This window comes from Ambystoma mexicanum, chromosome 6p, assembly GCF_040938575.1.
Source record: "Ambystoma mexicanum isolate Mex_15411 chromosome 6p, UKY_AmexF1_1, whole genome shotgun sequence".
In the NCBI taxonomy this organism is placed as follows: domain Eukaryota; kingdom Metazoa; phylum Chordata; class Amphibia; order Caudata; family Ambystomatidae; genus Ambystoma; species Ambystoma mexicanum.
The window spans coordinates 277,662,548-277,734,636 of NC_090935.1; positions in this window are offsets into that span (position 1 = coordinate 277,662,548).

Genomic DNA, 72,089 nt, shown 5'->3' on the forward strand with positions numbered 1-72,089 from the left:
TCCACCTCTATTGGAATGGTGTCATGTTCTATGTTGACTAATGGTGTTGGGTTTACCCCTAACCCTTGCTGTTGGAGAGAAGCATTTAGATGAATATAAGCATCAGGGTTTTTCAATTTTTGTCCTCTTTTAACTTTCACTTCCAGGGAGAATTGTCGGGTCCTTTCTGGGATGGTGACTTCCTCTTTAAGCTGAATTTCAAATGCATGAGGTAGCAATTGAGCTGACCTAAATGCTCTTTCTTGATCATCAAATCCCATGGGATTATCCGCTAATCGGGACCAAGCTTTGAAGTTTATTAGGTCCAAACTAATGGCGAAGCGATTGAGAATGTCACTGCCTAAGTAAAAGGCACCAGTGACGTCTCGCACGACCCAACAATTATGGACTATGCTCTTGTTGCCAATGGAGATTTTGAGCATACACTTGTTTGGCAGGAGATGTTTGGAAATGGGTGTTTCCAGATCCATTTCCCATTTGTCTATCAGTTTGAATGTGGGAATGGCTGGATCTTTTGGGAGTTGGCGGAAAATGGCTTCGCTGATGAAGCTCTTACCGTTGTTCACACACACTCGAACAGAGTTCTTCCCACCATTTAACTGAACAGGGATGAACAACTGCTCTCCAATTTGCTGAATATCAGCCAGGCTCTGAGCTGATTTCACATCTTTCTGGACTATAGGAGTGGGAGTGTCTGATTGTGGATTGGTAAAGAATTTCAGAGTGTTTCCTTCCAGTGTGGAATACCACCTTAAACTGGAAGGAAGGTTGATTTTCAGAAATAGAGAGGACCCCCCATCACCAGTCTGTTGCCCTACTGCTATCACTGTCACATCTGGAATTTGGTTGTTCTGGAAGTGAAATTCTACTTGGTCAGATTTTTGTTCAACCATGTGGCAGGTGCCGTTTAAACTAACATGGTTGACACTCTGTTTTAATTTTATTGGTCGGCTAGTCTGGGTCCAGAGGAACTTTGTTTAGACAATCTATTAGGGGTGACAACCTTCTCAGGAGGTCATTCCCTAGTAAACAAGGGGTGCCCTCTGGAGTTACTACTATGACCAGGTGTTTCACCTTGTGTCGCCCAATTTTGATGTCCAAGTCTGCAGTCCCCTCAACGGGAATTTCCTTCCCATCAAAGTTCTGCAGTTGTCCAGGAAGAGAGGTGAGAGGAATTTGGTAATTCTCCTCCCTTCCTGCATTTAGTTCATCAAAGGCCCTTTTGGACAGAAGGGTAGCTTGGGATCCAGTGTCCACCAGTGCCAAGATTGTACCCTGCCCCTGTACTTGTACCAGGGCTTAGTATCTTCCCTCCTTCTCCTCAAGGGGGCACAGATAATGCACATTTTTGGACAACTGGTGGGCTAACTTTCTGGTTTTGGACATGGCGAGAGAAGAGATTTGGGCAGAATTCTGTGGAGAGCCTGGGGAATCTGAAAGAAAAAGTTGGCAACTGGAAATGGTTTCGGGTTCTGGGCTGCCCCCCCCCTTTTTGGAGGCAGTCATCAGGATAGGTTTGACCCATCGGATTTTGGTATTGTTGGTTCTGGGATAGAATGATGGGCGGCGACAGCGCAATCCCCACATCTACCCAGTCTGTTGATTCGGTTTTAGGTTCCCCTGGTTCCGGTTCTGGGCCGCCCCTGCCTTTTGGGAGGCCGTCACCAGGATGGGTTTGAACCAGGGGTTTTTGGTTTTGTTGGTTCTGGGATAGAATGATGGGCGGTGACAGCTCAATCCCCACATCTACCAAGTCTGGATTGGAATCTCTTGGGACCCATTTTTCCTTGGGAGGAGTTCCCCCATCTCTGAAGGAGAAGATCCTTTCCGCAGGATCCTCTGAGGATCCCTCTCCCTCAAATTGGAAGACCTGTACCTCCTCCACAAAGTGGGTCTGTTTGGGTCCTTTGTTTCTCCTACCTCCTCTCTGCTCCTTGGGTGGCAGACTTTCAGGGGTAGGAGATTTTGTTTCCGGTTCCTGGTTTTCCAGGGGCTGTTTACAAGTTGGGAAGGAATCTTCCTCCAAGGCTTTACACCCCCTTCCCCTTGTGCCTCCTCCCTGGGAACCGGTGGGTTATCGGGGTGCTGCCCCCGTCATTGTTCTGGAGCACCAGGCCCAGAGTTTGGGGCATTCTGTGGTGGCATGCTCATCTGAGGGTTCTGTTGAGCCCTCAGTATGTGACCCAGATCCCGTGCCATATTTTGGACCTGGCGCTCACGTTGTGAAACCCGCTCAGGCTGATACGGGGCTCTATTTTCTCCCCTGGGCTGATCCCGGGAAGGATAGCTATCCCTTCTCTGGTAATACCCCGGATTGGGAAGATTTGGGTACCCCTCCACCCTTGGCCTCCCCTCTCCCGGATTAGGTGGTCTGGGCTCAGGGAGTTGGGGAAAGAAGGATGGATGAGTTTGGGGCTGGAAACCTTGTGGATACCTCGGGAAAAAGTTCGGCCCAGGGTTTGGTGAATTTCTGCCCTCCTGTGGGAAATTTGGAGGGAAGTTCTCTGGGTTAGGTGCTTGACTGGATCCCCCCCTTGGGCTGGAGGAGTCCACACGTAACCCAGGATGGGTCGGTTTCCCTTGTAGCGGGGACTTACATAATCAGGGGAGCGAGGGACCCCATTTGTGGGACTACCTGCTCGACTCCCTGTCTGTGACTTGCCTGAGGGCCTTCTGGGCTGTGAATTATTTGGTGCAGGCAGGTTTTTAGGCCCCCCCATCTCAAAATCTAAAACGGGGGCAACCTTTACCTCTGCCACCTTGGCAGCAGCAGGGGTGCTGTTGGTTTTGGGGTTTTTCTGCGCATTTATTTTCTATGGGCTTCTGCACCTCATAGATCCGGGTGGCTTGCTCGATGACCCAGTCTAAAGATCTTTTCTCATGAAAATCCCTCACGAGCTGGGTTATTATGTACTTGGGAAGAGCATGGAAAAATGTGTTGATGAATTCTCTGCTGTCCGTGCGCACCCTTCTGGTGGTCTGCGCAAAGCACGCTTCAATTCTTGCACGAATTCTTGTGGGGCCTGATCCTCCCTACATTGCAAATTGTAGGCTGCCTTGCGAGCCTCTTGGGGATTTCTATGTACAGAAAAATGTTTCAAGATGGCCGTCCCATATGTGGACCATCTTGAATGGTTTTGGTCCTCCAGCCCCGCAAAGAAACTGGAGTATTCAGGGGAGAATGTCCATTTGGCATACTGGATGCAGCTACTGCTGTCCTTCAAATGGAAAGTCTCCATCATTTGCTCATAGAGCTCAAAGTGTTCCCAAACAGAATACTTGGCATTCTTATGATAAGGCGTGATGACACTCCTGATTGCCTTAATCTGTTTTAAGGGGTCCTTAAGCAAGGCCCTTTTCACCTTATTGGCCTTTTTGGTTCGGGTAACCCTGGTCCATTCATCCTCTTATTCAGAAGCACTGCTCCCAGAGGTGCTCGTCTGATCTTCCAGGTTTTCCCGGATTCTGCGAGCCTGGGAATAGCTGGTAGAATGTGGGGACCTGGTCTCCTGTGTCCTGTGACGCTCAGAGGAGTCTTCAGATCCCTCCTTGCTACCAGGATTTGATGTGTACCCCCCCCAGTGACCTAACTTGGCAGAGGTTTTTAGGATGCCCTTAGTGGGCCTAATTTCCTGGGGTTCCCCACTGAATTGCATTTTACTTAGGTGCCCATACCCGGATGCCCGCCCACCCATTCCTGGGTGGTACTGGCCTATGAGCCCCATCCTTTTGGCTGGATAGTAATCTGCCATCTCTATGGCCCTGTGCTCATGTGCGCCATGGGACATGGGGGTGAGAGTCCAGGGACTGGGAGAGATGAAGGCCTCTGGTACTAGGGCTCCTGAAGTTATGCTCAGGCCTTTCCCTTTCCCAGCGAACCTCATCTCTATCAGCCCTTGCTCCCTATTGCAATGCAAGAGCCTGCGCTTTCAGTTCCTCAGTTAAGGCCTTACTAGACTCTATCAGTCTCTCCTGCATGGCTACCGGTTGCTGGAGCCTATCATTGTGCTGACAGAGAGCCTCATTTTCTCTCTGTGCCTCCTGATTGGTCCTGGAGTACTGGGCCAGTCTCTGCTGCAGGAGGGTTACCTCCTGAGTCCCATCCCTACTGGCCTGCTCCTTTCTTGCCAGAGCCTCCTCCACCCTCCTGGTGTGACCTAGCAAGCCCTGATGCTCTTTTTGGAGGTTACCCAGCCCCTGGAGGGGCAAGTGATTTTCTTTATGTTTTTCTTTTTAAATGGCAGACTTCCTGGCCTAAGGTATCCCTTTCCTGACCAAGAGCCTGCATTTGTGACGCCAGGTCGTCCCTCTGCCTTTGAAAGGCACCAGCTTTCTGGCGTTCTTCATCAAACTCTGCCTGGGTATCCAGGTCTTTCAAAATCAATTTATTGCTTTCCTCTTTCTCTCTGTCTAGTTGGATTTGCAGATTGGCTACCTGCTCTGTGCATGCCCTGTTGAAATTGATCTGTTGTTCTGGCACTGCAGTAAGGAGTCCAAACTGTCTTGGTATTCCTTCAGCAAAGCCAAGATTCTGGTATCCTGGTCAGCCTTTTCCTGTTGCAGGATATCCATATCCTCCTTCATTTTAATGATGTATTGTCTACTCTCGTTTTCTGACTCCTGGCTTCTGTGCAGCCTCTGCTCAGAAGAGACCAGGTCTATTTGGGCCTTTTCTAACGCCATCTGTTGCCTATTTGCCAGATCTTGGCCGTCAGCACATTTGTCCTGCATGGCTCCCATATATAGATACAAATATGCCGCTATCCTGGCAATCTTATTGTGTTCATCTTTGGCTTTAGGAGCCATATATAGTTCACTCAGGGCCACATGTAAGGGACCCTGATCTCTCCACATATCTGACCCAGTTGTGGTGACCTGTTGTGTGATCGCCTGCAACCATATATTTTGGTCCTGTTCAGACCATTCACCTCTCACAGTTTATGTAAGAGGTGCTCCCTAGCTATCTTCATATCTACCAAGGTCGTCATTCTGGAACTTGATTTCCTTCCTGACTTACAGAAGTTTGTATTTTATTTTGCAAAACAGACCATTTCTTTAGAGCGTTCCTTTAAGGAGTGCTTTCACAGTGTAAAACAGCGTGGTGATCTAACAGGATATGTGTATCCGGTCAGTTGGCACACTGTATTAAGCTGCACAAGTGGTAGATCTAATCCAGAATCCCCGGCTACGAGCCCCCACTTTGTAAGCGGATTCAATTGAACACTACAGCTAAGTCAACGCCTAGTCTGGGATGCTGAGGGAAACCCTTATTGATATATTTTTATGTCACGTTCATTTACTCTGGATGACAACCCTTATATAACACCCCTCTCTTAGAATCCCCCTGACCCCACTGAGCCAAGAAATAGATTTGTTTTGCAAATTAAAAGGTTTATTTGAAAAGTAAACAATATATATATATATATCACACTTTTATAATAAATTAATGTTTGATAGCACACTTGTGAAGATGATAGTGATCAACAATGGATAATGTTACAGTGGTACACTCTTTGTGATGGCTTAGAAGTGATATAGAGAGGATAAAGTAGCTGAGAATGCTTTTATGGCTTCAAGGACAATGCAATGATGAATGAAAATGCAGTACAGAAAATAAACTTGATATGACTTCAACAAAAGACAATGGCCCTCATTACAACTGAGGTGCTAAGTGCACCAATTTTACCTCCATGGTGTAAACTATGTTTACACCATGGTGGATGGCGGATTTACCGCCCCATTACAAGGTGAGTGGGGCGGTAAATCCCCATTTCCCATTTTCCCTTCCCCATTCCCATTTTTGCCCCATAGGGCATAATGGGAGTGGGGAAGGCGCTAATTACGGCACCGTAAATTACGGTGCCGTAATTAGCACCAAGGTGCCTTAGCACCATGGAACTTAATGCCTGCAAAAAGCAGGCGTTAAGGTGGGAATCAGGCGTTAAGGGTTAACGGTGGCGTTAACCCTTAACGCCTGAATTGTAATGAGGGCCAATGTAATCATTTTTCTTTGACAATTCACCCCCCCCCTCTATGCAAGGTAAAGAGATGGGAGGAAAGCACACAGTTCTCAGGAATGCAATCGAATATAATTCATTTCCCCCCTAGCAAGCTTAGAGGAAAACAGGTAGGAGTTTTAAACACAGGCAAAATCCTTTTAAATGTGGTGGCAATGAAGTGAAAAATATACTCAAATTGCTTTAATTCCCTATAGGAGGTTCAGGGTGAGTGAGAGATACTTTAAATTAATTCAGGATCACTTTGGCAATGCTCTATGAATGATTGTCAGGTTGCAGGCGAATTTCAGCAAGGAAAGCAAGGACAAATATTTTTACATGTGGCTGAAATTGAGCAAAATGTCAAATCGCGGCAAATTTAGTCACTGAGCGCAATTATGGAGGCACTATAAGGAGTAGGATGTTGGTTCTAGGCTTGTTGGAAAGCTTAGAATCTTAGCTTTAAGATGACAGTTAGAACTCGCTCCTAGAAACGGTTCCAGAGATACGGCCGATTTAGTAAAGGTAGTTTTTCGGATTTGAAATTTTAAAGCTCAGAATGACAGATGACAGTTTTCAGTTTTAAAGATGACAGATGACACGATTTTAGGAGACAGTTCTAATAGGCTAAAATAGTTTGGATTAGATTATTTTAAACTAAGAGATTGGTTTTGGCACAGTGCTAGCTGGGTACTCACACTAGATTTTGGACAGGAATGCGACTTCGTCACCGATCGGGTCAGGATTGGCTGGACTTCTGCTAGCGGTTCTTCAGAGCGATCTGGTCTCTGGGTCTCTGGTTGTGTTATCGGTTCTGCTAGTGGTTCCGGATACAGCACTGCTTTCTGGATACTGCTACAGGTTCTTGCAAAAGTTATTGGCAAAGAATTCAAACAGCTCGCCCGGCTGTTCAATAGTTTGGTTGGTTTTGAGGCCTGCTGAATCGGATTCAGCTTGTGGATTCAGGCCTCTCTGCTACAAATTCTGGAGTTAATTTCTGGTCTCTGGAGATTGATGGATTTGAAGTCTGGATCTCTAGATGTGAAGTCTGAAGTCTCCCGGCAAAGCGTCCCGAAAGAAAGTGGAAAGTGAATCTCTCTACCTGGGTTTCAATGTTCCTTTTATGTGTTTTGAAAATGGGTGTGTGCCTGGGCCTAGCTAAGCCTGCCACTCTCACTTATCATTGGCCAAGCTTTCCTCTCTCCCTTGATTGGGGGAAAGAAATGGAGTGTCAGAGTGATGCTGTAGGTTTTATGGTCAGAGGAACCTCCCCATGTCAAATCGCACACAAATCTATTTCTGACCCAAATACATATTTATCTATGTACCATTTTTCTAATATTATAGGTCCAGTTAACATATTTTCTGTAGCACCAAACCATCTGATCCCTGTGTTTGTACGATGTTGTGTCCACTTATGACAGAATTCTCCCCTTTTCATCCAGAAAACGACCTCTAAACCTTTCCAGATTTTACACAAATGTGCACCAGGGATATGGTTTTCTGATGATAAAGTGTCAGATTTTTAACATGCATACATTTGGAGTAACAACCTTTTTTCCACTACTATCCCCAAGAACATACCACAGGGTCCTAACACCTCTTAAAATGTGCACAGAAAAATCACAAGAATGATAATGTTATTTATATAATTTTGACAAGTCCGCACTATGAATTATCCATCTTTTTAAAATCATGCTCTGGCCCCAAAGGGGTGTGGTTTTCCACAGCACATGGTGGAATTTCTGGTTTATCCACTTCCCCGAAGCTCAGCTTGCTCTCACAGGCACTGCCCCTCCCAGTTTCTCCCAAGAGGAAGCCATTTTACGACCCCCCCAATATCACATTTGCCTGAGTCCAGGACAGGGCTTTGTTCAACTTCTTGCAGTCTGCAGGTACCACTCGCCTAATTCAATCAGAGAGGTGTCACCTCCTTTTGGTAGGGGCAGCAGGATGCAGCCAGGCCTGGGAAGAGTTGTTGAGCCAGTTCAACTCCCGTCGGGGGTAGTTGTCAGGCAGAATCCACTCTCTTCAAGACAGGCTTCAGCTAAATGTCACTTTAGTTCCCAGTTTTCTACATTCAAATCACACTGACAATTTTTAGACATGCAGCTAGAATGCTGATTCTAAGTTCAAAACTATGACATTTAAACAATTGCAACCTCACAAGTAGGTCACTCATTTATTCTAAACATTTCGATTTTAGTGGCTTTAAACCCAAATTCACTTAAGCTGCTGACATCCCAAGCTATTTTCTATATACACATTAAATAATCACTTCCTTCAAGTCATTTCAGAATATAGTTTTACATTGTATCCACCTCTTAGCAAGTCTTTCCTTGGCCTGGTTTGGGTTAATTTGTTCAGTTTTACACAAAAGTCTGGTGGTTTTAAAACACCGGCTTTCTGATAGTGGTGAGCACCAGTATTGCATCCATTTTTGACATTAAGAAAATGAATTCCCCATAGTTCTGGGTTGCTTTTGGCAATCAGCATTGCCATTCCCAATGGTTTCAGGGTACTGTGTGTGTAGCCCAATGGTGGTTTTAGGCAGTGCCCTCCTGTGCTCACAACATAGGCAAAAATGGGTGGCAGCCTATTCTTCATGTTTTCCCTGTGCACTCTCTGGGGAGTTCTGGCCATCATGATGTTTTCAATGCCAGTAATGCACAGTTTTATGGTAGGGAAGGATGCATGGGTAAAAACATGCCACAACGCCAGTGCAGACATCATTCATGCAGCTAAGTGCTACGCCCCCGTGGAGACCAGGTGAGCGTGACAGTAGTCATTATTGAATTTTCCTATCTGTATGCACCTACCCATTTTTGAATTTGCCTATCTATGTGCACCTAGCCATTGTTAAATTTGTCTATCTGTATGCACCTAGCCATTTTTGAATTTGCTTATCTATGTGCACCTAGCCATTGTTGTATTTGCCTATCGGTGTGCACCTAGCCATTGTTTAATCTGCCTATCCGTAGGCACCCAGCCACTGTTGAATCTGACTATCTTTAAGCACCTTGCCAATGCTGAATTTGCCCATTTGTGGGCACCTTAGCCTAAAATCATAAGCTTAACACCCTTATTGTACCTAACACCTATTACCATGCTCACCTGGTCACCCTCATCATGTTCCCGTCTGTGTCATGCAAGACAGTGTACCTTGCAGCAGTAATAATTACATAGACTTCAAAAATGGCCTAGCCAATCTTTGATGCCTGAGACACTCCCTAATCCCCTGCACCACACCCTTCCTGCCCACCTTATCACCCTTTCTACCTAGCTACCACCAAAACCTCACTACTAGCGATAATGCCCTCCTAGTTGACACCCCAGCTGACCTGATTACTGACCGAACTTCGTTTCACCTTAAACCAAATTCTCCATGTCTGACAAGGGGCACAACTCCCAATGACAGCAAACCCAGGACCAAGCTCTCTAGAACCAAGTTCCCAGGAAGCACACTCACCGTCAACCCTAATCTCACTAACCGTAACAGTAGACCAATAAAAAGCGCACAGCCCCTTACAAGCCCGAACTACTCCCCCTAAAAGGAGCTCTACTCAATGTTAGGTCCCTTGTTGCCCATCCTACAGAAATTGCTGACATTATCCTGACCAATAATCTCGACCTCCTCGTCATGACAGAAACTTGGCTACATGAGGCAGCAGGGCCCTATCTAACCCTAGCTATTCCGGACAACTATTCCATCCTCAGAACCGATAGACCTAATGCTCGTGGAGGAGGTGTAGCTATCATCTTCAAATCCTCTCTAGACTTCAGGTCAGTCACCTCCGCTCCACTAAAATCCTGCAAACATCTCACAATCAAGCTGCAAACTTCTCCCAAAAGCACAATCTCCATTCACATAATATATAGACCCCCAGGTCATCCTGGAGCCTTTGAAGAAGAAATAACCTCTCTAATAGCGGAGAACACTAAACTATCAGCACAAACCATCATCCTCGGAGGCTTCAACCTCGGTTATAATGTCCCTAATGACTCTCCAGCCGCCTCCTTAGCCAACGCTCTAACTGAGTATGGCTTCACACAATTGAGCACCCAATCCACTCATCAGAAAGGTAGAATTATCGACTGGGTAGCTGCTCTCAATTGCAAAATTACCTGCAAGGCTCCCCAACCTCTCGCATGGACTGACCACCATCTCATCTCACTATATATTAACATCAATAACATAGAACCTAAAAAATGCCACACTGCACCAGACTGTCCTACTAGGAATAAGCGTAACATTACTGTCGAAGCCCTATTACCCTTGGTACTTGCCACTCTCAACGCACTTCCGGCCACAGCCGACGTTAACCTACTGGTCAACACCTATAACGACTCCATGGCCAATGCCATCGACACTATCGCTCCATTGAAAATGTGCAAAGGAAAACCCAGAGCACACTTGAACTCTTGGTACACCCCTGAACTCAAATTACTGAGAAAAAAGAAAGCTAAGCCAGAGTCACTGTGGAAAACGGTACCATCTATTGAAAACAAAACCAATCTCACAAATATCTCCTCTCTATACAAAAATGAGCTAATACGTACCAAGAAAGAAGCCTATAATGTTAGGATACATGAGGCGGGATCCTGCACTAGAGAACTATCCAATATTCTAAAGGAACTAGAAAACCCGAATCCTCCAGTAGATACGTGCACGAAAGACAAACCTTGGTGCACCAGCATCCAGAAGGCCCTTGCTAACAAAATCACAGGGCTCCAAACTAAAATGGAGGGCAAACGTCAACAACTCACCTGTAGCAAATCCACCAGCCCTAGCACACTACCTCCTATTGACACCAACTCAGGCTTCACATTCAAGAAGGTAACTATACCTGAAGTACAAAAAATGATTGCCTCCCTAAAACCATCCAACTGTAAAGGGGACAGCTGCCCTGCCCAGATTATAAAAGATGCAGCCAGAGATCTATCACCCTTCATCACTAAACTAATAAACCTATCATTCTCCACCAACTTAGTCCCCATTAATCTGAAACAATCATGAGTTCTCCCACTTCTAAAAAAACAATCCCTAGACCCAGCTATACCTACCAATTCTAGACCCATCACTACGGCCCCATTCCTGCTAAAAATCTTAGTCAGTGTTGCTTATCTGCAAATTCAAGATTATCTAGAGACTAACCAACTTTTAGGAATACGTCAATCTGGCTTTAGACCCCTGCATGAAACAGAAACAGCCCTTGTCGACCTCAAAAGCCAGATTGATGAACTCAAAGATAGAGGCAACACTGCCATCCTACTCCTCTTAGACCTCCCAGTAGCCTTCGACTTGGTCAACCACAAAATCCTCTGCCACCACCTATCATCAGCAACTCACATCTCCTCCTCTGCTGTCATGTGGATACAATCCTTCCTGGCCAACAGAACCATGAGGTTCTTCTCTCCCGTAGCGGCAGCTGACCCCATCCCTATCACATGTGGTGTCCCACAAGGCTCATGTATTTCACCTACTTTGTATAATATATTTACAAAGCCACTCTTTGACAAACTGGACCATCTGTTTGTCACCTACACTAATTACGCAGATGACACCCAGATACTCCTCACCCTCTCAGGTAACTACAACGCTGACGTCATCCGTATTAATGAAATCTTCACCATCATTCAGGCATGGATGACCACATATGGCCTCTGCCTGAATAATGAGAAAACTGAACTTCTCCTTGTTGGCTCACCCAATAACCTGCTGAAACTTAGCCCTAACCATAACAGTATTATCATCGACGGAAATACTATCCCCATTGTTAAAAGTGTGAAAACCCTTGGCTTTTATCTCGATGCTAACACCAACCTCTCAAAACAAATTAACATGACTGCCTCAGCTACTGCTTACACAGGTAAACTGATTAGGGCCTTCAGACCCTTCTTGTCCTCTAATAGTTGTATTATACTGGCCAGAGCTCTTATACAATCTAAATTGGATTACTGTAACAGTCTATACCTAGGCGCAAACCAATCCATAATTAATAAACTACAGGTACTCCAAAATAACACTCTACAAGTGCATGAAACATTCCCAGGCAAGAGCACATCTCTACCACGAGAAAATAGTGCAAATGGCTTTCCATACAACGAAAAATTGATCTAAAAACTATCTGTCTCACATACAAAGCCCTGAATCACCTAACCCCTCTGTATCTCACCAACAAATTTACCCTGAAATCTGCTGTCAGAATCACTAGATTCACTAACACCTTGTGCCTAACGGTGCCCAGATTCACCTTAAAAAGAGCTGGAGGATCTAGCTTCACGGTCCTCGCATCCCAACTCTGGAACGCCTTACCATTGAACATCAAATCCATCGACACCTTTCTTTCATTCAGAATACATGTCATCAGTTGGCTACTGAATAAAAACGAATACTTATCACCTTTCCTTACCACTCTTATGCTCAATGATATTGCCATATATCTTCATTGTGGTTATTACATACAAACTGTATAAATGTATAAATGTATAACTTGCAAAATGTATATAATCTATCCACATTTATATGTATGTAACCACTTCCTTTGTGCCCTTTTACCTCTGGGTCTGGAGCGATATATAAGTAAATAAAACAAACAAACAAACAAACCATCCTGCTCAACCGTCTCCGTGATAACGTCTTTCCTCTCTGATCGACCCTCCCAGGTCCAACTTGGGTCGTTACTATCATCTATCTGCCTCTCCACCTGTGGTGTTCCCCAGGGGTCTAACCTCTCGCCCTGGCTTTTCAACCAATACTTGACAACTCTCCCCACTAAATTGCCATTTTCTGGTCAAACTTCCAGTGCTATGCGGGTGACACTCAACTCATTTTCAGCATGCCCTCGGCCACCTCCTCTATCTCTCTCATCTCTGATTGCCAGACTGCCATCCAATATTGGTGTGCCGCCAACCATCTTTGTCTGAATGCCACCAAGACTGAGATCCTCCTGATCGGCACACCATTATCATCCTTTCCTCTCACTTTCTGACTGGCCTCCCTTGGCCCTCCTCCTATCTCCACCTGCAGGGCTAAGAACCTCTGGGTCACCTTTGATTCCACACTTTCCTTCTCTGCCCACATCGCTGATGTCTCAAAAAAGTCAAACTTCCTACTGCACCTCCTCAGAGGTACTCTGCCTTTCCTCTCCTTCCCCCAGAAGCTCACTGTCTCCCAAGCTCTGATTCTCACTAGGTTGGACTATTGCAACAGCCTCTTTCTAAATTACCTGCCTCTACTCTCCGCCCTTTGCAACTTATCCAGAACAGGACTGTGAGACTTGTCCTTGGCCTCAAGCCCTGGGATCATATCTCTCCATCTCTGAAATCTCTCCAATGGCTCCTAGTGGATGCAATGATTAAATTAAAAAAACCCTGTATTGTCCACAAGACTTTCTGGGGTCTGGGTCCAACATACTTTCAGGTATCCCTGCGCAAATACCTCCCCTCTGGAGCTCTCCACTCCTCTACCTCTAACTCAATCAGGGTCAGTTGTTTTTCAAAGAAACGAGCTGGTGTAGATCTCTGTCTTCGGCTGGGCCTCCCTCTGGAGCAGCCTCCCTGCCACTCTAAAACTTGAGGAAAACCATCTCCGGTTCTGGAAGCACCTCAAGACCTTCCTCTTCGCTTCTGCCTTCGCCCCCCTTAACCTCTGCTGATTCTGTTCTACCTCGGCACCATGCACCTGACCACCCTCTGTCTTCCAGGCCTAGGTACCTGCTCACCCTGCCACCCTCCCTCACTGCCTCTGGGCCACACCTTGCACTGGGGTCTGTATCTGTACCCATACAATGCCCCCCTTTTTCTTCCTGCACTTATCAGACCTACCCAGTCTGCTTCCTTAAACCCAGCACTTGCCACTTGCTGGCTGCACTACCACTGTTTGTTGCCTTTATTATTTATGAATGTATTATTATTTATCTGTTTCTCCTTGCTCAGCACCCTCATTTTCTCCCCCTTCCATGCACTTTTCCCTTCCCCCACCCCCTCTTCCATGCACTTGCACGTTCCCAATGTCACTGTGCCTAGTAAGATTGTTGTTTTGTTCTCCCCTGTTCCCCTTCCCTTGCCTTCTCACGCACTGAAACACTTGTGTATGAGTGTGATAGAAATTAAATATCAATATCAATAACAATATTGCGTCTTGTGTCTTATTTTCATGTGGTATTTTCCCCATCATCTTCTGGCAAGTATATAATGATTCTAGCAATACTGTTGTACCCTCTACTAACACAACCCCAACCTTAGCAGGTGGAATGACCATGTCAGGTGGATCAGTAAGCACTGTAAGTACATTAAGGAGAGGTAGACACAGTGCAGACGCAGACATGGGGGGGTGGCACTCTATCTCACTGATACTGCTCTAGGATCTGATAACGTGGTACAAGCACATGACCAAAGTAGGTAAAGAAACCACTGCAGAGAGCTGCTACGTCTGCTCACTAATCCCCTATGCCATGAGTGCCTCCAGAACGTTCATAGCAACTGAAATACCAGCAGCAGGAGCACCCTGCGTCTGTGCGTATCCATGGTTACAACGTGAGGCAGATTCCAAGGGAAAACAGCAACATTGAGATGGATGTCCAAGGCAACATTTCAATATGAAGACACTTATATAAAGACACTTGACATGATGAACAATTACTGGCAGCTAGACCAAGCCATACAATACATAACTGACGGCCCACAGAAAGGAGAGACGAAAACAATAACACTGAAACACTGAATTAATTACCCTGCCCTAAGAGAGGACCCAAGTAAATAGGAGGAGTACTGGGATGTTGGGAAAGACCACAAATGCTTGTGTATGGCAACATATACACAGCTGAAGGATGGAAGGAGGGAGTAGAAGGTAACAAGGCACACACACTAGCCCAAGCACCAGTAAACACAGTACAAGGAGAAAATGACAAGTGCTTAAAAGAATGGGATGCAAGCACCAAGTTACTGACCTGGGTGGACAGTGAAGCTGGACTAATGCCCATAATACCCCTGAAGAAACCAGCATTGTGTTTTCAGAACGATGGAGCTGTAAAGGTTGGAGAAAACATGGAGTGTACGTACACAGAAAAACATCCGGCATTGAATACTGGGACGGCAGTACTAATGGATCACTATTGGGCATGCAGATCTAAAGCGTACAAGAAGCTGCCACCCAACTGGGGAGGAGTTTGTTCATTGGCACAAAAAAAGAAAAGGTCAGTGTGAGTGACTATAGTAAAAAGAGACAACTATTTCTCATCAGCATCAGACGCATCACTAGATGATGTGCCACCTGAACATCAGCTGTTCAGTAGGACAGAAATGTTTTTTGTGTCAGTAGTTTCAGCTGCGCAGACATACACAAACGCAAAATGGTTGCAGATAAACAGATGGGAACTGATGCAGACAATAAACTCGACTGTAAATGGCTTCAACGTAATAAAAGAAGAGCTCCGAGCAGTAAGGTTGATGGCTCTCCAGAACAAATATGTTCTAGACCTTTCACAGCAATGGAAGGGTGAGTTTGTGCCAAAATCGTGAATTCCTGTTGCACGTTTGTGCCGGCAAATGATGGAGAAAATGGCAAACTGACAAAAGCAATAACAAGATTATCAAAAATGCATGTAAAATGGAAGACGTAGCAAAGGGAACAGGAAAAGACCAGAGCAGGCTGTCATATATATGATCATGGATGCCAACATGGCTGGCAGACTGAATAATAGTTTTACTAGGTGCATTCATTTTAGTAATAGTAGGACTGTGCGTGATTACGATCTGTATCACACAATGTCGCAAAACGACTGAGAAAACAATAGGGACGAAAGTGCTAGTAGATATAAACGTTGAAGAAGAATCGGATACGATAGTGGTGTCGGAATAAAAAGTATATTGTGCCTCCTATTGTAAATAAATATTAATATTGGCCTACGCCAAGTTGCTCGAAAGTCACTTGCGAGATCTGTGTTGCAAGGTCCTGACCTTTAATCCATGTAGGCCGCCATTTTAGGTCAAACCGCCATTTTAGGATTATGTGGAAAAAGTCACCCTGTGAGCTAAAATGGTGGACGATGTCATTGCAAAATATAACATGGCCGTCTTGACCTCTGTACGTCGCTAATGTGTAATCTGCCTGCAGGCTACTTGTTGAGGTCATGAACTGAGACCTCGTCCTACGTTGACCTATGTGTAAAAGGATTACTCGCGCAATGAAACTAATCCACAAGTATATATTATGATAATGTATTTACACATTGGACAAAGAACATCTGTTTTACTATATCGTATAAATGTTTAAGAAGGCCTACAATACGAAACTTAGAATACACAGTTAATGCATACGCTTATTGTTACATGTAATAAAGAACAAACCAGTTAGATGCGGTTATTTGAGATTTGGCAACGAACCCTAGAATTGGTGATTTATAAAGTAGAATATTAACCCAGAGAGGGGTTGGCCATAGCACTCACAAAATGTATAAAAAGCGGATGCATTATAATGTACAGTCTCTCACTGAACACACTGAACCACGCTGGAGTTCGTTATATTGTCCTGAGGGCCGATAGCTATCTGACTTTGCACTGTTTTGTAATTGTATTCGATAGAGAATAAAGTACTTTGTATGTTCCTTTGAAACCTGTGTTTGGTGTATTTCCTTTTGGGGTACTCAGCCTCGATATTTTGTTTCTCTTTTCACAGTGGAAGAAAGAAATAACCAGAGGGCAAAGATAAAGGAGTGCCCACTGTTCCCAACCGAGATGATAACATTCAACGATCCCTTTGACAACAAGTACTGGGCAAAATGGGTATGATGCAACCTGGAAGGAGACTGCGTTACATGACCTGGAGGTTTGATGACCATGCAAATTACTACAGACATCTTGGAGGAGTAGCAAAGTTATGGCTGCCAAAAGAAAGGGTGACTAAGTATGGTGGTTTGGTCGAAAAGTCGACCAGAGAGGGGACTGAAGAGAGGGTCCCTGGATTGCCCCTCAACAGCCCCATGAACATAACAGCCCGAAGGGTCAAGAAGACACAAAGCAACTCAATGTTTGGGCAGCCCTCAGGAGGGCCAGTGACATCCACATATGTGAACAGATATTCTCTCTAACAGCTATTCAAACCTTATCCAGTCAATGGGCCTCATTACACGGTAGGCGGTAACCATGGTGCTATTAGCGCCATGGTTGCCGCTGGTACCGTACCGAGTCCGCCATGGTGAATGGCGGAATTACCACCACATTCCAAGGTGTGTGGGGGCAGTAATTCCCCATTCACCATGGCACTTCCCCATTCCCATTTGAGCCCCCATAGGGCTCATTGGGGAAGGCGGCAATTACGGTACCGCAAATTGCGGTACCGTAATTGCCTCCAAGGTTCCTTTGCGTGCCCGTTCCTTAAGGTCGGGTCCCTCAAAGGGACCTCGTAGTAAGGTGGTAAGGGTTTACCGGTACCGGTACCCTTACCGGTAACGGTAATCCCTTACCACATTCTGTGTAATGAGGCCCAATGTCTTTATGGATGCAGGTGCATCAACACTGATCATTGATCCAAATGCCTCGATGGACCAGAATGACTAATAACGAGTATCTATTTGTGCTGACATCATTAGTGACACCATGACATAGTCATATTAGTCATAAAGCAAATTCGCAGCCATGTATGAATTTACATGGACACACATGTGCTCACACGAAGAACATGCTTACACAGTTCTATAGATAGAGGACAGACACATATAGATACTGTCGAAAGTTTTATTATTCTTCTCATTAGCTAAGTGCAGAAACGCTGGACGCAAGGCAAACAAAGAGATGCAGAGCAAGTTTGCAGACGCGTATTGCAACTAACCGTATGGATCTATACGATCATATAAGGAGCTTGGAAGGACCACAAAACGACTAATTTTAAGAAACGTAGAACGGTATAGATATATATAAATCATAGTATAGCTATAATGAGGTTATGTGAGGCCACAAGCCACAGGACGAGAGACGAAGAAAAACAGAACTAGGGTCCACAGAACAGCAGGCCAGGGCTCACAGCCAAGGTCAAAGACAAACTGCACATTCCGAAGCTCAAAAGACAAGGAGCCATCTGCAGAAAGACAGGATTAATCCTCAAAAATTGCAGACCTGGGTGCTTGATTTCATGGTCCTCAACCACGTGATGCAGCCGAGCCAAACAATAGTCATTCAACCATGGTGAGAAGACGAACGGTTCCCAGTAACACAGACATGAAGTGAAACAAGGATTCTTTAACAACGTTGCAACACTGAGGGCACTCTCACAGGCAAAAGTGGGAACACTAACAGTTACATTGGGAACACAGAGTCATTCTCATCACCTTGACAAGGTGCACTGAGCGCTGAGAACAGAGCTGTGTCCGAGGGGAGCTCAGCACCAGCCAATCTGGGAACAGATACCCATGTGTGCATGGCAGAGGGCAAGGGCCAATGGTCCTGTGACCCTGCAACAATGTAATAGATAGTTTCATGGGAAAGGGGCAGGCAAACCACCTGACATGTGAGGACCAACAGGGTAATATCTATATGGGCTGGCCATAGGTGATACCACCCCACTTACCAATCAGGCGGGATCTTAGGTTTTTGGGGAAGGACCTGAATTTGTGATGTCAGAATGGTACAAAACCTCCTGACCCATGTTCAGGAGCAGAGATTTCAGGAGATGTCAAATGTCCTGTATGATCCCTGTCTGTTTGTGTAATAAATGACAAATCTAACTTGCCCTTGGCTGAGTCCTCCGTCTGTGTACTGGGGGAGGTCTGTGGGGCCCTGGGAGTTGGGACGGTGAGCTCTTAGTGTGACCACCAGTCCTTCTGGCATACCTAAACCAAAAGTGTCATATTCGACCACACTTTCTCCTTCTCTCCTCACATTACAGACCATATCAAGAAGGCCCACTACCAGCTGCTCCTCCTCAGAGGTATTTTTCCTTTTCGCACTTTCCCCCAGAAGTTCACTGTCTCCAGAGACCTGGTTCTCTTTAGGCTGGACTACTGCAACAGCCTCTTTCTCAATCTGCCTTCCCCTAAACTCTGCCCTCTGCAACTAATCCAGAACAGGACTACGAGACGTATCCTTGTCCTAAAGCCCTCCTACACTTTTTCTCTCCAGCCCTGAACTCTCTCCACTGGCTCCCGGTAGATGCAAGGATCAAGTTCAAGGCCCTCTGCATCGTCCACAAGGCTTTCTGGGGCCTGGGCCCTCACTACACCCAACTCTCTCTTCCAAAACACCTTCCTTCTTGAACCCTTCGCTCAGCCAGCTCTAACTCTGACAGTCGGGGGCTTCTCTGGGCAGAGAGTGTGAGTATATCTCTCTCCTCTGCAGGTGCGTCCCTCTGGAATTGCCTCCATGCACCTCTCAAACTTGAACCGGACCACCTGAAGTTGAAGCAGCAGCTCAAGACCTTCCTTTTCTCCTCTGCTTCCCCTCTCTTGCTACCTTGCTGACCTAAGATTGTTTGCCTTGAACTCCCTCTGTCTTCCCTCCCTTGTCTTGTTGCGCCTAGAAACACCTTTGTACAGGCGTGTTATAAATTGCTCATCATATCATGTACAGATGATAATACACATGTATTCTTCTTTAAATATAATTAATTAATAACAACATCACACCAATCTACCTGTCCAACTTGGCTCTGTAGATCGCAGAATGAGTTTACAGTTAAATGCTAAGAAATAAAAGACTAATTTCCGCATTTTGCCTTCTAAATAGTTAGTGACAGATACCCAAACAAACTTAATTCCTTAATACTGAAGCATGTTAGCAGGTGCATCACATTCTGGAAACAGTGTTTGTGTTTCCACCAAATCTAGTGAGATATTGCATTCTTGGCACTGGATTAAAGAACTGGCAGAGGGAGAAGAGAGAGGTACATGTGCCACAGGCCTCATAAATATGACACATGAACCAGATCTGTCAGAATTTAATTGCACAATTACCGGCCCATTACTGAAGGAGGCGTGGCACTTGTAATTATGTCAAGCAATGTAAACACGCAGTATATTCATGTGCTGCACATAAACCACAAACCTAGACATCCTACTCAAGCCCTGATCCAAACTTCTTTATTAACCCTAGCTGACTTGTAGTTTTCTATCCTTTCCCCATCCCCCAAACCCTCAGGCACAGGCTATGTTTTACTGTATTTAGAGACAATCTCGAGCGACTACTTGTGGTGCACAGGGTACCTAGCTGGTTTTGCTTTGCTCTTGAATTTCCCCTACCACCATATGTGAACCAATTTTCCAATCAGATGATTGTGCTTAAACTACAAGATAACAATTAAAATCTATGGCATTACAGAATGCATGCCAGTGCCGCAGCACGACGCTCTAGCTGCAAACCCATCCTTAGTGCAAGTGAACACTTAGCATGATGCCTATTAAACAAATAATCTATGCACGTGCTGCTGCACATGCCCACTGCCAATTGCTGTGACAATAATACGCACTGCAAATGGCATGGGGCATGCCCAAAAACACGTGCATGCATGTTGCGTTTAGCAAGTGGACATCTTGGTAAATTGTTACTTGTACATATGATATGATATGACATTTATAACGCGCCTATACACAGGTGTTTCAAGGCATGACGGGGAAAGGGAGGGGGAACAGAGGGAAGACAGAGACAACGATTGTACTAAGCCAGGTGACATTGAGATCGCACAAGTGTAGGGGAAGGGGAAAAGTGCGGGGGGGAGGTGAAGGGGGCAGTGCAGTACATGGGTACAAAATAAATGGAATAAATAAAAGCAATAAGTCAAACTGCAGCCAGCTGTTGGCAAGTGCAAGGGTAAGTGTAGACATCAGGTGTCAAGTGCTGTTAGGGGACTTTAGGTATACAGAAAACAGTCCCCAAGTGCGGGGGTTGCCAGGGAGGCAGTGCAGGTGTGCAACTGGCTGGGGAGGGGACCTGGGTCTGACATCAGAGGGTAGCAGGTGGCCAGTGCAGTATCAGTTTCAGCCAGGAGTTCAGAAGAGAACACAGAAGCAAAGAGGAAGGTTTTGAGGTGTTTCTGGAACCAGAGGAAGGTCCCAGTTGAATAAAGAGATCTTCCACCAACTCGTTACTTGGAAAAGCGACTGACCCCAAGGGAGTTGGAGGTGGATGAGCGAAGAGTTCCAGAAGGAAGATATTTAGGAAGAAAGAGTTCAAGGTATTGAGGCCCCAGACCCCAGAAGGACTTGTGGACAATGTAGAAGGTTTAGAACTTAATCCTTGCAGCCACTGGGAGCCAGTGCAGAGATTTCAGTCCTGGAGAAATACGATCCCTGGGCTTGAGTCCAAGGACAAGTCTTGCAGTCCTGTTCTAGATGATTTGCAGAGGGCGGAGAGTAGAAGCAGGCACATTTAGAAAAAGGCTGTTACAGTAGTCCCGCCTAGAGAGAAACAGAGCTCTGGAGACAGTGAGCTTCTGGGGGAAGGAAAGGAAAGGAAGAATACCTCTGGGGAGGTGCAGCTGGTAGTGTGACTTCATAGAGACGTCTGAGATGGAGGAGAGAAGGAGAGTGTGGTGTCAAAGATGACCCTGAGGTTTTTAGCCTCACAACAGGTGGGAGCAGGAAGAGGGCCAAGAGAAGCCGGACGGAGAGTGCCAGGAAAGGAGGGAGCAGGTGTACTGATGAGGAGAATCTAGGTCTTACTGGCATTAAGGCAGAGATCATTGGTGGCACGCCACTCCTGGATAGCAGATAGACAGTCAGAGATGAGAGAAGGAGAAGTGGAGGAAGGGAGCCTGAAAATGAGTTGAGTGTCATCCGCATAGCACTGAATGTTGGGACAGAAAGCTTCAATGCGTTGGGCAAGAAGTGCCAGGTATTGGTTGAGCAGCCAGGGTGAGAGGTTAGACCACAGGTAGAGATAGAGATAGAGAAGAGGAAGGACCCAAGTTGTACCTAGGAGGGTCAATCATAGAGGAAAGAGTTCAGCCAAGCCAAGGCCTGCTCGGTGACACCCAGCTTATCACTGAGACTGTTGAGCAGGATGGCATGGTTGACCATGTCAAAGGCAGAAGAGAGATCAAGTAAGATGAGGATACAGGGTGTGTTGGAATCGAGGTTGCAGAGCAGGTCTTCAGAGATGTTCATGAGAGCAGTTTACGTGATTCTGGCAGCTCTGAAGCGAGACTGATGGTCATGGAGTCAACTAACAGTATCAGTGTGAAGATTAAGCTGGGAGATGGCCAGCATTTCCAGGAGTTTGCCCGAGAAAGGAGTGATGGAGATTGGGCGATAGTTAGCTGTGCAGGATGGGTCGGCAGAGGATTTCTTAAGAAGAGGGTGCATAAGGGAGTGCTTCAGGGGGGAAGGGAAGACTCCAGTGGTGAAGGAGTGATTACAGAACTCATCCAAGGCAGGGGCCAAGGTGTCAATGTGGTCCTTGATGGTTTTGGAGGAACAGGGGAAGGCATGGAGGGAAGAGAGTGGACAGCAGGAGAAAGAAGGAAATTGATGAGGTGCAAGTAGCGTCTATCAAAGAGGACAAGATTGGCCTGAGGTCCTTGGAATTAGACGGTACCATTCAAGTAAACATTAATGATGACCTTAGAGGAGTCGAAGGAGTCCTGTCGGAGGGTGCCATCATTAAAAGTAGAAGAAGAGAAAGGAGAAAGCACAGAGACCATATGAATAGTACATAAATCTGGTGAGAGAACGACAAAGAGGATGTCAGTGAGGGTTTTCCTAGTGCAAGCACTGATATGGGTGTTAGGGATAGGGAAACCTGGGTTGGAGACCAGGATGTCCTTTTTAAACTTCTTCCTACCAAATTTAGTAAGGAGAGCAGGATAGTCGATAGAGAAGCAGTTAGAAAAGGTAGGAGAGCAAGAGAGCACCATAGAGTAGGTATGAGAGGACAGAAGAGGAAGGGGGAGAAGTGCAGGAAGAACACCAGGGAAGGATGCAGGGAGGGGTGCAAGCAGACGAGAAAAGGAGGAGCGAGACAAAAGTAGTCAATTGAACAAAATTACAAGGGCTCAGACAGTAGTAGAACTGTTTTCTGGGTGAATGCTTTGCTAAGAGGGCAAAACCAAAGACAACACTACTTTCACAATGTAGTTTAACAACAGAGACAGCACACCTAGTTCTAAGAGTCCTGTATAGTGGGAGAAAAGCCTAGGTTTCAGAATGCAATTTAATATTTTCACAATGCAATTACATAAAATCACACTTAGGTCTAAGAATCCTGTATAGTGGGAGAAAGATAAGGGATGCCTGGTGCTATGTCTAGGGTCCTCCAGGCAAGTATACAGTGAAAAAAAGGGAGGGTGGACCAACTAGACCAAAGATGACAAGATGCTGTTTATCAACTCATAGTAAAACATCATATTTATTTTACGAATATGGAAAGCAGTTTCACAGAGATTAATAAGCTAGGCTCAATACAAAAAATCATCCCTCCATGTTCTATTCAGTCATAACTCACACATACATTTTTAATATGCGCATACGTTTTGACAATAAGGTAAACTGATGTTACCATCTCAAATTATAATCAAATAAATGTCACTTTAACACTCTAGTATTAAACAATATGAGCCTCTGTATATCTCCAGGGGTTGGAAAACTATCGTCGACACATGTTTCGGTTGGGTTTTCAAACAAGGGTGGGGTCCCCTTGCCCAGTTATTTTAATCAACCTTCCTCAGGACGGAGAGCGAACGTCAAACGCACGTTGCCTCTTGATAAACAAAAAGGGGGGTGAATTGGGAGAGCCTCAGTTCTAGAAAAAAGGAAATGGACTATATTAGTCTTGTCAAACAGTGTTGTCATCTTCGCTTAATTTTAACCTTTCAATGGTATCTATTACAACTATTAAAAGGCTGACTCACCTCCTCTGGACTACAAGGGGCTGGTGGCTCGGCAATATGGAAAGAATTCTAATGTGGGTTCTGCCAGTAGTGGGAATACACATCAATTTAGTTCCGCGGAATGGAGAGAGAGACAGGCGCCGAGGACAAAGTTAGAGGCCTTGTGCTTCTTTATTTTCAATTAGAGTGAAGGAGAGACTGAGTAAATTTGTGTGAGGCTGATGTGGTCATGTCAATCTGATCGTAAATCTTACCTCATAAAATGAGTCTTGACATTTGAAAAGGTGCAGCTGTGGTTCGCATCTGAGATACGCGTCTACGGGTTCGGATAAGTCCTCTGCGTGTACCGTTTGTCAAAACAACCCATGTTTGCTTTCAAACGCAACAGCAACTTACGACAACAACTAGTACACACATACCGAGAAAAACCCAAGGAACAAACTATCCTGAACTAATGGGGGCTCCCACCCATCATTGGACATCACAAGTGTGGGAACTGTAGTGTATGTCCCCTCACTGAAACGAAATACGCATTCTAATATGGGGCGAAGACATGACATTGAAAAACCACACCAATTGCCGCACCAAGAATGCAATTTACGTCATCTCGTGCCCCTGCCACTTATTATATGCGGACAAAACTACAAGAGAGGTCAAAATAAGAATAGGAGAACACCGCTCATGTATAAGGAATCACACACTGGACAAACCTCTGGTTGACCACTTCAGTAAAAAATAACCACAAAGACACTGACATGAAATGGTTTGTATTACAAACCTTCAGAACACAAACAAGAGGCGGTGACATGGCAACTGCCCTTCACCGCCTAGAGCAACGGTGGATTTATTCCTTAGACACAGTACTTCACGGATAAACATTTCAGTGGAATGGAATGCACTGAACACCAAATAACTCTACCACTGTCCGGCATCTGACAGAGATGATTCTTGCACTCACATGGATTCACTTGCTGGAGACTACATCTCCCAGCACGCCATTTTTAACTCGGCAATCTCCCAAATGGCAGCTTTCCACTACAAGTTGCCGACCCAAAACAAACCGGAAACTATGTTTCCCACAATTCCGTGTCCCTATTGGGACCGGGTTCTAGATGGGGCTAGAAGTATGCACTGATTGTATCCTGACTATGGTACACGTACCGGACTATTTACAGCCCACTTGACGTGGATCACAGATGCAGATTACAGCTGCAATATTTCTTAAACACAAGCAAATTCAATGAGATCAAACTACGTTTCCACAAATTCGTGTCCTCACGTGACATGTTTCTCGCAACCAATCCGGTCGCCACACAGGGTAAGCAGTTGTTACTGAATCCACCATGACAACGGTACACACAGGGGACTTCTCCGGCCCGTAGATGCGTATCTCAGGTTTAGACCACAGCCGCACTTTTTCAAATGTCAAGACTCATTTTATGAGGTAAGATTTACGATCAGATTGACATGACCACATCAGCCTCACACAAGGCTTCATGCCCGGCTACCGTGTCGCTCCAGGACCCCTAGTGACTCTGTCCTCCCCTGTTTTCACAGCTATACAGCTACACGGGGCCAGAATTACAGAGACTCATGCCTGCCAAAGCCACCACCATCCGGGCCCAGGAGCAGACGCAATAAGTAAGCTTACTGACTGCTACTTTCCCTATGTTAGATGACCAGGGTGACTGACAGGCATATTCTATATTTGTTTCTTCCTATGCAGGCATTCACTTTAGCTGGACAGTGGGTGTCGCCGCCATTTAGTGACCTGGTGCCTGACATGAACAATGCCGAGCCGGATAAATGGTCCAACATCTAGTACCCCCACTATAGGAGTGAGTACCATTATTTGGGGTTACTCAGTCTCTCCTTCACTTTAATTGAAAATAAAGAAGCACAGGGCCTCTAACTTTGTCCTCGGCGCCTGTCTCTCTCTCTCAATTCTGCAGGTGAGGAACTAAATTGATGTGTATTCCTAGTACTGGCAGAACCCACGTTAGGATTCTTTCCATATTGACGAGCCACTGGCCCCTCGTAGTCCAGAGGAGGTGATTCGGCCTCATGCGGTTCCCTTGTGCCCCCACCATTCTCGCACACAGGTGTTGCCTGTTTTGCTTGATTCTTCTACCCTTCTCCCCCCTAACCGCACTCAAGCCCACTTCTGCAGGAGTCTGTCCTGATAAATTCTGGTTTCACCATCACTGTCTTGTGGCCAATGCTGGATTTGACTTTTATGGACTTCATTCATTCACAGTGCGTAACCCTTTCTCAACTCTCATGCTGGACTTCCCTTGCATCTTGTACTCATGGTGGCCCTGAATCATGCTGTTCCCACCTTCATCTTGTATCCTGGCTTGCAACATTGTGTTACTACTGACTTCTGCAATTGTATTCGCTCTCCCCTCTTGCTTCTCCACTCTTTTTGACTGCTTACTCTCTGTTCTCTCCTCCTCCCCATTTCTCCCTTTTCCTATCTCCTCCCCTTACTTTCTTCTAAGCACTTACTCTATCAGAATTGTGCCTGGACCTAGTATGATAGCAACCTCGTCTGTCTCCTCCCCCCTCCCCTTACTGGTTTTTTCCTCCTCACCCACCCTCCAGCACTATCTGAAATGTCGTCAGCCCTAGTATGATAGTCGCTTGTTTTGTTCCTCCCCTACCTTTCTGCACCCCTCTCCCTCACCTCTTGTTTTTCTCCGGCTCTACCAGAAATGTCGTCAGGCCTAGTACAGTAGTCGCCTGTCTGTTTCCATTTCCTTCCCACTCTCCCCCTCCCTTCCTTATCTATGTCTTAGTTCTTGCACTATCTGAAATGTCGTCAGGCCGAGTACGATAGTTAATTTCACATCCTTACTGTTCATGGCCTGTAAGAATGTCATTGTATTTTCCCTTGTTCCCTCCCTTGTCTTGAAGTGCTTTGAAACACATTATGTATAGGCGCTATATAAATAAACTATCATATCATATCATGCAACCGATAAATACAATTGTAATAGATACCACAGAGAGGTTAAAATTAAGCGAAGATGACAACACTGTTTGACGAGACTAATATAGTCCATTTCATTTTTTCTAGAACTGAGGCTCTCTCGATTCACTCCCCATTTTGTTTATGAAGAGGCAATATGCGTTTGACGTTCGCACTCCGCCCTGAGGAAGGTTGATTAAAATAACTGGGCAAGGGGACCATACCCTTGCTTGAAAACCCAACCAAAATATGTGTCGATGATAGTTTTCCAACCCCTGGAGATGTACAGAGGGTCACATTGTTTGATACTAGAGTGTTAAAGTGACATTTATTTTATTATAATTTGTGATGGTAACATCATTTTACCTTATTGTCAAAACGTATGTGAGTATTAGAAATGTATGTGTGAGTTATGACTGAATAGAACATGGAGGGATGATTTTTTGTATTGAGCCTAGTTTATGAATTTCTGTGGAACTGTTTTCTGTATTTTTAAAATAAATATGATGTTTTACTATCAGTTGATAAACAGCATCTTGTCATCTTTGGTTTAGTTGGTCCACCTCCCTTTTTTCACTAGTGGGAGAAAGGCCTAGGTTTCACAATGCAATTTAGTACTTTCACAATATAATTAAATAAAAACACCCTTAGGTATAAGAATCCTGTATAGTGGGAGGAAGGCCTAGGTTTCACAATGCAATTTAGTATTTTCACAATGCAATTAAATAAAATCACACCCAGGTTTAAGAGTTCCTGTATAGTGGGAGAAAGGCGTAGGTTTCACAATGCAATTTAAAATATTTTCATAATGCAGTTAAAATATTGTGCACAATTATTCTAGTGTAGGTAAGGTTGCTATGTGGCCGGGTTTCAGGGTAGAGTGATGGCTCTATCCCTAACACAGGCCACTCCTACCTTACTAGTTGCTGATGGTTGATGGGTGGCCACTGGCTTCCCCAGCTGACACCTGCAGACACGATAAGGAGCTGCCTCTGCAGGAGCTTTCCTTTGCCTAGGGGCCCTTAGCCACAGGGGCTGCCGTGCAGGGGGCTGCCCACGGAGCAACAGATAAGACCAGGTAGACCACCCATCAGGGGAGGTGGGCGGGCTGGGAGGCGGGAGGAGGTAGGAGAAGGGAGAGGGATGTGCAAGAGGGGTTAGGAAGAACAGGCGATGACACCGGGCTCAGGCATGCTCCAAAAAGGGTTGTTGGCACAAAAACCAAAGGCCAAGGAGGGTCAAGTGTGGAGGCACTCCCCTCAAGCAACACCAGATGGAAGTGGCGAAGACACACTGGTGCCGGTGGCAAGGCCAGGCATGAAAGGGCTGACTAGCCTATCAGGGGAGGGGGGCGGACTGGGAGACTGGAGGAGGGAGGGGAAGGGAGAGGGATGTGGAAGAGGGGTCAGGGAGAACAGGTGAGGACACCGGGCCCAGGAGGTCTCCAAAAAGGGTTGTTGGCACAAAAATAAAAGACCAGGAGGGTCAAGTGTGGAAGCACTCACCTCAAACAATGCCAGATGGAAACAGGCGCTAAGGGTTTATGCCTCATGCACTGCACTATGTTGGTTGGAAACCCGTGGAAATAAAGCTTCAAGTATCAGGTAATTAGAGCTTTCTTTCACATGGTATGTTGTATAGCAAATATTTTTTTCATCTAAATCATAGGGGTTAAGAATAGTTGTTGAAAAATAAGTACAGGTACTTATAGCGCTCAAGGGAAATTACTTTAGCCATGTACAATATTTTGAGAAAATGGGATGCAATACTTCAGTTAAGTTTAGTTAAGCAATGGCCTTGGAGTTGTTCCTTAAAATCAGTGTACTCGCCACCAACAAGAGGTAATGCGCCCACACCCACTGAGATTATTACTAAACTATTTGACCACTTGCGTGTTGTTCTGGGGTGCTCATAGAAAATTACATTTTAAAGTTGTGAAATGTCATAGTGGCTGTTTCACAAGTTTAAAATAACTACCAAAGGAAATGGCCGCCCTGGAAAAAAGAAAGCAGGTACTACTCCTAGTCGCAACTCCCTTTCCATAATGGCGATTAGAGCAGCAGTTGTGAGGTGGAGAGGTTGTGGCAAAACAGAAAGGTGATGGCTGGAAGGTTTTGAATTAATCATAACCATGGGCAAAGCTCTGGGCAACCCTCCAGACCATCGTTTTTCAGCCTGCCAAGCCATTACAGAAGGGGAAAAACCATATGCAAATCAGGCTTGGTCCTACCCCAAAAGGGGCAGTCCAGCTCGAACTGCTAGGTCACATCCCTTCTGCACGAGACCACAAGCATTACCTCAGATATGTTTCAGCCTTGTTGGGCGTCATCAGTAAGGAGTAGCTTGGGTCTCTAGGCCCGGCAGACTCGGGACCCACGTCTGGGCATACCCGTCGTGATGTAATATTTTCGCTGTGACCTGGCGCACGCCGTTAGATGGCCTGTGCGCCAACGTGCGCCGCGCACTTTTTTAGCGCACATCAGATGGTTTTTTCGCGCACGCCCTTCCATGAATCGATGTGAGCTGCTTTTCGTGCGATTTTCGCACTTGCACTGCGATTTTCGCAATTCCACTGCGATTCGCACGTTTTTGCCCACTTGCGCCGCGCTAATTATTCCATGAATCGGCCTCAAGATGTCACCATTTTCCCTCCAGCGCTCCTACACCTTTAATGCTCCCCAGCTCCCTAACTATGCTTCACTCCTGCGATTTCCTACCCTTACCTGCTTGTTTCATCTCACTATTTCAACGATCTCAGAGCTCCAGTCAAGCCTTACGCTACATCACGACGGGTATGCCCAGACGTGGGTCCCGAGTCTGCCGGGCCTAGAGACCCAAGCTACTCCTTACTGATGACGCCCAACAAGGCTGAAACATATCTGAGGTAATACTTGTGGTCTCGTGCAGAAGGGATGTGACCTAGCAGTTCGAGCTGGACTGCCCCTTTTGGGGTAGGACCAAGCCTGATTTGCATATGGTTTTTCCCCTTCTGTAATGGCTTGGCAGGCTGAAAAACGATGGTCTGCAGGGTTGCCAAGAGCTTTGCACGTGGTTATGATTAATTCAAAACCTTCCAGCCGTCACCTTTCTGTTTTGCCAAAGTCACCCCGAGTGGGACGGGTATGGTCAGACGTGGGTCCCTAGTCTGCCGGGCTTAGAGACCCAAGCTACTCCTCACTGATGACGCCCAACAAGGCTGAAACATGTCTGGGGATGCTTGTGGTCTCGTGCAGAAGGGATGTGACCTAGCAGTTCGGGCTGGACTGCCCCTTTTGGGGTAGGACCAAGCCTGATTTGCATATGGTTTTTCCCCTTCTGTAATGGCTTGGCAGGCTGAAAAACGATGGTCTGGAGGGTTGCCCAGAGCTTTGCCCATGGTTATGATTAATTCAAAACCTTCCAGCCATCACCTTTCTGTTTTGCCACAACCTCTCCACCTCACAACTGCTGCTCTAATCGCCATTATGGAAAGGGAGTTGCGACTAGGAGTAGTACCTGCTTTCTTTTTTCCAGGGCGGCCATTTCCTTTGGTAGTTATTTTAAACTTGTGAAACAGCCACTATGACATTTCACAACTTTAAAATGTAATTTTCTATGAGCACCCCAGAACAACACGCAAGTGGTCAAATAGTTTAGTAATAATCTCAGTGGGTGTGGGCGCATTACCTCTTGTTGGTGGCGAGTACACTGATTTTAAGGAACAACTCCAAGGCCATTGCTTAACTAAACTTAACTGAAGTATTGCATCCCATTTTCTCAAAATATTGTACATGGCTAAAGTAATTTCCCTTGAGCGCTATAAGTACCTGTACTTATTTTTCAACAACTATTCTTAACCCCTATGATTTAGATGAAAAAAATATTTGCTATACAACATACCATGTGAAAGAAAGCTCTAATTACCTGATACTTGAAGCTTTATTTCCACGGGTTTCCAACCAACATAGTGCAGTGCATGAGGCATAAACCCTTAGCGCCTGTTTCCATCTGGCATTGTTTGAGGTGAGTGCTTCCACACTTGACCCTCCTGGTCTTTTATTTTTGTGCCAACAACCCTTTTTGGAGACCTCCTGGGCCCGGTGCCCTCACCTGTTCTCCCTGACCCCTCTTCCACATCCCTCTCCCTTCCCCTCCCTCCTCCAGTCTCCCAGTCCGCCCCCCTCCCCTGATAGGCTAGTCAGCCCTTTCATGCCTGGCCTTGCCACCGGCACCAGTGTGTCTTCGCCACTTCCATCTGGTGTTGCTTGAGGGGAGTGCCTCCACACTTGACCCTCCTTGGCCTTTGGTTTTTGTGCCAACAACCCTTTTTGGAGCATGCCTGAGCCCGGTGTCATCGCCTGTTCTTCCTAACCCCTCTTGCACATCCCTCTCCCTTCTCCTACCTCCTCCCGCCTCCCAGCCCGCCCACCTCCCCTGATGGGTGGTCTACCTGGTCTTATCTGTTGCTCCGTGGGCAGCCCCCTGCACGGCAGCCCCTGTGGCTAAGGGCCCCTAGGCAAAGGAAAGCTCCTGCAGAGGCAGCTCCTTATCGTGTCTGCAGGTGTCAGCTGGGGAAGCCAGTGGCCACCCATCAACCATCAGCAACTAGTAAGGTAGGAGTGGCCTGTGTTAGGGATAGAGCCATCACTCTACCCTGAAACCCGGCCACATAGCAACCTTACCTACACTAGAATAATTGTGCACAATATTTTAACTGCATTATGAAAATATTTTAAATTGCATTGTGAAACCTACGCCTTTCTCCCACTATACAGGAACTCTTAAACCTGGGTGTGATTTTATTTAATTGCATTGTGAAAATACTAAATTGCATTGTGAAACCTAGGCCTTCCTCCCACTATACAGGATTCTTATACCTAAGGGTGTTTTTATTTAATTATATTGTGAAAGTACTAAATTGCATTGTGAAACCTAGGCCTTTCTCCCACTAGTAAAAAAAGGGAGGTGGACCAACTAAACCAAAGATGACAAGATGCTGTTTATCAACTGATAGTAAAACATCATATTTATTTTAAAAATACAGAAAACAGTTCCACAGAAATTCATAAACTAGGCTCAATACAAAAAATCATCCCTCCATGTTCTATTCAGTCATAACTCACACATACATTTCTAATACTCACATACGTTTTGACAATAAGGTAAAATGATGTTACCATCACAAATTATAATAAAATAAATGTCACTTTAACACTCTAGTATCAAACGATGTGACCCTCTGTACATCTCCAGGGGTTGGAAAACTATCATCGACACATGTTTCGGTTGGGTTTTCAAACAAGGGTAGAGTCCCCTTGCCCAGTTATTTTAATCAACCTTCCTCAGGACGGAGTGCGAATGTCAAACGCATATTGCCTCTTCATAAACAAAATGGGGAGTGAATCGAGAGAGCCTCAGTTCTAGAAAAAATGAAATGGACTATATTAGTCTCGTCAAACAGTGTTGTCATCTTCTCTTAATTTTAACCTCTGTGTGGTATCTATTACAATTGTATTTATCGGTTGCATGATATGATATGATAGTTTATTTATATAGCGCCTATACATAATGTGTTTCAAAGCACTTCAAGACAAGGGAGGGAACAAGGGAAAATACAATGACATTCTTACAGGCCATGAACAGTAAGGATGTGAAATTAACTATCGTACTCGGCCTGACGACATTTCAGATAGTGCAAGAACTAAGACATAGATAAGGAAGGTAGGGGGAGAGTGGGAAGGAAATGGAAACAGACAGGCGACTACTGTACTAGGCCTGACGACATTTCTGGTAGAGCCGGATAAAAACAAGAGGTGAGGGAGAGGGGTGCAGAAAGGTAGGGGAGGAACAAAACAAGCGACTATCATACTAGGGCTGACGACATTTCAGATAGTGCTGGAGGGTGGGTGAGGAGGAAAAAACCAGTAAGGGGAGGGGGGAGGAGACAGACGAGGTTGCTATCATACTAGGTCCAGGCACAATTCTGATAGAGTAAGTTCTTAGAAGAAAGTAAGGGGAGGAGATAGGAAAAGGGAGAAATGGGGAGGAGGAGAGAACAGAGAGTAAGCAGTCAAAAAGAGTGGAGAAGCAAGAGGGGAGAGCGAATACAATTGCAGAAGTCAGTAGTAACACAATGTTGCAAGCCAGGATACAAGATGAAGGTGGGAACAGCATGATTCAGGGCCACCATGAGTACAAGATGCAAGGGAAGTCCAGCATGAGAGTTGAGAAAGGGTGACGCACTGTGAATGAATGAAGTCCATAAAAGTCAAATCCAGCATTGGCCACAAGACAGTGATGGTGAAACCAGAATTTATCAGGACAGACTCCTGCAGAAGTGGGCTTGAGTGCGATTAGGGGGGAGAAGGGTAGAAGAATCAAGCAAAACAGGCAACACCTGTGTGCGAGAATGGTGGGGGCACAAGGGAACCGCATGAGGCCGAATCACCTCCTCTGGACTACGAGGGGCCAGTGGCTCGTCAATATGGAAAGAATCCTAACGTGGGTTCTGCCAGTACTAGGAATACACATCAATTTAGTTCCTCACCTGCAGAATGGAGAGAGAGACAGGCGCCGAGGACAAAGCTAGAGGCCCTGTGCTTCTTTATTTTCAATTAAAGTGAAGGAGAGACTGAGTAACCCCAAATAATGGTACTCACTCCTATAGTGGGGGTACTAGATGTTGGATCATTTATCCGGCTCGGCATTGTTCATGTCAGGCACCAGGTCACTAAATGGCGGCGACACCCACTGTCCAGCTAAAGTGAATGCCTGCATAGGAAGAAACAAATATAGAATATGCCTGTCAGTCACCCTAGTCATCTAACATAGGGAAAGTAGCAGTCAGTAAGCTTACTTATTGCGTCTGCTCCTGGGCCCGGATGGTGGTGGCTTTGGCAGGCATGAGTCTCTGTAATTCTGGCCCCGTGTAGCTGTATAGCTGTGAAAACAGGGGAGGACAGAGTCACTAGGGGTCCTGGAGCGACACGGTAGCCGGGCATGAAGCCTTGTGTGAGGCTGATGTGGTCATGTCAATCTGATCGTAAATCTTACCTCATAAAATGAGTCTTGACATTTGAAAAAGTGCGGCTGTGGTCTAAACCTGAGATACGCATCTACGGGCCGGAGAAGTCCCCTGTGTGTACCGTTGTCATGGTGGATTCAGTAACAACTGCTTACCCTGTGTGTCGACCGGATTGGTTGCGAGAAACATGTCACGTGAGGACACGAATTTGTGGAAACGTAGTTTGATCTCATTGAATTTGCTTGTGTTTAAGAAATATTGCAGCTGTAATCTGCATCTGTGATCCACGTCAAGTGGGCTGTAAATAGTCCGGTACGTGTACCATAGTCAGGATACAATCAGTGCATACTTCTAGCCCCATCTAGAACCCGGTCCCAATAGGGACACGGAATTGTGGGAAACATAGTTTCCGGTTTGTTTTGGGTCGGCAACTTGTAGTGGAAAGCTGCCATTTGGGAGATTGCCGAGTTAAAAATGGCGTGCTGGGAGATGTAGTCTCCAGCAAGTGAATCCATGTGAGTGCAAGAATCATCTCTGTCAGATGCCGGACAGTGGTAGAGTTATTTGGTGTTCAGTGCATTCCATTCCACTGAAATGTTTATCCGTGAAGTACTGTGTCTAAGGAATAAATCCACCGTTGCTCTAGGCGGTGAAGGGCAGTTGCCATGTCACCGCCTCTTGTTTGTGTTCTGAAGGTTTGTAATACAAACCATTTCATGTCAGTGTCTTTGTGGTTATTTTTTACTGAAGTGGTCAACCAGAGGTTTGTCCAGTGTGTGATTCCTTATACATGAGCGGTGTTCTCCTATTCTTATTTTGACCTCTCTTGTAGTTTTGTCCGCATATAATAAGTGGCAGGGGCACGAGATGACGTAAATTGCATTCTTGGTGCGGCAATTGGTGTGGTTTTTCAATGTCATGTCTTCGCCCCATATTAGAATGCGTATTTCGTTTCAGTGAGGGGACATACACTACAGTTCCCACACTTGTGATGTCCAATGATGGGTGGGAGCCCCCATTAGTTCAGGATAGTTTGTTCCTTGGGTTTTTCTCGGTATGTGTGTACTAGTTGTTGTCGTAAGTTGCTGTTGCGTTTGAAAGCAAACATGGGTTGTTTTGACAAACGGTACACGCAGAGGACTTATCCGAACCCGTAGACGCGTATCTCAGATGCGAACCAAAGCTGCACCTTTTCAAATGTCAAGACTCATTTTATGAGGTAAGATTTACGATCAGATTGACATGACCACATCAGCCTCACACGAATTTACTCAGTCTCTCCTTCACTCTAATTGAAAATAAAGAAGCACAAGGCCTCTAACTTTGTCCTCGGCGCCTGTCTCTCTCTCCATTCCGCGGAACTAAATTGATGTGTATTCCCACTACTGGCAGAACCCACATTAGAATTCTTTCCATATTGCCGAGCCACCAGCCCCTTGTAGTCCAGAGGAGGTGAGTCAGCCTTTTAATAGTTGTAATAGATACCATTGAAAGGTTAAAATTAAGCGAAGATGACAAGACTGTTTGACAAGACTAATATAGTCCATTTCATTTTTTCTAGAACTGAGGCTCTCCCAATTCACCCCCCTTTTTGTTTATCAAGAAGCAACGTGCGTTTGACGTTCGCACTCCGTCCTGAGGAAGGTTGATTAAAATAACTGGGCAAGGGGACCCCACCCTTGTTTGAAAACCCAACCGAAACCTGTGTCGACGATAGTTTTCCAACCCCTGGAGATATACAGAGGGTCATATTGTTTAATACTAGAGTGTTAAAGTGACATTTATTTGATTATAATTTGAGATGGTAACATCAATTTACCTTATTGTCAAAACGTATGCGCATATGAAAAATTTATGTGTGAGTTATGACTGAATAGAACATGGAGGGATGATTTTTTGTATTGAGCCTAGCTTATTAATCTCTGTGAAACTGCTTTCCATATTCGTAAAATAAATATGATGTTTTACTATGAGTTGATAAACAGCATCTTGTCATCTTTGGTCTAGTTGGTCCACCCTCCCTTTTTTTCACTGTATACTTGCCTGGAGGACCCTAGACATAGCACCAGGCATCCCTTATCTTTCTCCCACTATACAGGATTCTTAGACCTAAGTGTGATTTTATTTAATTGCATTGTGAAAATATTAAATTGCATTCTGAAACCTAGGCCTTTCTCCCACTATACAGGACTCTTAGAACTTGGTGTGCTGTCTCTGTTGTTAAACTACATTGTGAAAGTAGTGTTGTCTTTGGTTTTGCCCTCTTAGCAAAGCATTCACCCAGAATCAGTTCTACTACTGTCTGAGCCCTTGTAATTTTGTTCAATTGACTACTTTTGTCTCGCTCCTCCTTTTCTCGTCTGCTTGCACCCCTCCCTGCATCCTTCCCTGGTGTTCTTCCTGCACTTCTCCCCCTTCCTCTTCTGTCCTCTCATACCTACTCTATGGTGCCCTCTTGCTCTCCTACCTTTTCTAACTGCTTCTCTATCGACTATCCTGCTCTCCTTACTAAATTTGGTAGGAAGAAGTTTAAAAAGGACATCCTGGTCTCCAACCCAGGTTTCCCTATCCCTAACACCCATATCAGTGCTTGCACTAGGAAAACCCTCACTGACATCCTCTTTGTCGTTCTCTCACCAGATTTATGTACTATTCATATGGTCTCTGTGCTTTCTCCTTTCTCTTCTTCTACCTTTAATGATGGCACCCTCCGACAGGACTCCTTCGACTCCTCTAAGGTCATCATTAATGTTTACTTGAATGGTACCGTCTAATTCCAAGGACCTCAGGCCAATCTTGTCCTCTTTGATAGACGCTTCTTGCACCTCATCAATTTCCTTCTTTCTCCTGCTGTCCACTCTCTTCCCTCCATGCCTTCCCCTGTTCCTCCAAAACCATCAAGGACCACATTGACACCTTGGCCCCTGCCTTGGATGAGTTCTGTAATCACTCCTTCACCACTGGAGTCTTCCCTTCCCCCCTGAAGCACTCCCTTATGCACCCTCTTCTTAAGAAACCCTCTGCCGACCCATCCTGCACAGCTAACTATCGCCCAATCTCCATTACTCCTTTCTCGGGCAAACTCCTGGAAATGCTGGCCATCTCCCAGCTTAATCTTCACACTGATACTGTTAGTTGACTCCATGACCATCAGTCTCGCTTCAGAGCTGCCAGAATCACGTAAACTGCTCTCATGAACATCTCTGAAGACCTGCTCTGCAACCTCGATTCCAACACACCCTGTATCCTCATCTTACTTGATCTCTCTTCTGCCTTTGACATGGTCAACCATGCCATCCTGCTCAACAGTCTCAGTGATAAGCTGGGTGTCACCGAGCAGGCCTTGGCTTGGCTGAACTCTTTCCTCTATGATTGACCCTCCTAGGTACAACTTGGGTCCTTCCTCTTCTCTATCTCTATCTCTACCTGTGGTCTAACCTCTCACCCTGGCTGCTCAACCAATACCTGTCACTTCTTGCCCAATGCATTGAAGCTTTCTGTCCCAACATTCAGTGCTATGCGGATGACACTCAACTCATTTTCAGGCTCCCTTCCTCCACTTCTCCTTCTCTCATCTCTGACTGTCTATCTGCTATCCAGGAGTGGCGTGCCACCAATGATCTCTGCCTTAATGCCAGTAAGACCTAGATTCTCCTCATCAGTACACCTGCTCCCTCCTTTCCTGGCACTCTCCGTCCGGCTTCTCTTGGCCCTCTTCCTGCTCCCACCTGTTGTGAGGCTAAAAACCTCAGGGTCATCTTTGACACCACACTCTCCTTCTCTCCTCCATCTCAGACGTCTCTATGAAGTCACACTACCAGCTGCACCTCCCCAGAGGTATTCTTCCTTTCCTTTCCTTCCCCCAGAAGCTCACTGTCTCCAGAGCTCTGTTTCTCTCTAGGCTGGACTACTGTAACAGCCTTTTTCTAAATGTGCCTGCTTCTACTCTCCGCCCTCTGCAAATCATCTAGAACAGGACTGCAAGACTTGTCCTTGGACTCAAGCCCAGGGATCGTATTTCTCCAGGACTGAAATCTCTGCACTGGCTCCCAGTGGCTGCAAGGATTAAGTTCTAAACCTTCTGCATTGTCCACAAGTCCTTCTGGGGTCTGGGGCCTCAATACCTTGAACTCTTTCTTCCTAAATATCTTCCTTCTGGAACTCTTCGCTCATCCACCTCCAACTCCCTTGGGGTCAGTCGCTTTTCCAAGTAACGAGTTGGTGGTAGATCTCTTTCTTCAACTGGGACCTTCCTCTGGTTCCAGAAACACCTCAAAACCTTCCTCTTTGCTTCTGTGTTCTCTTCTGAACTCCTGGCTGAAACTGATACTGCACTGGCCACCTGCTACCCTCTGATGTCAGACCCAGGTCCCCTCCCCAGCCAGTTGCACACCTGCACTGCCTCCCTGGCAACCCCCGCACTTGGGGACTGTTTTCTGTATACCTAAAGTCCCCTAACAGCACTTGACACCTGATGTCTACACTTACCCTTGCACTTGCCAACAGCTGGCTGCAGTTTGACTTATTGCTTTTATTTATTCCATTTATTTTGTACCCATGTACTGAACTGCCCCTCCACCTCTCCCCCGCACTTTTCCCCTTCCCCTACACTTGTGCGATCTCAATGTCACCTGGCTTAGTACAATCGTTGTCTCTGTCTTCCCTCTGTTCCCCCTCCCTTTCCCCGTCATGCCTTGAAACACCTGTGTATAGGCGCGTTATAAATGCCATATCATATCATATGTACAAGTAACAATTTACCAAGATGTCCACTTGCTAAACGCAACATGCATGCACGTGTTTTTGGGCATGCCCCATGCCATTTGCAGTGCGTATTATTGTCACAGCAATTGGCAGTGGGCATGTGCAGCAGCACGTGCATAGATTATTTGTTTAATAGGCATCATGCTAAGTGTTCACTTGCACTAAGGATGGGTTTGCAGCTAGAGCGTCGTGCTGCGGCACTGGCATGCATTCTGTAATGCCATAGATTTGAATTGTTATCTTGTAGTTTAAGCACAATCATCTGATTGGAAAATTGGTTCACATATGGTGGTAGGGGAAATTCAAGAGCAAAGCAAAACCAGCTAGGTACCCTGTGCACCACAAGTAGTCGCTCGAGATTGTCTCTAAATACAGTAAAACATAGCCTGTGCCTGAGGGTTTGGGGGATGGGGAAAGGATAGAAAACTACAAGTCAGCTAGGGTTAATAAAGAAGTTTGGATCAGGGCTTGAGTAGGATGTCTAGGTTTGTGGTTTATGTGCAGCACATGAATATACTGCGTGTATCGTTGAAATAGTGAGATGAAACAAGCAGGTAAGGGTAGGAAATCGCAGGAGTGAAGCATAGTTAGGCAGCTGGGGAGCATTAAAGGTGTAGGAGCGCTGGAGGGAAAATGGTGACATCTTGAGGCCGATTCATGGAATAATTAGCGCGGCGCAAGTGGGCAAAAACGTGCGAATCGCAGTGGAATTGCGAAAATCGCAGTGCAAGTGCGAAAATCGCACGAAAAGCAGCGCACATCGATTCATGGAAGGGCGTGCGCGAAAAAACCATCTGATGTGCGCTAAAAAAGTGCGCGGCGCACGTTGGCGCACAGGCCATCTAACGGCGTGCGCCAGGTCACAGCGAAAATTGCACAGGCCACAGCGAAAATCCCACATAGCGCGGCGCACACAACAAAAGTAGGCGGAACACGGGGCGTAACACTCGGAATGGGGAACAACTTGCCAAAATGTGGGCGTAACGGGGGAAGTACAGGGTGCAAGTGCGCGGAACACCCACACGCTCGCCTACAACACGTATTCATGGAATCGAATATGGCAAAACAGCGCACGGTCAAACCAGCGCACAGGCACAAACACGACCGCCACAAGAAAGCAGGCGGTAGCGTCACTGCGCCTGTAAAAAATGTGCGCCAAAAGATGCGCCAACAAATAGCACCTATATACAGCTATGATGAATGTCCTATACTGTGGCCCTCCAGGACAAATGACGTGCAAAGGGGTACCCACAAACACGGACACCCGCTGACTGAAAAATAACGTGTGCGTGTATTTCGGGGTGCGTGGGAAATTTCACACGCAAATTGGCTGGGTACGTGGATTCCAGGGGTACGCGGGAAGTTTCACCCGCGATTTGGCTGGGTACGTGGATTTCAGGGGTGCGCGGGAAGTTCCACACGCGATTTGGCCGGGTACGTGGATTTCAGGGGTGCGTGGGAAGTTCAAAACGCGATTTGGCTGGGTACGTGGATTTCAGGGGTGCGCGGGAAGTTCCACACGCGATTTGGCCGGTTACGTGGATTTCAGGGTTGCGCGGGAAGTTCAACACGCGATTTGGCTGGGTACGTGGATTTCAGGGCTGCGCACAAAGTTTCACACACGATTTGGCTGGTTATGTGGATTCCAGGGGTGCACGGGAAGTTTCACACGCGATTTGGCTGGGTACGTGTATTTCGGTGGTGCGGGGGAATGCTACACATGATTTGGCCATGTGAGTCCCCCCAGGTGTTCCCTCTACACCCTCCACGGCCCCTGCAGGCAATTCACACCACAGGGTACTACCCTGCACCCCTGCTCATGTCCCACAGGCAACCCATCCACCATGGCCATGCCCACCAGCCAACCCACATGTCACCTTGCACCACTGATCACCAACACATGTCTCCCACCACCCCCACCCTCCAGCAGTGCAGGGGCAGCCTCCACCAGGCCCCCACTCATGTCACCCACCACCCCCACCCCCCAGCAGTGCAGGGGCAGCCTCCACCAGGCCCCCACTCATGTCTCCCACCACCCCCACCCCCCAGCCACCAGGGGCACCCTCCACCAGGCCCCCACCCATGTCTCCCACCACCCCCTACCCCCCAGCAGTCAGGGGCAGCCTCCACCAGGCCCCCACTCATGTCTCCCACCACCCACAGCCCCCAGCAGTGCAGGGGCAGCCTCCACCAGGCCCCCACTCATGTCACCCACCACCCCCACCCCCCAGCAGTGCAGTGGCAGCCTCCACCAGGCCCCCACTCATGTCACCCACCACCCCCACCCCCCAGCCACCAGGGGCAGCCTCCACCAGGCCCCCACTCATGTCTCCCACCACCCCCACCCCCCAGCACTGTGGGGCACCTGCCAGCAGGCCCCTACTCATGTCCAACTCATATCCCCCTGCACCCCCACCCCCCAGCAGTGCAGGGCAGCCTCCACCAGGCCCCCACCCATGTCTCCCACACCCCCTACCCCCAGCAGTCAGGGGCAGCCTCCACCAGGCCCCCACTCATGTCTCCCACCACCCCCACCTCCCAGCAGTGCAGGGGCAGCCTCCATCAGGCCCCCACTCATGTCACCCACCACCCCCACCCCGCAGCAGTGCAGGGGCAGCCTCCACCAGGCCCCCACTCATGTCACCCACCACCCCCACCCCCCATCCACCAGGGGCAGCCTCCACCAGGCCCCCACTCATGTCTCCCACCACCCCCACCCCCCAGCACTGTGGGGCACCTGCCAGCAGGCCCCCACTCATGTCCAACTCATGTCCCCCTACACTCCCACCCCCCAGCAGTGCAGGGGCAGCCTCCACCAGGCCCCCACCCATGTCTACCACCACCCCCACCCCCAGCCGTGCAATTTGCCTGGGTACGTGTACTTCGGGGTGCGTGTGAATTTCCACACGCTATTTGCCTGGGTACGTGTACTTCGGGGTGCGCATGAACTTCCACACGCGACTTGCCTGGGTACGTGTACTTCGGGGTGCGCGTGAACTTCCACACGCGATTTGCCTGGGTACGTGTACTTCGGGGTGCACGTGAACTTCCACACGCGATTGGGCCTGTGAGAGTGGGTTACATGTATTCCAGGGGTGGCTGGGAATATTTACCCGCGACTGTGCCTGTGAGAGCCTGCTACGTGTATTCCTGGTGTGGGCGGGAAGATTCACACGTTCGCCTACGACGTGCCGAAAAAGGGTCCAATCCTGACACACGTACGCCAGCATGAAGCAGGCGTACGTCGACCCGCGCAGCATAAAAGTGCGCGCAAACAACAAACAAGCTCATACGCCAGGATGAATATACCATTCCTAGCAGCAGTGGCCGTGGGTTACCAAAGGAGGAGGAGGAGGATAGTGAGGGCCAGAATTTTCACTCCCAGAACCAGCCTTTTTGGGATGCCTGATGACCAGGTGTATGGGAGGTACAGGTTTCCCCCACACATAATACTGGACCTGGTCAGTGAGTGGGAGGATGACCTCACATCACCCACCCTGTGCTCCCAAGCACTCAGCCCCCTGGAGAAGATCCTCAATGTACTGCACTTCTTGGCCACAGGATCATTTCAGCGGACAAGTGCCATAGTGGGTGGGGTGTCACAGGCCACGCAGTCACGCTGCCTACACCAGGTCTTGAACATCATCACTGCAAGCCCATCAGTCCGTAGGCACATATACCTGCCCAGGACACCTGCAGAAAGGCAGGCTGCCACCCTCGATTTCTACGGTGTGGCACAATTTCCAAAAGTGCTAGGTGCCATTGACTGCACCCATGTGGCACTACGTCCCCCCAGGGCATCTGAGCACATCTATAGGAACCGCAAGCACTGGCATTCCATCAACGTGCAGGTAGTATGTAATGCTAAGGGAATCATCACCTCAGTATATGCCAACTATCCAGGGTCCACCCACGACAGCTTCACTTACCGAATGTCTACCCTAAGCCGGGACCTAGAAGCTGGCCGGCATGGTGATATATGGATGCTTGGTGAGTATGAATGCCACTGCACATGCATGCATGTCAGATGCAGAGTTATGTCACTACCCCACTAATGATACCCATCACCTCCTCACCAGGGGACAGTGCCTACCCTCTGAGCACCCACATGATGATGCCAATTCGGAACCCCATCACGCCTCCAGAGGTAAGATACAACACAGCCCATATTGCAACCAGGGGCATAGTGGAGCGCACATTCGGAGTGCTCAAGTCACGCTTTCGCTCCCTTGACCATTCTGGCGGGCAGCTGTTATATGCGCCCCCAGTAGTGTGCAGGATCATAGTGGCAGCATGTGTCCTGCACAATGTTGCAACACGCGGGGGCCTGGCCGTGGACATGGTGGTGCCCCCACATCCCCAACCACATGCACGCCCGCTGCGCATGGGAGGGGAGAGGGCACGGGGTGAGGCAGCCCGTACGCAGCTGGTGGCTAATTACTTCACATAGAAATCACACCCCAGTGGAGTGCACACAGGCCTGGCACATACCATCTGATAAGCAATGATGACTCGACCTGACAATAAAGACGAACAAAGGGACTGTCAACTGTCAGAACCATAGCAGCCTGAGATTGTTCATGTGGAAGTGTCACAATGTGTGCATCCCTACCTACACAAACACCACCAATGCAGTGTCATGAAAAGACACTTCCATGTTGCAGAAATGAATACCCACTGAAAACAGTGCCATGTCACCCACCCCCTCCCCGGCACGGCCACCCAACACACCATGGCATGTCATGCAATGTGAGAGGAAAGAAATGAATCCCCACAACATGCCCCAAGTGTCAGCAGCTACAGTGTCCCTAATGGAAACATGTCCACACATGAAATGCTCACAGTAATGCAGGACCTACAACCCACATTACCAAATACTTACCAAGAATACCAATCACCTACACAAACTCCAACCTACCTTAAACATGACATTACAGACTTAAAAATTAGCTAGCCTCACCACCTGATGATGACAGCCCTCCGAACACTTGCAAGTATACAGTGTTAGCGCCACGCAAGAGTGTAGGTGCACTGCTTACAACATGGACTCCAGTTCCAAGGTGGACCGCATTGTGAAGACATGAGGAATGGACATGCAAATATGGAGGATGAGATGGATGCCGAGGCACATATCAATACACCACGAAGTGTACACTACAACAACAATATGCACTATGACTACAGACTGCCCACACAGCTCATGGGAGTCCAATGTCACCATGTACGTTAATGTCACTTGGGCACACCCTTTGCAAGCCCATGGAAACGGGGAGCAGGAGGGGTGTGTGTGACAAAAACCCAAGCATCTGAACCAAATTCATGACAAGCCTGCATGTGCCCAGCCACAATGCAGCGTATGCCCACGGGAGCCACACAAGGCAACACACTGTCCCAAAAAAAAAAAAAATAAATAAATTAAAAAAAATCAAAAAAGGCCATTAATGGGCCCGGGGGGGTTTGGGAGGCCACCCAGGAGGTCCGAGGACAGGGTGCACACCAAAACCCACCTGTGTGGATCTTGCGAAAAAAAACCACCTCCATGGGCTCATGGCCTACACGGCTACCCTATTGTGGGAGTATCACTGCTGTCGCTATTCTCACCCTCTGCAGCTGCATCTGGAGGTGGTGGCACTATGGGAGGCAGCCCACGCAAAGCCCTAGTCTGTTCCTCCATGGCGGCAAGCATGCGGGTGTGGTAGGTCTCGTTCTGGAGGATGAGTGTGCGGAGGTCCCCATGCAACAACTCAGGGGATGCCCGGACCTCCGCCCTAGTTGCCTGCATCTCAGCTGAGAGCGTACGGGTGAGACGCTCCAGCTGCTGTTCTGTCCTTCGGTTTGTTGAAGCCTCAAGCTCAACAAGAGTCGTCCTGAGGTGAAGGAGTTCCAGCCTCAGGGCTTCCCTGTGGCCCTGGGACTCTATGGAGACGGCTTCCTGCAGAGTCGCCAGTGCCGCCCGCCTGTCCCTGTCGGACGCCAACATGTCCTCCCTGTGTGACTGGCAGATGGAGTCGGTTGCCTGCTGTAGTCGCTCCATCAGCCTTTCGGGGGGGACAATGGAAGTGGCCACCCTATCCATGGCCTGAGCCATCATCTCTGATGATGCTGCCTGTTGGGTTGCCATACCGTAAATGGATTGCTCCCATGCGGTATTGCCAGGTGGCGTACGGCCACCACGGCGGCGGGAACCACACCTGTCTGGGGCAAGGTGAACTGTGCCTTGCTGTGCCGGCACTGCCTGAGGCTGCAGGACTGCATTCCCCCTCTGATCTGCTGGCCCAGGAACAGGATCAGATGTCGCGGAGTGTGACCCTGCATCCGTAACCACCAAAGGCATACCTGCCAACACTGACATCCCCATTGAGGGTTCTAACCCTGGTGCAGGTGGGTCAGACAGAACAGAATCCCTCCCAAGAACACTCACCTGCGACGGCACGTAGGTCTCATCATCCGAATCAACACCTGAGTACATCTCGGGGGAGGTGCAGCCAGAGACACCCCTTGACACCCCTTGAGAGCACGAACTGCAGCAGTTGTGGGTTCTCACCCACCACCACACCACGTCCCTCACTGGTGGTCGGTCGGCCCTCAGACCCCTCCTGGGTCTGCACCATCTCCACAACCCCAGCAGTATCAGGTGCGTCTTCCCCTGCAAAGACATAAAAGAAAACAAATGGAAACAGGCATTAGCACTATGGCACACAATGAGGGCTGAGAGGCTACAGAAACAGTACTTGATTGACACATGTCCCACATGACTAAAACACTCCCATGCATGCACCGTCACTGCGTGTGATGGGGAGGCAGATGCCACACATTGATGACACCAAGATGGAAGATGAACACATTTGCTGCATGCTGCCTAGCAGTGCCATCACACATTGGCCAGTGATTGGCAGGTCAAATACACATGCCATCACACAGATGGCATGTACCCTAGCCATGAAGTGAAGAGGGAGAGGAGGTCACCAATTGTTCATTCAGTCCAGCATGGGGGGCTAGGGGCACCCTGCAAGTCACGGCCACGTCCCCTACCGGATCCACCACGGCCACCACTTGTGGCTCGGCCACCTTTGCCACCCTTACGGCTTGTTCGCCTCCCAGCCATTGCACTGATGTTATTGTGCGTATGGGAGTCGATGTGAACTATTGTCCTGGGCAATTGGGGGTCAAAGGGGTCAAAGGGGTTGGGTACCAGATGGTAATCGTACCCTAGCGCTCTAGCAAGGCTGTATGTCACCCCTGGGGAAAGATGACGGGTCACGCAACGCACAGGCACCCCAAAAAAGCGAAGTAAGGTGCACGCAACCCCTCCTAGACCACGTCCGTGGAAAAATAAACCTGCACTACGCTGTGGCACCCAGGAACACAAGAATGAATGTATGCGTGTCACACGCAGCCTAGAATGACCTCTGAAGGGGTACGCGACACACAGGGCAAGCACAGATGTTAGATACGTGCGCGACTCACCGTCTGCCAGGAACACCCCAGCCAAAAGAAGAATTGTACGCTGTCTGAGGAGACAGGACAACAGTAGTAGGGAAGCTGTTTGAGGAAACAGGCCCAGGAAAAAGAGGAAAAGAGAAAAAGCTGTCAGAGGTAACAGGGAGTACTGGAAACGCTGTGAAGTAAATCGCGTGTGAACTGACAAGAAGTACAGATTTCACCCACTCGCTCTCCACGAAAAGCATGTACAAGGAAATGGCGTTCTACACGTACCTTTTATACACACGTCACAGACGTGCATACGCAATGAGGCCATTTCCACCAATTACGCGCTTTGACACTCGGACGTGTATCTCTTTATTTTTACACGCGCCATTCTCTACGGCCATGTGCGTGATGTCACAGCTGCGCATGGTGGCCTTTGGGCCAATGGAATCGCATATGCGAGCACACGTGGTAAAACTGCACGTCCGAGTGTCATCGCGTGTAATCGGCGGGAAGTGAGCGTACACGCGATTGGCCTGGGTACGTGTATTTCTGGGGTGCGCAGGAAGATCCACACGCGATTGGTGTAAATCCACGTGTGCTCTGTCATCACGTGTAATGAGGGAAACACCTGCGCGCCTCACGTCACAGACGCGCTCACGCGCTAAGGGCCTTTGGTCCAATGAAATCGCATATGCGTGCTGACGTGCATACGCGCTAAGGGCCTTTCCTCGATTTACACGCAGACGTGCAGGATTTTCACGTGCCAAATCACTCCGTATCAAGCTGGCCACGCGTAAGCACACGGAAGACCACGCTCCTGCCCAGAAGGCTGAACTACTGCCCCCCAGAGCCCCGAGCACGCTGCCACCTGCCATCTGCTGCTGCCTGACTGCCTGCTGCCCACGTGCCCTGCCATTTGCTGCCTGCACATCAGCCAGGGGTGCTGTTGCTGTGACCACCCCTGCTGGAACCGAAGACTCCCGACTGGGATTCCATCGCTCCACAGCCCAGCCCCAGGACCCAGTTGCCCACCCACTCCTGCCTCTGGGGTTGTCATGTCGGGGAAAACCCCATCTGAGACCACTGACAACCCCCGGCCAGAGAGGCAGAGGGGCACCAGCTTCAGTGCCACCGAAGTTGGTGTCCTGGTGGAGCAAGTCCTGGGGCAGTATGATGCCCTCTTCGGAAGTTCCCGCGCCGACAAGGAAGGACGGACTCGGATCTGGACTGACATCGTGACTGCCATCAACGCGGAGGGGGTGGCAGACCGCGACTTACAACATGTCAAGAAGCGCTGGGAGGACTTCAGGTCCAGGACCCTGAACAAGACCCGGCGCCTCTTGAAGGCAGCGGATGCCAAGGGGCGCCGGGCCCACTTGTCGGAAGAACAGATGGAGGTCCTGGAACGCACATCCCCAGCGCTCCACGTCCAGGTCCTTGAGAGGCAGACCCGTCTGGAGTTGAGCGGTAAGTGTACATGCATCCTGATTGTGAGCTGTGCATGTGTTGATTTTTCAGTAGTGTGCAGGTTGCACATCTGTTTGTATGGGGTCGAGTATGGGTGGGGGTGTACAGGGCCGTGGGGCTAACACATGCGAGGGCTGGAATGTGTGAGACATGGATGGTGCTTGTGTGTGTAGGCTTGCATGCCAAATGCAGATGTGTTGGCACACATGTTTGGATGAATGTGTATGTAAGTAGACATGTCCGTGATGTGACGCATGTATGTTGTTTTCAGCTGCATGTATCAGCACTGTGTACATGTGCATGTGTGTGTATTTGACAAGGGTGCAACAGTGATGCAACATGGATGCATGTGACAGCGGTATGTGGAAGCCTGATGGGCAGATGTGACATGGATGCCCATCTGAACACTGCGACACTTGGCAGAGGTGTACACATGCATGCAAGTGTGGTGGTGTGTGTACATGTGTGGTGCACTTCCTGTGTTGCATATGATGTCTGGCTCACCTTTGCCTGCTCATGCTGTTGTATGTGTATGGATGGTGCTGCCAGTTGCGATATGGCTGTGGTATGGCTCATGGGTGCGAGTTGAAATGACATGTGTGTTGGGGATTGTGATGACCAAAGATATAAACTCGGTAACATCTGCTTTGGAGGACACTCCAGGTGAGATTGAATATCAACACCTGTTGACTCAATTTGTGGAATGCAAACAAGGCCTTAAACAACAAAAAACAAAGCACAAACATAAGTTTGATCTACAAGTATTGCAACAAAAACGAACTCTACATAAAGAAATAAGGTTAATACCTAGAAGCAACAAAGAATTATACGACGCAGCTAAAAAACGTATAATGCAAAAATATAGGAACTGGAGAAATAATCATTATGCTACAATTTTGCAGAACGACTCTGAAGAGATGATGCGCAATCTCAAAAATAAAAACTCAGCAGAATTTTGGCGTGTAATAAACAATCTTGCCGCCCCACAAATAGCATTACAAGTATCTCCAATTTGTCAAGAAACTTGGGTAAAACATTTTACGAACCTGTTTTACACACTTGAAGTGGAAAACAAAAGTACAACCGAGCATAAACTCCCGTGGACACTGGAGTTCGACATAAACGACATTACAAACTCAATTAAGAACTCCAAGGCATCAAGAGCTCCAGGGCCGGATGGCCTCACGAACTACACAATGAAACAAAACCCGAAAGAATGGGCAAAGCTCTGTTTACTCCTCTTCGAAAGAATAAAAACAAAACGAGTTACCCCAAGATCTTGGAAAAATGCTATAATTGTGCTGATTTTCAAAAAGGGGAACAGACTGGACCCGAGAGACTATCGACCTATCGCCTTGTTAGATGTAATAGGAAAAATCTATGCAACTCAACTACAACAAACCTTAAAATCGTGGGCACTTATAAATCATCGTAATGACCCACGAGAAGCGGGTTTTGTTAAAGGCGTAGGTTGTGGTCTCAACACCCTTCTGCTGAATCTTTTAAAAATGGAGTCAATACGAACTAACACTGCCATCTATGTCGCATCTATTGACTTTTCACACGCTTTCGATAGTGTCGACCGCCACATTCTGTGGGAGAAACTCAAAGCTTGGAAGTGTCCAGTGGATCTTATAGACGCAATAAAAGAGCTCCATTCTAATACCACTGTGCAAGTCAGACTCGACCAAGGAGGATCCTTATCTCCTTTGATTCCAACTTATAAAGGAGTGAAACAAGGATGCCCCTTGGCTGCAATTGTGTTCAACCTCTTTATCTCCGACATAGGAGACGCATTAAATGAGGCAACAGCATTTCCACCTAAAATTCATGGCTCGCAGTTGGGTTATTTGTTGTACGCTGATGACCTATTACTCTTGGATGTCACACCGGTCGGCCTACAACGAAAACTAGATGCCTTAGAAAGATATGTAATGGAAAACAAGCTTTGTTTAAATAAGAAGAAATGCGAAATCTTGATCCTGCGCAACTTGTCAGCCTATAAAAAGAGATCAACCCAATATGTGTGGTACCTGGAAAAAACACCGCTCCGGATCTCTACTCACATAAAATACTTAGGATCCATAATAAGTGCACACATAAATGACAATCCTTGGGTTGAGGCCACTAAAAGGAAATGTCAACAACTGGCTTGCCAGGCCGCAATTATAAACAAAAAATTTGGGAAATTTTCTATAAAACCTGTGATCAATTTTTACAGACAAAAAGCAATACCGACCCTGATTTATGGTGCTGAAAATATGTTCGGCTGCCCACATGAGTTATGGAACACACTTGAAAACAACTTTTGGAACAGAGCGTTACACATCTCTAAAGGATGTCCGACTAGCAACATAAGATTTGAACTGGGACTGACTTCTATACAAGCGAGAGTTTGTTGGAATGCTTTAACTTTATAGAGAAAGTCACTGCTCTCCAATGCAGCCCCTCCATTCAAAATAATACATAAGCCGAACTCAGAGCCCGAATATACAATGCTTGCTAAATGGAATCGGCAATGTTCTGAAATTTTGGACGCAAATGACATTGACATTACTACTTTACTTTAAATTATGGACTGCGGACTGGCATCAAACCTGTATCGACAGATCTAGCTCTCGTCTCTTAAGAGAAGTACCACCAGAAGCAAGAGAGCTAGACAAATTACAACCGTATCTGACGCAATTTCCTGATCAGAACTCAAGATTACTATATCTGCACTTTCGGCTTAATCTGTTCATGACAAAAGATCGTTCAGGTACTTGGCTACGTAAAGAACCTGTCGATTTAATCTTTCGCTTTTGTAATCATTCGATAGAGACACTAAAACACTTGACGTTGTTCTGCACAGAATTTCGTTCTTTGCGAACAAAGTTATTCGGACTGCTCTTTGAGGCACGAAGTACCTACACGGCTGATGATTGGTGGAAAGTTATGTTTGAAGGTACTGACCTAAAAATTATGTTTGGCTTAGTTCAATTGCTGAAGGAATTGAAAACCCGTCTAAAAGAGCCAATTTCGACAGTAAGAGGGGACGACTGACAAATCGTCTAACAACATACGTTTGGTGAAAGAAGTAGGAAGTAGTGTATCTTGCTATCTTGTTATCTGTTTTAAAGGTTTCCTTGTAAACCATATAAACTATATAAAAAAAAAAAAAAAAAGATGACATGTCTGAGGTTTGCCAATGCCACTCATGTACAACTGTCATGTGTGTATGTGTCCATTGTACAGTGCCCTGATGCCTGTGTTTTATTTCTCCCTGTCTGCAGCTTCAACTGATGAAGAGGGCGGAGAAGGTGCTGTGGAGCACAGCGGCGGGGATCCCACCGCCAGCCGGAGACGCAAGGCCCGGCTCCCCTCCCATGTTGTCATCTCGTCGGGGAGTGAGGAGTCCGGTGCCGCGTCCCAGGCCGCAGCTGCCGGGGGGAGGTCCAAGAGGCGGAGGTTGGAGTTGGACTCCTCGGCAGCAGAAGGGGCAGCTGGGACCCCACAGGGCCCAACGGGGGAAGATGGCATGGAGTCATCCAGGTTGGTGGGGGGTTTGGTGGAGGAGGAGAGGCCGTGCAAGCAACAGAGACGGGGTCTGGAGGTGGGGATCCCACTGGTGCTAGTGGTGCAGTGCAGGACCAGGGACAGGAGGCAGCACAGGCCGCCGCGGAGGTGCCTGTGTGCAATCCTGTCCCTGATCCTGTCCCTGCATCATCTTGCACCAGCAGGGATGCCTACGTCCAGACCCGTTTTCAGGCAGGGGATGAGCTCACATCAACTGGCCTTCCTCTGCCTGCGGACGTGGCTATCCGGGTCCGGGTTGAGCCTGTCCTGACTGGTGTGGCGTTGCGTCAACGGGCCATGCGAGGTGACCTGTAGTCTTTTCATGAGGAGACTGCACGTCATCTCGAATGGCTCGTTGACCACGTCAGCCTGCTGGGACAGGTCACCCAGGCCGGATTCCTCTGTTTGCTGGGGCTTGCTACGACCCCCTCCTCAACTGAACCCCCTACGCGCCAGTCGTCCTCCGTGCCATCTTCCCACCCATCAGTCACCTGGGTGCCCTGTGGAGCTGCCTCTGACGGTGCGGCCAGGCTGGTGGAGGAGGCATCCCTGCCACAGTCGGGAGTCGGACGTCCAGCAGGGGTGGCCACATCAACGACTGCACCCCAGCCGGCGGAGGATGTGCAGGCAGCAGGAGGCAGTGCACGGGCAGAGGCACAGCAGCAGCAGCAACGTGGTGGGAGCCATGAAGGCTTGGGGCCTTCAACATCGGAGGGGCAGGCATCGGCCGGAGGGCAGGAGGACCCAGGACAGAGAGTGTCTTCCGTGTGGCAGCGGTTGGGCCACGCCATAGATGCGGAGCGGCAGCGGGCGGAAGAGGCACGGCTCACAATGGTCAGGGCGGAGATCTCCATGCGGAGGGCCCTGAGGTGGGCCGAGTGTCTCGAGGCAATCCGCAGGGGTTTGGAGATGGACACGGCGACGGCCCTGCTGACCCTCGGGGCCATGGAGGAGGACCGCCACCGGGACATTGAGCAGGAGTTCGATGATGCCCTGGCCCGGAACATCCACAAGTGAGCCGTCAAACTAGCCCGCTGCCCTTGTACATAGTTATGTAGGTAGTGTTAGGTTTCATTTTTTTTTGGATTTATTTTGGACCTTTCGGACATTGGCCACATTTTTGTATATAGTTTATTTTATTAGTTAGTGTAGTTAGATAGGTTTCCTTTCTTTTGTTGGGATAATGGACCCTGGCTTGTTCCCATGTACATAGTTCACTGTTGGATTGTATTTTTCTTTCACATTTTAACCATGGAGCAATGGCTTTCTTTTTTATTTCCCATTGGATTTTGTTTTGTGGACAGTGACTTTGGACACCATTACTTTGGAATTTGATTTTTGGTTTTGCTTTTTTTCACGGACATGCTTCTTTTCATTTTTGTACATTCACATTTCTGTTTCTTTATTTTTGATTCTATTTATGTTTCCTTTAATACATATTTTTTTAGTGAACTTCAATGTGTGGTATCTCATTGGTTTCATGCATTTCATGATATGGGTTTTGAGATTCACTGACACCCATTGGGTGTATGTGAGGGAAATGTGTTTGTTTCGGAACTTGCAATTGGTGTTCTGTGATGTAATTGCCAATTATGAGTGGGTGGATGCAATACTCAGGTGGGTGTTTTGCATTTGGAGGCTGACCATAGGGACCAGGGATCTAGATTGTGATGACATGTTGGCTGGGGAACATGAGTTGGACATGGGTGGGGGCCTGCTGGCAGGTGCCCCACAGTGCTGCGGGGTGGGGGTGCAGGGGGACATGAGTGGGGGCCTGGTGGAGGGTGCCCCTGCACTGCTGGGGGGTGGGGGTGGTGGGAGACATGGGTGGGGGCCTGGTGGAGGGTGCCCCTGCACTGCTGGGGGGTGGGGGTGGTGGGAGACATGGGTGGGGGCCTGGTGGAGGGTGCCCCTGCACTGCTGGGGGGTGGGGGGGTGGGGAACATGAGTTGGACATGGGTGGGGGCCTGCTGGCAGGTGCCCCACAGTGCTGGGGGGTGGGGGTGCAGGGGGACATGAGTGGGGGCCTGGTGGAGGGTGCCCCTGCACTGCTGGGGGGTGGGGGTGGTGGGAGACATGGGTGGGGGCCTGGTGGAGGGTGCCCCTGCACTGCTGGGGGGTGGGGGTGGTGGGAGACATGGGTGGGGGCCTGGTGGAGGGTGCCCCTGCACTGCTGGGGGGTGGGGGGGTGGGGAACATGAGTTGGACATGGGTGGGGGCCTGCTGGCAGGTGCCCCACAGTGCTGGGGGGTGGGGGGGGGTGGGGAACTTGAGTTGGACATGGGTGGGGGCCTGCTGGCAGGTGCCACACAGTGCTGGGGGGTGGGGGTGGTGGGGAACATGAGTTGGACATGGGTGGGGGCCTGCTGGCAGGTGCCCCACAGTGCTGGGGGGTGGGGGGGGTGGGGAACATGAGTTGGACATGGGTGGGAGCCTGCTGGCAGGTGCCCCACAGTGCTGGGGGGTGGGGGGTGGGAGACATGGGTGGGGGCCTGCTGGCAGGTGCCCCACTGTGCTGGGGGGTGAGGGGGGGTGGGAGACATGAGTTGGACATGGGTGGGGGCCTGCTGGCAGGTGCCCCACAGTGCTGGGGGGTGGGGGTGCATGGGGACATGAGTGGGGGCCTAGTGGAGGCTGCCCCTGCACTGCTGGGGGGTGGGGGTGCAGGGGGACATGAGTGGGGGCCTGGTGGAGGCTGCCCCTGCACTGCTGGGGGGTGTGGGTGCAGGGGGACATGTGTGGGGGCCTGGTGGAGGCTGCCCCTGCACTGCTGGGGGTGGGGGTGCAGGGGGACATGAGTGGGGGCCTGGTGGAGGCTGCCCCTGCACTGCTGGGGGGTGGGGGTGCAGGGGGACATGAGTGGGGGCCTGGTGGAGGCTGCCCCTGCACTGCTGGGGGGTGGGGGTGGTGGGAGACATGGGTGGGGGCCTGGTGGAGGGTGCCCCTGCACTGCTGGGGGGTGGCGGTGGTGGGAGACATGGGTGGGGGCCTGGTGGAGGGTGCCCCTGCACTGCTGGGGGGTGGGGGGTGGGGGTGGTGGGGAACATGAGTTGGACATGGGTGGGGTTCTGCTGGCAGGTGCCCCACAGTGCTGTGGGGTGGGGGTGGTGGGGGACATGAGTTGGACATGGGTGGGGGCCTGCTGGCAGGTGCCCCACAGTGCTGGGGGGTGGGGGTGCAGGGGGACATGAGTGGGGGCCTGGTGGAGGCTGCCCCAGCACTCCTGGGGGGTGGGGGTGCAGGGGGACATGAGTGGGGGCCTGGTGGAGGCTGCCCCTGCACTGCTGGGGGGTGGGGGTGGTGGGAGACATGGGTGGGGGCCTGGTGGAGGGTGCCCCTGCACTGCTGGGGGGTGGGGGTGGTGGAGACATGGGTGGGGGCCTGGTGGAGGGTGCCCCTGCACTGCTGGGGGGTGGGGGTGGTGGGGAACATGAGTTGGACATGGGTGGGGGCCTGCTGGCAGGTGCCCCACAGTGCTGGGGGGTGGGGGTGGTGGGGGACATGAGTTGGACATGGGTGGGGGCCTGCTGGCAGGTGCCCCACAGTGCTGGGGGGTGGGGGTGTAGGGGGACATGAGTGGGGGCCTGGTGGAGGCTGCCCCAGCACTGCTGGGGGGTGGGGGTGCAGGGGGACATGAGTGGGGGCCTGGTGGAGGGTGCCCCTGCACTGCTGGGGGGTGGGGGTGGTGGGGAACATGAGTTGGACATGGGTGGGGGCCTGCTGGCAGGTGCCCCACAGTGCTGGGGGGTGGGGGGGTGGGGAACATGGTTGGACATGGGTGGGGGCCTGCTGGCAGGTGCCACACAGTGCTGTGGGGTGGGGGTGGTGGGGAACATGAGTTGGACATGGGTGGGGGTCTGCTGGCAGGTGCCCCACAGTGCTGGGGGGTGGGGGTGCAGGGGGACATGAGTGGGGGCCTGGTGGAGGGTGCCCCTGCACTGCTGGGGGGTGGGGGTGGTGGGAAACATGAGTTGGACATGGGCGGGGACCTGCTGGCAGGTGCCCCACAGTGCTGGGGGGGTGGGGGGATGGGGAACATGAGTTGGACATGGGTGGGGGCCTGCTGGCAGGTGCCACACAGTGCTGGGGGGTGGGGGTGGTGGGGAACATGAGTTGGACATGGGTGGGGGTCTGCTGGCAGGTGCCCCACAGTGCTGGGGGGTGGGGGTGCAGGGGGACATGAGTGGGGGCCTGGTGGAGGGTGCCCCTGCTCGGCTGGGGGGTGGGGGTGGTGGGGAACATGAGTTGGACATGGGTGGGGGCCTGCTGGCAGGTGCCCCACAGTACTGGGGGGTGGGGGGGTGGGGAACATGAGTTGGACATGGGTGGGGGCCTGCTGGCAGGTGCCACACAGTGCTGGGGGGTGGGGGTGGTGGGGAACATGAGTTGGACATGGGTGGGGGCCTGCTGGCAGGTGCCCCACAGTGCTGGGGGGTGGGGGGGTGGGGAACATGAGTTCGACATGGGTGGGGGCCTGCTGGCAGGTGCCCCACAGTGCTGGGGGGGTGGGGGGGTGGGGGACATGAGTTGGACATGGGTGGGGCCCTGCTGGCAGGTGCCCCACAGTGCTGGGGGGTGGGGGTGCAGGGGGACATGAGTGGGGGCCTGGTGGAGGCTGCCCCTGCACTGCTTGGGGGTGGGGGAGCAGGGGGACATGAGTGGGGGTCTGGTGGAGGCTGCCCCTGCACTGCTGGGGGGTGGGGGTGCAGGGGGACATGAGTGGGGGCCTGGTGGAGGCTGCCCCTGCACTGCTGGGGGGTGGGGGTGCAGGGGGACATGAGTGGGGGCCTGGTGGAGGCTGCCCCTGCACTGCTGGGGGGTGGGGGTGCAGGGGGACATGAGTGGGGGCCTGGTGTAGGCTGCCCCTGCACTGCTGGGGGGTTAGGGTGCAGGGGGACATGAGTGGGGGCCTGGTGGAGGCTGCCCCTGCACTGCTGGGGGGTGGGGACGTGTGAGACATGAGTGGGGGCCTGGTGGAATCTGCCCCTGCTGGCTGGGGGATGGGGGTGGTGGTAGACATGTGTGGGGGCCTGGTGGAGGGTGCCCCTGACTGCTGGGGGGTGGGGGTGGTGGGAGACATGCATTGTTGATCAGTAGTGCAAGGTGACATGTGGGTTGGCTGGGGGCATGACCATGGGGGATGGGCTGCCTGCGGGACATGAGCAGGGGTGCAGGGTAGTCCCCCGTGGTGTGGGCTGCCTGCAGGGGCCGTGGAGGTTGTAGAGCGAACACCTGGGAGGACCCACACGGCCAATTCACGTGTAGTACTCCCCAGAACCCCTGAAATACACGTACCCTGCTGAAATCGCGTGTGGAACTTCCCGCGCACCCCTGAAATACACGTACCCTGCTGAAATCGCGTGTGGAACTTCCTGCACACCCATGGAATACACGTACCCTGCTCGCACTGGGCCAATCGCGTGTGGAACTTCCCGCGCACCCCTGGAATACACGTACCCTGCTGAAATCGAGTGTGGAACTTCCCGCGCACCCCTGAAATACACGTACCCTGATGGAATCGCGTTTGGAACTTCCCGCGCACACCCGAAATACACGTACCCTGCTGAAATCGCGTGTGGAACTTCCCGCGTACCCCTGAAATACACGCACCCTGCTCGCACGGGGCCAATCGCGTGTGGGACTTCCCGTGCACCCCTGAAATACACGTACCCTGATGGAATCGCGTGTGGAACTTCACGCGCACCCCTGAAATACACGTACCCTGCTGAAATCGCATGTGGAACTTCCCGCGCACCCCTGGAATACACGTACCCTGCTCGCACGCGGCCAATCGCGTGTGGAACTTCCCACGCACCCCTGATGCACACATACACAGGACAATCGCGTGTGGAACTTCCCGTGAACCACTGAAATACACGTTCCCCGCTTGACGTTTGCTGTTTGCCAGCCCTGTGAACTGGTCCAGGGTTAGCGCAGCCCTTTGCGATTATTTGGGGATTTTGAAGGCTTTTCCTTGCGGGAGGGCGTTCTTGGGGGCGTAACTGGCGCTGCTGTAGTGTCGCTGCAACACGCTGCGCCACGGCTGGTTTTGGATGCGAAAATCCATGAATACGCTGTGCGCGGAAATCGATTTTAGCGCACGCGGCTGGCGCAGACATTTGCACGGGCATGCTGTGCGCCAGTCGCGTGCGCCACTTTTGTGCGAATTTCTATGAATTACCCTGCTAATGTGTTCTGGAGAGGCAGCCCAATACTGTGATTTAAGATTCGCCTTTGCGCCCACTGATTAGCTAGGATGTTATATGACATCAGGCTTTGTTTATATTAGTTTATGACTGATTTTTCCCACTTCTAAGGTCTAAAACATTAGGTGTTATTACTATCCAAGTAAGCCATACTCAGTGAATGGACCTCAGAAGAATGAATGTCAATGTTTGCTTGGCATGCTTGGACCTGCAGTCTGGACATAGATACCTCGTACAATAATTGAACTCACTATCTCTCTGGTGCCCTAATGCATTCCTCCCAAATACTCTATTTTTATATTTTGTAAGATGTTTGTTTTAAAGGGAATCGTTTAAGATAAAACAACACTACATGATCGGTACTACATTTGGAAACATGGCTTGATTCCCAATTCCTATTAGAATAAATGCATTATGTACATACAATAATAATTAAAACATAACACAATAGGTTTGAGGCCACAAGATAAATGAAAGCCCTCTACATACGTACAACAGCAAACCCATATAATACAGAATAGCTTATGCACAGTTATGCACCTAGATAAATACAATAACAATATTGTACTAGAAATAATTTCCATGAGAGCACATGTGCCTCAAAATATACAACAATTGTCGAGCCTCGGCCATGCCAACTGCAGAAGCTCTTCTGTTTGATGTGCATACCATCTACACAGCTGGAGCCATTAGATATTTTAAATCTTGCACTCTGATTTAATTACATTTAAAAAATGTATTCATCTTTTGAAATGCGTTTAATACCAGAGACAGTATGGAATTTGAAACCTGCGTTGCTTTGCTTCCAAGACAAATGAGTTGCCCCTGAGCTATCCTCCCAGCCCAAACTTTAAACTATAAAACTTAAACTTAACATTTAAACTTGTAATTATCCGTGTTCTTGCAGAGCTGCAGAGGGCTCTGAAATTTGCGGTGGTATGTCTTTACCATAGGTTAATGTCCACCTTCCAAGCCCTCTGATTGACTGAGGCAAGCCACTACGGTACTGATGAACCTACAATGCTGCATACTGAGAGCTGTACCAAACAGTGAAGCCCATACCCAGGATAATAGGCCTGAGCGAAGACGTATAGCTATTAGCTACCCGGGGGATGTTGACTGGGGTTAAGAGAGCTTTTGCTAGGAAAAACCAACCCACGGCAAACAATCAAGCCATTTTTGCTCATGCCCACAAGAAACATTGCCACCATGGCAATGGGCTCAGATGCTCCAGGTGCAGCCCCTCGTCTTGTTTCCTGGTGCAGGTGGAGATGGCATCAGGTGGCAGTGGCGGGTGGAAGAAAGTGAGTGTGGAGGTAGGGGTGTAGCATACTGTGACACATTGACTTCTGCCCTGCAGGAGTACAAGGAGGGCTAGAAGCTAAAGCTCTGACTCAGCCCTCACATTTCTATAAACCAAGAGCCAACAGAATGATGAGGATCAAACACGAACGCTTAAGAGATATACCTCATTCGGCTTTTGTGGTAACGTGGGCAGGGGAAGGCCCTTAAGAGGGGTGTGAATGTGGCTCCGTAGGAACCCAAACAGCAAAGTATAGCAGTCCAAAATAAAGGAATGTCCAATCAAGTTTCTCTATAAATATATAGTTTAATTAAACACAGATGAAAGAACACAGAATATGCAAGGATAAACCGATGCAGCACTCTGGATAGTGAATCAGGGGTGAAAGGCAAGTGATACCCACAATGTTTGTAAAAAGGATATGTTCTGGTGCAAAAAAGATTGCAGGTTACCTAACCAGTCTTTAGCACCCACAAATGGACCAAGGGGGCAGCTAATAGTCAATATTGTCTTTTTGGGGTTCTTGTTGGTTTGACAGTGTTGAACAAGGCTTATGGATCTCTGTGAGTAGATTGAGCCAAGTTTGGGTTCAGCAGTCAGTATTATTCCAAGTGGTGGACGGGCGTCAAGCTGGTTCAAAACGGTAGCTCAGAGAAGTTCGAGGGTGTTGTTCAATAGATGCAGTTTGAATGGCTTAACAGGATCATTTGGGATATTGGGTTCAGCTTGAGAGGTGGTTAGAGTGAGCATGTGACACTCCAGTGGTTCTTGATGGATTAAAACAGTAATCCTGATGATCCGAGGTACAGTTTGAGGATGCAGCAACTCAATGTTGAGCTGGTTTGAGTCTTTGGGTAACCACTGAGTCAAGTCAATGAGTGACTTGATGCTTTCAGCGGGTGGAGACGAGGTCCGGCAATGTGCAGTTGGTTCGAGCCAACAGGTGACAGGTTCGCCTTGGGATGCAATGGTGTTGAACTGAAGCTCGAAGATATGCTCAACGAAGTGAAGATCGTCAGGGCCACTAGGGTAGGTTCAGCAGCCAGTCCTGTGGTAAATAAGATGGTGACTATATGCACAGTTTGAGTCAGGCAGTTTGATGCAGTGCTTGAAAGTCGCAGTTTAATGGGTCCCCTATGGTCGAACGACTGTCAATGAGGATCAGCAACAAAGATGCTGGTGGTTAAAAGAGCTGTTCTTAAGGGTGCGGGATGAAGTGATGGCTCCTTGTTTGAGCAAAGGCAACAACACGCTCAGCGGGTGCAGGTAGGCGGGAGGCAGAAAACTGGTGTTGAAAGGTACAACACAGACGTCCGTAGATCAGAGTGTCAAAAGCAGCACCAGTGGGGTCCTGGTGGTTCAACTGCGCTGAACAAGCTAGAATCACAGTTCAAATCAGTTTGATTTTAAACACTCAGGGGTCCTGGCTGTCTTGATGCTCAGGTTGCTGTGAATCCCAATACAGGGATTCATGGGTAAGATTACTTCTTCTCGCGTTCCCAAAAATGGGGGATGCTGGCCACAACTGCAGAGGTCCATCAGCACAGTGAGGTCCTGGCTACTGTTGTGGCTGGTAGAGAGGTAGGTCTTACTCCAACAGCAGGTGAACCCCAATGTGCCCTGTGGATGGGTAGCAAGCAGAGCTTGCCTCTTCCTTGAACATTCAGTCTTCACTTCCGGCGGAGATCTTTGGGAAGGATTTCCTGCCCAATACAGGTCCAATGAATTCTTCCCCAGGTTATTTTTCAAGATTGAATCAAAGAAGGAGATGGATAAAATCTACAGGTGATTTGACAAAAGCAAGCCTGCATTAAGGGTCCGATCTTTGCACTTGGAACAAGTGACTTTGCCTTCTGACATCACACTCAAATGCTTTTTGCTATAGGAAGTGGGGTGAACAGGAAGTAAATATGTAGGTAGAGAAAAACATGATGGTGGGACCTTCTGTCAGCTGTAAGGACCTCTGTTTGTCTAAACAACCGTGCTCTTTCTCTTCTCAATAGAATCAAATGCCATTTTGGTATGCAGCAACCTGGTGTGAGGCTACACCTTATGTGAATCAGTGTGCCCTTTGATTCCTGTTCCCAGGACAGCTTTCTGTGGAATGAGGAGGGTGTTACCTTCTCTCACATGAAAAGAGAGGTAACCCCTAAGGCTACAGTCTTGCTGTCAGCAGCTAAGACATCCTGGCTGGGGGAATGCACATACAACTTTCACAGCTGAGCTGGTCTCACAGGGCTGACACATGTTTGATCATATTGATGTGGCTTGGATAAATCAGAGACATGCGAGCCACCATACCTCAAATTCAGGTATGGCGTGTAGTTACAATTGTGACCACAAAGTGATGGGTGGAAGGTTTTGAATGAATCTGTACCACTGGCATTGCTCTGGGCAACCTTCCACACCACTGTTTTTTAGCCCGTCTGCGCCATTGCAAAAGCGCTGTGCGTTTATGTGTGGGTGGCTGTGAGTGGATCTAACTCTTATGAACATGCTTGGTTTGGCGAGGTATCAAAACAGTTAATGTATTCCCTATTGTATTTTCTATATTGATCAAAGCTCTTAGTGCTTCGTTGGTCCTTTAATACATGTCTTTATATTCTTACTTGAAATACTCATGTGGCTTGGTACTTGTAACTCCACTCCTAGGTGGATGTTTTCTGACAGGGGGCTGTGTGTGCCTTTTGTCTGATTGACTTTGTCTTGTGCACATCTCTGCACGTTACTTCATTGTTGCCGAGCTGTGGCCTGTGTCTTGTCAGCAAGGGGTAAGAATGTTATTTGTTATATGTTTCACTTGTTAAACGTTTGGGAACCTGCTACTACATTTGGAAACATGGCTTGATTCCCAATTCCTATTAGAATAAATGCATTATGTACATACAATAATAATTAAAACATAACACAATAGGTTTGAGGCGACAAGATAAATGAAAGCCCTCTACATACGTACAACAGCAAACCCATATAATACAGAATAGCTTATGCACAGTTATGCACCTAGATAAATACAATAACAATATTGTACTAGAAATAATTTCCATGAGAGCACATGTGCCTCAAAATATACAACAATTGTCGAGCCTCGGCCATGCCAACTGCAGAAGCTCTTCTGTTTGATGTGCATACCATCTACACAGCTGGAGCCATTAGATATTTTAAATCTTGCACTCTGATTTAATTACATTTAAAAAATGTATTCATCTTTTGAAATGCGTTTAATACCAGAGACAGTATGGAATTTGAAACCTGCGTTGCTTTGCTTCCAAGACAAATGAGTTGCCCCTGAGCTATCCTCCCAGCCCAAACTTTAAACTATAAAACTTAAACTTAACATTTAAACTTGTAATTATCCGTGTTCTTGCAGAGCTGCAGAGGGCTCTGAAATTTGCGGTGGTATGTCTTTACCATAGGTTAATGTCCACCTTCCAAGCCCTCTGATTGACTGAGGCAAGCCACTACGGTACTGATGAACCTACAATGCTGCATACTGAGAGCTGTACCAAACAGTGAAGCCCATACCCAGGATAATAGGCCTGAGCGAAGACGTATAGCTATCAGCTACCCGGGGGATGTTGACTGGGGTTAAGAGAGCTTTTGCTAGGAAAAACCAACCCACGGCAAACAATCAAGCCAGTTTTGCTCATGCCCACAAGAAACATTGCCACCATGGCAATGGGCTCAGATGCTCCAGGTGCAGCCCCTCGTCTTGTTTCCTGGTGCAGGTGGAGATGGCATCAGGTGGCAGTGGCGGGTGGAAGAAAGTGAGTGTGGAGGTAGGGGTGTAGCATACTGTGACACATTGACTTCTGCCCTGCAGGAGTACAAGGATGGCTAGAAGCTAAAGCTCTGGCTCAGTCCTCACATTTCTATAAACCAAGAGCCAACAGAATGATGAGGATAAAACACGAACGCTTAAGAGATATACCTCATTCGGCTTTTGTGGTAACGTGGGCAGGGGAAGGCCCTTAAGAGGGGTGTGAATGTGGCTCTGTAGCAACCCAAACAGCAAAGTATAGCAGTCCAAAATAAAGGAATCTCCAATCAAGTTTCTCTATAAATATATAGTTTAATTAAACACAGATGAAAGAACACAGAATATGCAAGGATAAACCGATGCAGGACTCTGGATAGTGAATCAGGGGTGAAAGGCAAGTGATACCCACAATGTTTGTAAAAAGGATATGTTCTGGTGCAAAAAAGATTGCAGGTTACCTAACCAGTCTTTAGTGCCCACAAATGGACCAAGGGGGCAGCTAATAGTCAATATTGTCTTTTTGGGGTTCTTGTTGGTTTGACAGTGTTGAACAAGGCTTAGGGATTCTCTGTGAGTAGATTGAGCCAAGTTTGGGTTCAGCAGTCAGTATTATTCCAACTGGTGGACGGGCGTCAAGCTGGTTCAAAACGGTAGCTCAGAGAAGTTCGAGGGTGTTGTTCAATAGATGCAGTTTGAATGGCTTAACAGGATCATTTGGGATATTGGGTTCAGCTTGAGAGGTGGTTAGAGTGAGCATGTGACACTCCAGTGGTTCTTGATGGATTAAAACAGTAATCCTGATGATCCGAGGTGCGGTTTGAGGATGCAGCAACTCAATGTTGAGCTGGTTTGAGTCTTTGGGTAACCACTGAGTCAAGTCAATGAGTGACTTGATGCTTTCAGCGGGTGGAGACGAGGTCCGGCAATGTGCAGTTGGTTCGAGCCAACAGGTGACAGGTTCGCCTTGGGATGCAATGGTGTTGAACTGAAGCTCGAAGATATGCTCAACGAAGTGAAGATCGTCAGGGCCACTAGGGTAGGTTCAGCAGCCAGTCCTGTGGTAAATAAGATGGTGACTATATGCACAGTTTGAGTCAGGCAGTTTGATGCAGTGCTTGAAAGTCGCAGTTTAATGGGTCCCCTATGGTCGAACGACTGTCAATGATGATCAGCAACAAAGATGCTGGTGGTTAAAAGAGCTGTTCTTAAGGGTGCGGGATGAAGTGATGGCTCCTTGTTTGAGCAAAGGCAACAACACGCTCAGCGGGTGCAGGTAGGCGGGAGGCAGAAAACTGGTGTTGAAAGGTACAACACAGACGTCCGTAGATCAGAGTGTCCAAAGCAGCACTAGTGGGGTCCTGGTGGTTCAACTGCGCTGAACAAGCTAGAATCACAGTTCAAATCAGTTTGATTTTAAACACTCAGGGGTCCTGGCTGTCTTGATGCTCAGGTTGCTGTTAATCCCAATACAGGGATTCATGGGTAAGATTACTTCTTCTCGCGTTCCCAAAAATGGGGGATGCTGGCCACAACTGCAGAGGTCCATCAGCACAGTGAGGTCCTGGCTACTGTTGTGGCTGGTAGAGAGGTAGGTCTTGCTCCAACAGCAGGTGAACCCCAATGTGCCCTATGGATGGGTAGCAAGCAGAGCTTGCCTCTTCCTTGAACATTCAGTCTTCACTTCCGGCGGAGATCTTTAGGAAGGATTTCGTGCCCAATACAGGTCCAATGAATTCTTCCCCAGGTTATTTTTCAAGATTGAATCAAAGAAGGAGTTGGATAAAATCTACAGGTGATTTGACAAAAGCAAGCCTGCATTAAGGGTCCGATCTTTGCACTTGGAACAAGTGACTTTGCCTTCTGACATCACACTCAAATGCTCTGTGCTATAGGAAGTGGGGTGAACAGGAAGTAAATATGTAGGTAGAGAAAAACATGATGGTGGGACCTTCTGTCAGCTGTAAGGACCTCTGTTTGTCTAAACAACCGTGCTCTTTCTCTTCTCAATAGAATCAAATGCCATTTTGGTATGCAGCACCCTGGTGTGAGGCTACACCTTTTGTGAATCAGTGTGCCCTTTGATTCCTGTTCCCAGGACAGCTTCCTGTGGAATGAGGAGGGTGTTACCTTCTCTCACATGAAAAGAGAGGTAACCCCTAAGGCTACAGTCTTGCTGTCAGCAGCTAAGACATCCTGGCTGGGGGAATGCACATACAACTTTCACAGCTGAGCTGGTCTCACAGGGCTGACACATGTTTGATCATATTGATGTGGCTTGGATAAATCAGAGACATGCGAGCCACCATACCTCAAATTCAGGTATGGCGTGTAGTTACAATTGTGACCACAATGGGTGGAAGGTTTTGAAAGAATCTGTACCACTGGCATTGCTCTGGGCAGCCTTCCACACCACTGTTTTTTAGCCCGTCTGCGCCATTGCAAAAGGGCTGTGCGTTTATGTGTGGGTGGCTGTGAGTGGATCTAACTCTTATGAACATGCTTGGTTTGGCGAGGTATCAAAACAGTTAATGTATTCCCTATTGTATTTTCTATATTGATCAAACCTCTCAGTGCTTCGTTGGTCCTTTAATACATGTCTTTATATTCTTAGTTGAAATACTCATGTGGCTTGGTACTTGTAACTCCACTCTTAGGTGGATGTTTTCTGACAGGGGGCTGTGTGTGCCTTTTTTCTGATCGACTTTGTCTTGTGCACATCTCTGCACGTTACTTGATTGTTGCCGAGCTGTGGCCTTTGTCTTGTCAGCAAGGGGTAAGAACGTTATTTGTTATATGTTTCACTTGTTAAACGTTTGGGAACCTGCTGCACTCTCTGCTCCTAATCAATCCCAGTGTGGCATGGAAATGAGGCAGAGATAGATGTGCTAGCCACACATAGCATGGGCTACCTTGAAATATTTCTTAACTACTCAGTGTTGTTTTATCACAATAAAAACACTTCTTTTTATGGTTGTTATAAGCAGACATTTAGCTTGTTGTTGCACATGCATATTTTATGATTACAGTGTGCAGTTCCACAAAGCTTTCTTTTTATTTTACAGACAGATCGATCCGTTTTTCAATGTATTATTTACCTTTAATTCTGCAAAAGAATCATATTCTGGGTGTGATTGGAATGCTGTTTTAAAATGTAGATGGCCAATCACACACAGACAATTAGCACTTTCCTGGAAGATTAGGGATTTAACATTTAAAAAAGTCACTGAACATAATTTTGTTGTTGCATGCATTTCCCACTAAATGCTGCCTCATTGGCAACCCTTAAAAGACAAATGAATACAGTAAGAACTGTTAACATGGCCAGTACTTCGCCGCAGGTGAGCCATTTAATCAGCCTACATTCAGATGAACAAACCCTCCAAAACCTGACTATCGGAAACCTGACTGGGCTCTACAAATGAAGGGGAGTGACACCCAAACAGCCCTCCAAAAGCTACATCAGTGCCAGAATGCCATTTAGCAAAGGTTTAGAAGCCCTGTTTTTTTTAAATTGTATTAATTTAATTAAATGACACAGGTAATTCCATTGCTGTAGGGGTGATCTGCTGATTAAATTCCTGTTCCATAAGCTCCATGCCATTAGAATAGGGTGTACCTGTGCCCTGCTCATCAGTATCCTAATCTACAGCACCTGCTCTACCAGTGACACAGATTCGGTGCAGAGGATACAAGTGCCCGTTTCACAGAGGCAGTGACAGCAAGGTCTCTGCAGCACAGAGGCTGCATTTAAGACATGCCCCTATGTACAAAAAAACAATAATTGTGAGTCTATCTCCTGGTGACAGATACATCTTTAAATATCAGCCATACCTGAGTTATGGTATTTCTCATAATTGTTAGTCAAATGAATTTGATATGACACGTGTCAGTCTGTGAGCCCAGCACAGCTGCAAATATATTATGTGTATCCTTTCCAGATGGGCTGGACCTTGCCACTGATGCAAGTATTGTAGCATTGGTGAATGCCTCTCTTTGTTAGTTTGTGAGGGCAAGTAAAACACCCTCCCTAGAGAGACATCAATGCACAGGAAGCTGCCCTTGGAACAGGGATCAAAGGGCACCCCGTTCAGAAAAGGCTTGAGCTCACACCAGGGCGCTGCATATCTGAAGGCCTTTGATTCTATTGAGAAGGGAAGGGGGCTGTGTTAGTGCAGACAGATGGAGCTCAGTGGAGGAAGGTTACACAATCTTGTTTATCTCTGCCTTTATTCTTTCTGCACCCTCAACTTTCATTAGTATTGTGCACAAAATCCCTCAACAGTTAGTTAGCTGCAATGTTTGATTTAGTTTTTTCCCCTCAGCACTAGAACAGAGAATCCACTTTGGGGTGTCCATACAATTGACAAATGGGAATAACAAAATGTATTTGCTTTAATTAAGCCTTGGTGGAAGCCGAGCCACACTAATCACCATTGTGTTTAAGTACTAAAATATCCAATAAAGATTGGAAGATACTTGGTTAAACTGAAGTGTGTTTAAAATACGCATACATTAGGGGTTGAGTAAAAATAATACTAAATATTATATTTATATTATTTATACTAAAATAAATAAATACATAATTACTCATTGAGAAAGTGAAAGAATGCTCCCATGTTTTACCTATCTCTTTAAGGGCTAAATAAGAAATTGCAATGAAAAAATGGGTTCTCTTCAAGATGACGTGTCTCATTGAAAGACAGCTTGCCTGGAAATTGCATTAGTGTTTCCCCGTCTGTTTGAAGTCAGAATGCAGTCAATACAAGTAGTTATTGACTGTACTCTGAACATTCTGATTGGCTTATAGGAGGTTAATACCGATTTTCATTTGCTAATAAACAGTGGAAAAAATTGAGAGATCAGGCACTGAATTCTGGAAATTGTAGTTCATGTGCCATAGTGTCTAATCAAGACTTTGAGAGAAGAGGAGTTGTGACATTGCATTGTTACAACACGGTCATAGGACCTTAGTACCACATAAGGACTGTGGGAGAAGGAAAACTCAGACTTTCGATTCCAGGAGACTAAGTGCCAGGCAATAGATTTTGTGCAAGACTCAATGTAAATGTATTGCTTGGAAATGCTCAAGCAGTTTGAAATATGCATTTGGAGCTCCTGTTTGGGGACAAAACTGACAAATGCTTTTAAATGACTGAATGCAGAAATTACAATATTACAATCCATTCTTTTGCTGGATGGCCACATATTGTATCTGAAGTGGAACCCTCAGAACTTGAAGATGTGCCCTGCCCAAAGGAGAACTATACATGGAATGGAATGTAAGGCTGTGTTGTAAATACCCCTTGCAAGAATACCATTTGTGGGGAAATGAAAGCTGTCACATTGTACTAGCAAACCTTCATCATGAATATCCCTCCCTTATAACTGACGGGGTGGTGGGGTAAAGGAAACAGGTGGGGGAAAACTGGACAACAAACAATAAATACACAATCACTTGTATAAAAATGTGTATCAGGAAAAACAATATCCGAGTGCAGTGTTGTAGGGGGTGGTATGGTATAGGGATAGAAATTTGTTATTCACGGGAATGGAAAAGTAATCTGGGGGAACAAACAGACAACCGGCACCGGTGGTAGCTCAGACCTGCCTCAACAGCATATCTGATCCAACGATCATAAGTGGTAACATACTTGTGGTCGTTATTTGATCTAAGACTAAGGACCTACCCTGTGCTTATATAGACTCTCAAATGCGAGTTAGCAAGCATCCTTATAATGTTTAGCCCTGACAGAGTCACACTTCTCCGGGAAAGACCCAGATAGCATTCTTGAGGCTAAGCAGGCATTGCCATTTTGAACATGCATTTAAGGGTGGTCATGTTGTTTGGTGCCAATATAGCCATCTAGGGATGCCCACATTGAGTCCCATAAGGACTTTCTTTTGATGATCTCAATTGTAATTTTGTACCCCTTCTGATGAATGTAACCCATGTTCACCATGTGTGAACTGAAACAAGGCTTGCAGACTTAAGTTGAAAGAAACATTCTTAAAGGCAGTCAACACTAAGGGATCCAAACACAAAATTCAGGATGATGGTTGTCATTGATATGGCCCCTTGTATGAGTGGGATGTCGTTGATTGTCCTCAGGCCTTTTTGCAGCACTGCCTTATTTTACAACATTCAAAAAGCATGTTCTCTAGAGTACCTTTGGACAAAGTACAGTCCTAACAGAGAGCAGAGTCACATAATTTTGCTTAATGGAGCCTCACATGTGTCCATACCGTTATTTTAAGAATATAGAAATTGGTCTGTGCTACTCCTGCATGTAATGAGCTGAACCGTCACATATAGCAGACTATCCTACAATCATTCTTGGCAGATCACTGGGTGTTTGAAATGGGAGTTTCTACGAATTTAGGGTTTTTATGTCTTGATAATCCATACTACAGAATCGATAATCCAACTACATGGATAGTAGGCTTAAGGTGGCAAATGTTCCTGAGATTTTTGTACACAGTCTTGAACTGGAGGCTCACAGCCCTTCAAGATGAGGTAGCAATACTCTTGAGATGAATGGGGATGCAGAAGTTACTCAAACATCAATAATCAAAATGACTCAGGTAGTTGGCAAAAGGATAACTGTTTTAATATCAATTATATAAAACAGGGAGTACAACGGACATCAACGTACATCTCAGCGTAAGATCTCTCAATGCATTTTTAAAAAAACGTTCTTTTATAGCAAAAAAAATCATCATTGATGACGTTAACCTACATATCACTAACGTCATCCTACGTGCCAAACTACAAAATCCTAGTGGCAATTGTGATAGGTCCTTAAGGGACCTCTAAGTATACGATACATACTCATCTGAAAGAGTGAAGAACAGTGATAGGTTTCTTAACATCAGGTGGGGCAACTAAGCCCTCCCTTTAAACAGGTCACTACAACTGTAACTAAATACACAACATCCCATTGGTTACACAAACTATAGGACCCTTAATCACGTGGCCCCCTACCATTGGTTGGCACTCTAACCTCTGTCAGTACTTTTCCACCTACGTTAGCAGCACGCAGACTGGGCTTCCAAGTTCGGGTGAGCTAGTCTTGACCCATAGCTTCCCACCAATTAGCATATTCATCTATCATCACCTCAGTGGTCTGCTGTCAATTAAGGCTTTGAACTTGTCCTTGGGAGTGTTCTTTTGCTCTGGAGAATTCAGGGGAGTGAAGGTACGCTCTGCCCTCATGCGTAGGTGTGACCATCATGTTCTTCCAACTTCATCCTTCCACGTGACTGAAGACCACAAAATTGTGCTTCTGGTCCATTAAAATACAATTTTTTAATAGACCTCTGACGTCTTCCTTGTTTTTGTCCATGCCTCCTAAAGAGGAGTTTCGTTCATTCCCATGATTTGTATCCAATGTCTGCTCATCCCAGCCTGATATGGCCTTGACTTCTTGGCTCATCCAGTCTTGCCTTTCTGACGTTCACTCCTGTTAATTCACTTGTTTTTCAACTGAAACACACTGGAAAAGAGGCCTTCCTTTTTTCACCCATATCTGCTATGATACGTATTGGAAACATCCATTTTTTATATGTACATGCCTATTCACTACTTAGCTGGCCTCAAGAATATTTCATCTGCTTGCGTTTCTTTGCATATGAACACGTGTAAAATGACTTGACATCTTCATCATTTCTCTAGCATAGGTTTCTTCATCTTGATCCCAAGATGCCACTTATCTTCAATACTTTCTTGATGCCTTATAGAATAGCTGCATTCTCTAGTCTATGCATCTCTTCTATGTACGTCAGCTCAGCTCTGCATGACATCACAATTCTTCTTTGCCATTCATTGGTCCTGCTTCTTCCGGGATTTCATTCAAATGGCCATCGTACTGTCTCCTATGCAGGTATGGTTTTCTCAATGGGAACCTTGTCTCCAGGATTATCCTTGGTATCGGTATTTTCACTGTGTCTCAACCTCTGGTTCCCAACATGTAGGCAATATGGGTGACATGGTTGAAGCCGGGGTACTTAGCTCCTTCTCTACAGTCTGCAACACCAGACTTCCTTTGAAGAAATCTAAAACGTTTCCTCTGTGCCAGGGACATATGTACCCATTATCTCTGCAAAAATGAAGCACATGAACCATTCAAAGTGGTCCCACTCTACATTTCATTTATTATTAGTGTGTTACTGTTCAAATGAATATTTAGCACATTAGATTTATAAAATGACACATTGTTTATCATCAATATATTATACACACATCAACTATTATATTTAGGGGCTGATTTATGGAATTTGTGTGCCAAAAAACAGGGATTTGTGCGCCATTCTGCCTGCAAATCGCTGTTTAACAAATAGGGATTTGCGGTCAGAATGGCGCACACATCCCTGTTTTTCGGCGCACAAATTCCATGACTCAGCCCCTTAGTCTCTTTCCAATACTTTCTTTTTAAAAACAAAAACACATAAAAAAATTACATTTAGTCATATCTATTATAATATAGTAATTGCTAAAAAATACTAAAATGGAAATGAGGGCAGTACATGTTTACTTCTATCACCAGTTTAGCACAGGTGCTTTTAATTTAAATTAATTGATTTTTGTTCACTTATTAAAATTATTACTTTTTTTGTTTTTATTTGTAATGTGCTGAAAGCCTTCAGGCATCAGGGTGCAAAATTACACAATCCTACTAACAAATAAAATGGGACATCAGATCGATCGGGCAGAAAGGATTAAGAGGTTGATTACTTGAATAGGAAGGTTTGTATTGCTATTCAAAAGGGCTTCATATTTTCTTCCAGCCTTAGCACTAATGATAGTGTGTCTACCCATTCCATTTGATCGCTTGAAAGCAGGGCAGATCACTAGCACTAAGTTAGAAGAGCGCAGTGCTCTGGTGGGGGAGTAGCAGAATATCAAGGACTTTATAGAGAGGAGCCATTCCAAATAGGCACCTATGTACCAGGGTGCCTACTTTGAAGTGTATATGCTCCAGCACCGGGAGCCAATGGAGGTCACTCCTATGGTCTGAGATGTGGGCCCTTCTCAGGATTTTCCTGATTATGCGCACAGCATCATTCTGTAGAATTTGACTTTTTTTCAGATTAGAGCTGGAGGCGCCGATTAACAAGGAGTTACAATCGAGCAATGATTGTGCAGTTTTTTTCAGTCGAGAAGGGGCTAATGTTCTTGAGTAGGTGAAGATGGTAATTACAGTTCTGGCTAACCTGATTGACATAAGCATCAGGATTCAGGGAGGCCTCCAGGAAGATGCCCAGAGTTCTCATTTTACTTTGTACTGGAATGGTGCTATTTTTTATTTTAAAACTTTTATATTCTAAATTTAGTTTTGAGAGGGCCTGCCCTGAACCAAAGATGAGGAACTCCATCTTGCTACCATTAAAACATAGCCAATTTCTGGACATCCAGGACTCGATTAGATTGTAGGTGCTGATGAGCTTGGTGGAGTCTTCGGCATAATCACGGCTAATTTCAAGAACTTGCTGCGTGCCATCAACATAGCTTGTAAAGAATACGTCCAAGTCCTTGAGGTGAGCAGATTGGCCTTATGTACAGATTAAATAAAACAGGAGACAGGCATGCTCCCTGGGGTACACCACACCGGATGGAGGCTGCAGGGGAGGAAGCAGATCCCCACTGGATTCTGGACACTCAATTGGATAGAAATCAGTGGAATCATGCAACCGTCTCTTTAGAGCAGTTTCCCAGATGATCCAAGCAATCTAGGAGATGGTCAAGATCGAGTAAATGAAAAGCAGCCGAAAGGTTGAGCAAGGTCAAAATTCCTTTTTTTCCTTCATCCATGATTCTCAAA